Source organism: Trichosurus vulpecula, chromosome 2, assembly GCF_011100635.1.
Source record: "Trichosurus vulpecula isolate mTriVul1 chromosome 2, mTriVul1.pri, whole genome shotgun sequence".
Lineage (NCBI taxonomy): Eukaryota > Metazoa > Chordata > Mammalia > Diprotodontia > Phalangeridae > Trichosurus > Trichosurus vulpecula.
The window spans coordinates 62,869,130-62,940,295 of NC_050574.1; the positions used below are offsets into that span (position 1 = coordinate 62,869,130).

Below are 71,166 nucleotides of genomic sequence, written 5' to 3' on the forward strand. Positions count from 1 at the left end.
ATTGTGTTCTTTCCCTTTAAGTACCCTGGCCCTACCCCTGCTCGGGGCTGTTCGATTTGGGTCTTTACTCGGAATAGTCACATCCAAATCCACATCCAAATTTATATCCAGGTCTCCCTCTCTTTTTTTCGGCACAACAGTACATGTATAAGCTATATCATGTTGCTTGCCATCTTGGGGAGGGGGCAGGAAGAAAAATTTGGAACTTAAAATGTTACAAAAATTAATCTTGAAAACTATCTTTACATGTAATTAGAAAAACTAAAATACCATAAAGTGGAGAAAAGAAAAGAAAACTGAAGTCCTACACATGGTGAAGCTTGACATGGTGGTTAGAAAACTGGTGTAGAAGTCCAGGAGACCTGGACTGAGTCCCATCTCTGGCACTGGCTCCACTCTGGACAAATCACTTGCCCCCGCAGAACTCTAGAAGACTAAAAATTGAGAACAGTTGCAAATTTGTGTGATGTAGCTTCCTCACCAGAAGTTTGCTACATGAAGTTACAGATTTGAAACCAAAGAATGATCCCAAAAAAGTACTCAAGATGGTCTCGTCGTAAGGATTGAGAATAAAAACATAAAAAATGATACTGTCTGTGCCCTGGCAACAATGGGGATTCCTTTGTTTGATTTCGCTCACACACAACTTTCCTGGCTTCTTGTACCTTACACTCTCTTCTCCCATGTATTCTTTGATCCAGGGACACTGGTTTTGTATTTCCTCAAACAAGATGCTGCATCTTCCCACTTTGGACATTTTTACTGGTTGTCCCCCATGTCTAGAATACTCTACCTTCTCACCTCCACCTAAAGTGCCAGTTAAAATACTACCTTACTAACTTATCAGGTTGGCAAAATTGATAAAAATGACATGTTGGCAGGACTGTGGGTGAACAGGTACATTGTCGGTGGAATTGTGAAAGTGGTCCAGCCGTTCTAGAAAGCAATTTAATACTGTGTCCAAAAAGCCAGTAAGCTATGCATAGCCATCGACCCATCAATGCCACTACTAGTTCCATACCACAAAGAGATCAAAGACACAGGAAAAGACCCATATGTACAAATGGTGGCAACAAGTTGGAAATTAGAGGGATGCCCATCAACTGGGGAATGGCTGAACAAAATTGTGGTATATGAATGTTTTGGATTACTAGTGTACTGTAAGAAATGATGAAGGGGATGGTTTCAGAGAACCCTGAGAAGACTTGTATGAACTAGTGCAGATTGTTGTTCATTTGTTCTGCCTGACTTTTCATGACACACCCTGGACCACAGCACACCAGGTTCTACTATTTTCCACTATTGCCTGAAGTCTGTCCAAAGTCTGTCCAAGTTCATGTTCATTGCTTCCATGACACTATCTATCCATCTTATCCTCTGCTGTTCCCTTCTCCTTTTGCTTTCAATCTTCCCCAACATAAGGGTCTTTTCCAATGAGCCCTATACTTCTCATTATGTCGCCTAAGTATTTAGGCTTCAGCTTCAGTATTTGACCTTCCTGTGAACAGTCTGAATTAATTCCTTTAAGTATTGACTGAGTCGATCTCCTTGCTGTCCAAGGACACTCAAAAGTCTTCTTTAGCACCATAATTCAAAAGCATCAATTCTGCAGTGCTCAGCTTATATGTAGTCCACCTCTCACAGCCATACATTACTACTGGAAAAACCATAGATCATGTATGTATGGATCATACAGACCAGGAGATCATTTTATAAAATAATACCAATATTGTAAAGACAAAGAACTTTCAAAGACTCAGGAACTCTGATCAAGGCAACAACCGACTAGAATTCCAGAAGACTCATGATGAAACATGATGCCCACCTCCAGAAAGAGAGCTGATGGACTCAGTGCAGATCAAAGCATATGTTCTCTTCTTTCTTTCTTTTTTTGAACATATCTGAATCAGAAATTGTTTTGCTTGACTATATATTTATATATTTGGGGGTGGTTTTTTTTGTCTTCTTGGTAGGTGGGGGAGGGAGAGTAGACAGGGAGAGAAATCAGCACTGAAAATAAAATAAAACTGAATTTAAAAAAAATTCCACCTTTTGTGGGAAACCTTTCCCAATCCTTTTAATGCTAGTGCCTTTACCTCTATTGATTATTTCCAGTTTATTCCATATATAGTCTATTTTTACAGTCATTTGCATGTTGTCTGGCCCATTAGACTGCTCTTCTTGAGAGCAGGATTGTCTTTTACCTTTCTTTGTATCTCCAGTGATTAGTACAGTGACTGGCATACAGTAGGTGCTGAGTCAATGTTTATTGACTAACATTCCCTTGTCTCCTTCAAGATTTAGCTCAAGCACTACTTCCTATACAAAACTTTTCCTGATTCCTCCCCCAATAATCCTTTACTTTGGATACGTTCTCTATATACTAATATATATATGTGTATATATATATATATATCTCCCCTTGAAAAAGATGTAAGCTCCTTGGAGGTTGAGGCTGGCTTATTTTTTCATCTTTGTATCCTTACTACCAAGGAGAGTATCTTGCCCAGAAAAAGTGCTTAATCATTTCTTTAGATGAATTGAGAGTAGCATTTGATTCAATTAAGAATTTCCAGTTTCCCTATCAATTTGTATAAAAATCTTTGCATTGAAAATCATAGATTTACAGCTCAAAGAGATATCAGAGGCCATCTAATTTAGCCCTTCATTTTATAAAAAACAGGAACTGAGGCACAGAGTAGTTAAGTGACTTGCAAAGGGTCACACAGCTGGTAAGTATCTAAAGAAAGAAATTAAAACTAGGTCTATTCTGACTTCATATCCTATCCAGTACAAGTTGCCTCTAAATAAGGACCTGATATTCAGAGTGGATAGGAAACCAACAAAATATATAGACGACCAAGAATAATTTCACATTGGGTAAATATTTGGTTAAAGGGTATGATCAGTTTTCCAAAAAGTGACTCCAAACTATTAATAAACATATGAAAGATTCTTTATAAATTTCTAATAATAAGGGAAGTCCAAATAAACTGTTCCGAAGCTTAACCTCACAACCAACAAATTGGTAATGACCAAGGATGGAAGTGGGGTAGCTAGGTGGCACTGTGGATGTTGGAGTCAGGAAGACTCATCTTCCTGAGTTCAAATCTGACCTCAGAGCCTTAGTAGTGGTAATGATGGGGTGCTTGTGCTTGAACCCTAATTCTAACAGCCTCTTCTTGGGTGCCTGTGCCAGAATCCCAATTCCAAAACACATACAGGTCTCAAAACATAGGCTGTCTCTCTCTAGCTAAAGGGCAGCCTGCCCCAACTGTGGTACCTGAGCAGTCAGCTATTGCTAGGAAGACCCTGCCCCCAGCCCCTAATTAAAAGCCCCAGTTTGCATAAGAAAAATGGACTTAAATCTTGCCATTTGGTGTTCAGCAAATGTCCCTGGGTCCCGTGACTGCTCTAAGGAATGTCAACTAATTAACCAGAAGGAAAGCCTGACCCTAACAGTCTCTTTGCTCCCTGAGTAGGCTCAGAGATGTCTCTATCTTGTGTCAACAAACCCAGATGGAGCATCCCTTGGTCTGTCTATGGCCATTAAGGGTGAAAGCCTCAGCCCTAGACATTATCTTGAATTATGTGACTTTTCCTTATCCTGATATTTTATGAGCATATGCCATGTTGTAGAATGTTAATGGCAAATTGGACACAGAGATCCTGGGTTGTAATTTCAGTTGACATGTTGTTTGCTATCTGATTTGTTGTATTTACAATCTATTCCATTAAGGAAGTTCCTCTTCTTGTATCATGGCCATAAAAGTGAAATAGCACAGGCTTGCCAAGTCTGCTAAAATAACATATGTAAGTTTCAAGAGATAATTAACCACTGCACCTTGATTTCTGTATAAACATGACTCCTTCAGCCAAATTCGTGGCCGTTCTGATTTCAGCTGCTAATGCCCTGGGACGGACCCGGCTAATAAATTCTCCATTTAAAACTTATACTCTGTGGCGTGTCTTACTTGCTGTTGGTACAACACAACTTATCTCTGCTTCTTCCTTCATAAGCAGCTATGTGCAACTATAGATTGAATTCCGGATGCTAATAATTGATTGTACACTGAGTCTTAACCATATTTACTATTCACTGACCTTTCTAACATGTATCCCAGACATAGTATTTTGTCTAACAAAACACTAAGATGAGAAACTATTCCCCTTTAGCCTCGACCCACAGTACACTTAGTGAGGTTTCACAGTAAAGACCACACCCCTAGCAACCCCTCCAGTGGGCTATTTCCTAGAGAACTCTGGGTAATACGACTGCGCTGTAGATACTAAACATGCATATTTGTTTAAGAACTAACCACTCCCCAAACCCACCCCAAACACCAAACTGACTTGTTTCCCCCTTTAATCTTTTATAAAAACTCCCCCTGCACCCCTCTACGGTTGCGGATTCCCCAAGAACTCTTGCCCGCTGAAAAGCGTAATAAATCTTTGCCTCTTTGACTTAAAGAATGCTTGGGTCAGCGAATTCATTCCAGGCAGCCTTGCCCTGGGAACTTTGGTTTGGGATCCCTGCATCCCTGAGTTTCTTCTCCCCCTCTACAGTGTGACCTTGGACAAGTCACTTAACCCCGTTTGCCTCAGTTTCTTTATCAGAAAAATGAGCTAGAAAACGAAATATCAATCCATTCCAGTCTATTTGCCAAAAAAAAAAAAAAAAAACCTCAAAATGAGGTCATGAAGAGTCAGACAGTATTGAAAACTGAACAACCATCACAAGGATGGAAAGTGTTGAAGGGTTCGGAGAAAGGCACTACCTTGCTGATCAATATTTGAATTGGAAAAACCATTTTGGAAAGCAATTTGGAGTTTTCAAAGTCTTTGATTCTGAGGTCCCTCTATTACGCTATGTGGGGGGGGGGAGAAGAAAAAGGAGGAAGGAAGGAGAGAGAGAAAGGGGGGCAGAGTTGGTCATCAGTGTCCATGGACCTGTTGCAAGCCAATGTCCATAGGGTTTTCTTGGCAAAGATACTGGAATGGTTTGCCATTTCCTTCCCCAGAGGATTACAGCAAACAAGAGTTTAAGTGACTTATCCAAGATCGCACTGCTAGTCAGTGTCTGAGGTTGGATTTGAACTCAGGTGCTCCTGACTCCAGGCCCAGCAGTGCTGTCCACTGAACCACCTATATAGGGAGGAAGGGGACAGGCCTTTCTCTCTGGAGACAATGGATGGTTCTCTGGGAAGGGAAGGTTTGGAAATAAAGAGAATATTAAAACAAAAGTTATCAATAATTTTTTTTTAATTAAAAGAATACCCAGCTCCCAACTTGTCTCCGAGGTTCCCACCCGGTTCTGATGAGTGCAAATGCGCAGCCCCGCTTCTTCTACCTAGTCTCGCCCCGCCCCGCCCCTCCCCCTCTTATCAACAACGCCGGAGCGCTGTCCGCAGAGCCCTTGTTCGTGATTGGCTACAACTTGGCTCCACCCCTCATTCAGGAGTCGCCGTTGCCTACCTGGACCCCGCCCCTTCCCGATCCGGATTCGCCGCCCTCCTGCGCACTTCGGTCCCGGTGCATGGGATTGGCTACGCCGGTTGCGCCGGGAGGGTGATGTCAACGCGTAGGCCTGACATCGCTGAAGGTCTTGAGGCAGCGGAGAGGTGGGGGTTTTTAGTAGCTGGAGCAGCGAGCATGGCGTGTACGGCTGTGGCAGCGACGCGACTTGGACTCGGCCTGTGGGGCGCCCGAACCATGCAGGCCCGGGGCTACAATTTGGACTACCCCCGCCAGGTACTGCAGGCCTTTCCCAGCCGCTCGGCCTGACCGGACCCGGCCCGACCTCGCTCACCTCCCCTCTCCCCGCCTCTTGTCTCCGCAGTTCAGCAGCAACCCTGTTGACGAAGTCGGCGGCGGTGCCGGTGCCATTCGAGACGCTGGCGGGGCTTTCGGCCAGAGGGAGAAGGCCGAGGAGGACCGATACTTCCGGTGAGGACCGAGCCCATTTCCCCCCTCCCTACCGGGGTCAGCCCATCCTGGTACCCCCCGAGACCCTGGGCTGTCAAACCCAGCCAGCTCCCCGGGGAGGGGCCCTTTCATTTCTCTCCCGTATCTTTTTAATTCGACACATCCTGGGGTGTTTCCCTGGTGACCCAAACCTGGAAGAAGAGACCCTGTTCTTCAGCCCAAGCCACGGTGGGTGGGATTGGATACTGCCCTCCGAACTGTGGATACAAATTAACCGCCACGCAGAGTAATATGGGGGAGGTGGAGGGGGGAACACGTGGAGACTCAGTCGCCCAAGCCTCTCCCTTTTGGCTTTTCTAGGAGTCTGACTTTTGGCCTCCAGGTTCCTCAGCTCCGCCCATCCAGAGACTAAGCCTCCGGCATTTAGGTGGGCAGGGCTGTCAAGATCTCAGGCCCTTCCCATAGGCCTCCCCGTCTTCTTGATGGGCACATCTTTTAGGTCTCTTTAACATCTCTACCCAGCAGAGGAAACCCCCCCTAGGTTCAGTTTGGGAGGTGGTTTGGTGAGGACGAAAGAACAGTGGAGTTAGAATCAAAAGATCAGCTCTTGAGTCTTGGCCTTGCTGCTTCCTGTGTGAGTGTGTGACCTTGAGCAGATTAATTACCCTCCCTCTAGGTTTCTTCATCTGTAAAGATGAGAGGGTTGAACAAATGATTTTAAGGTCCCTTCCAAGCTTTCAGTTTTATTATTCTCACCTCTGCCCACAGCCTTTTTGGCAAATTTTTTACAAGCCTTGTCAGCTACCGCCCCATATGTTGTGAAAAGATAACACTGCAGACAGGCAAACAACAGTATTCTGCAACAGCGTCTCAAGCAGGGCCCTTCGCAGAAATGGAGAATTGGACAGGATCAGTCATTTTATTTTGGAGACAAAGAAACAGGCCCATAAAGGTTAAAGCTAACCATGGTCACATGCATGGCCTTTCTCCCCAAAAGAAGGACAGTGACGTTCTTTTCCTGAATTTACTCCTACCTGTGCTCACAGTACCTCCTCACTGTTGAGTTAGGCCTGTGTTCTTTAACTAGAATAGGTTCTGAGCCAGAATCAAGTGGGCAGCCACCTGGACTAATTGAGGCTACAGTTAAGAATATTTATTGTCCTGTTTTTGTAAAAGTACATTTTAAAAGCCTTGAGTCCATTCCACATGGCATGCAAGCATTTATTTTGTAATAAACTAAATTTTCTGGGCTAATTTATTAAGGCTTAAAGCCTCTAGTAGACAATGGTACAATTTTAAAAGGTTACCTGGAGCCTGCCTCTAATACGTATCAACTCTGTGTGACCCCCAACAGCTCTTGGTGACAGGGATTCTTAGGCCCAAGGTTTGTCAACTTGGTTTTTAAATATTTTGGTGACTGAATTGTTCTTTTTTTAAGCCTATGTATTTTATACCCTTAAAAGTATTCTGAGAAGGGGGTCCATAGTCTTCACCTGATTGCTAAAGGGGTTCCTGACAAAAAAGGTTACGAATCCCTGCTCTAACACTATGGATTGCAGAATAGTTGCCAACATGCATTGGTAGAGAGAGTCTCCCTACCTGGAGTTCCTAGAATAGTGAACTCATTTTCAGAACTTCTATCCCACCTCCTGAGAAAAAAAAAAACCCAAAACCTGAGGCACACAAATATTTCCTGTTCTGTCTTAAGAGTAAATTGTCAAATAGGGCTTACATTTCCACTCTAGCATATCCTGAGGTTTAGAAGGGGCAACTAGGTGGCACAGTGCTGGGCCTGGAATCAGAAGACTCATGTCTCCGAGTTCAAATCTAGCCTCAGGTGCTTACTAGCTGTGGGACCCTGGGCAAGTCACTTAAACCCCGTTTGCCTTGGTTTCCTTATCTTTAAAATGAGCAGGAGAAGGAGATGTCAAACCAGTGGGGTCACAGAGAGTCAGACATGACTGAAAAAACAGCTGAACAAAAAGGTTTAGTGAGCCCTTTTCTCATAAGCCGGTGAAGGTTGTATAGTATGTCCTTTATTTGTCTGTAACTCCCACTAAAGTCCTCTGATGACTGGTCATCAGGGTGTCGAAGTGATTCTAAGGCTGTGAGAGGCACAAGCTCTGGCTAGAACATCTTTTGAGTTTGGTCTTCCTCGGGTCTAGTCCCCTCAATCTCACTTTTCAGAGTGTTTTATTGATGCTGTTTTACTCACTTTCCAGTGATTCTCCCCTCACCTTCTACACCTCTCAAAAGCTCTTTATATCAAAGCTAATTTGCGCTAATATTTAGTGATATGTCATTCAGGACTACTAACATTTTAATAGAGACCACTAAAAGGAATGAAACCTTAATGGTAGAATTTAAAAAGATGCCCCATGTGCTGATAGAATAGAATCTTCTTCTCCTCCTGGATGACATTGAATTCCTGAAGACTTTTTCAGTAGTGCTTAATTTTGGGCACTATACCAAGCTAGAGAGGTGTTTAAAGGTTGTACTTCATGGTAGACAGTCTGCCCAAGGACCAGTAACTGAAGATTCACTGGAGGATTGGCCATCAGATGATAAACTTTGTAGGCTACCATAAATCATGGAGAGACTCTGACTTATATGGGTGGAGGGATTACCCACACCAGTGCAATCAAGTATCCTTAAGTGACACCAAGGTAAGGAAAATGCTTGAGACAGCTCTTGAGCCCTTCAAATCACAGGGTAAAGCAAGCCCCACCTTTACCATACATGCTGTGTGTCCTGTTCACTGGACAGCCGTAGTATTTTAGAGTTTAGAGAGACGTTCATTCTAATAGAGAAAGACTAGTCAACAGGAGGATCCAAGAAAGGGATGGATGTGATCCTGCTGTGTAATTATTATAGGCTACGTACAGAATGTGGTGCCCCAGGGGTGGGGATTGTGGGTTAAACATAGAGGTGGTGTATCATTATAGAGAGAAGAGCCTAGAGCAACTGGCTTCCCTGAGGAAACACCATCAGGAAGAAATTACGCACCATGAGAAGGAGATACAACGCCTGCAGAAAGAGATTGAGCGTCATAAGAACAAGATTAAAAAGCTGAAACAAGATCATGATTAAGCTGATTTTCTTCTTGTTCAGTGATCAGCCTTAATCTATGTATGGAATCATTGTGCACTACTTGTATGCCCGATGCGACATACTCTCTAGCTTGATATACTTTTTTCTGTGTATTGCAACCAAATGGTAATAAACTGTGGTCACTGATTTCTTCTAGGTGCCTTCTTATGCTACAGTCATAAATGCTTTTAGGGGGTTTGGATGAAAGTTAGTGATCTGTGGTGCTGATAATCAATGCCTATCTAATATTTTCAATCCATAGTTCTTTTCTAAATTGACTATTAAGGTAAATGTGCTAACTCAAGCAAGGAACAATTATTAAGCACCTACTGTGGGTCAGGCACTAAGTGCTGAGGATACAAAGTATCAATAGTCCTGCCCTGGAGCAGGACTTAGCCAATTTATCTTCATTTGTATCTTCATGTTTTCTACCATTAGACTGAGCTGCTTGTGACTAGGGACTGGTTTTTGCTCTCCTTTTTGGTATCCTTAGCGTTCAGCATGGTGCCCAGCACATAGTTGTCACTTAATAAATGCTTGAGTTGGTTTGTCCAGGGTGGCATGTACATATACAGAATATATGCAAAATGAACCACTAACATATGGGGGATCCGGGAGGTGGTTCTTAAGCTGGGTTTTAAATGAAAGTAGAAATTACAGGAGGCAGAGATGACGAGTAGGTTAGATCCAGGGGACTGACATGGAGGTGAGATGAATGGTTGTGTAAGGAGCAGCAGGTAGACCAGGATAGCTAGGCCAAAACCAAAAACTAGACTGCAGATGTAACGGGCAGGTTGTGAAGAGTTTTAAATGCCAGAGGAGCTTATGTTTGATCCCAGTTATAGACACTGGAGTTCATTGAGCAGAGGAGGGACATGGTCATGGACCTGTGCTTGAGCAAAATCACCAACTGCTATGTGAAAGTTACTTTTGGAGTACACAGAGACAAGACAGACCAATCAGAAAGATATTGAAAATTGTCCAGGCAGGGGATGAAGTATTGGATGTGTGGTGAGTCAAGGATCCTACTAAGATGACAGGATGGTGGTGTCTTCCAGAGGAGAGGGTTAGGGAAAAGGGAATGACTTGTCTTCAACATGTTGAGTGAGAGGTGCCGGTAGTACTTGGAGTTTGAGATGTCCCTCTCTTGGATGCGTAGTGATAACTGGGCAGTAGGTAAAGGAGGCTGATGCCTGAGATGTGGAAGTAGAAGTTACAAGATGAGAGGCTGACATCAAGGTTGAAAACCTAGGGGCTCAGAAGGTGGATGGTAAGTAGGAAATTCTGAAGAGGGAAGTGGGTTTGAGAAGCCTGTGGAACATTCAGTTTGAAATACCTGATGATGTGGAACTGTAGCTTAGGAAACAGACTAGGACCAAATAAATCAATGTGGGAATAATCCGAATAGAGATAATGGAACCCGTGGGAGCAGATGAGGTCACCAAAAGAGGGAAGGCCCAGGATAGAACCTTGAGGTACACCCACAATTAGTGCATGTGACAAAGTAATAACCTAACAAAGGGGACTAAGAGGGAACAGATGGGTAGGAGGAAAGCTAAGGGGACAAAAAGAGAAGAGCATGGAGGAGTCAGCAGAGCCAGATGCACAAGGACCAAGAAAAGACCATGATGTTTGGCACTTCAGAGATAATTTATTTTTTCAGAATATCTAAAACAGTGCAAGTGGAGAGGCATTCCAGCATTTTTCTAGTTTAGCTAAGGGAGAAAAAAGGATTTTTAATTTCCCTTTTTGGCCTGTTTTCCAACTCATTATATAAAGTAAGTAATATATGTAAATCCTCTGGATCTTGGATTGCACTGCCCTCTACCACCTCAGCTTAATAACTCCTGGAAGAGGGGAAGAACACCAGAGTAGAGGAGTTTGGCCTTTTAATTGATTGGCAGTAAGTTTATAGAATTCTCAAGTCTTGGCAAAGTATTTTGAAATAAATCATTAGATTACTATTTTGACTTTAGACACTTATAAATCACTTGGTCGTTTGACTTGTTTCTGATATAAACAAGGTCCTTTGGTGTCATGGGATATTAAAAGTTTGACCAAGTCAACAATCTTACCACAAACTACCATGACTGTGTTTTCTGCCACATTCCAGTTCCTTATTTACTAGGGTACAAGAGCCAATGAACTAAAGGTCTGAGGTACAGTTTTAGTGTTTGTATCAAGGAGTTGATTTGTCTTTATATTAGATAACAGGTTGTTTCCTAACCAATCAGCTGTGCTATTTGCCTCAGTTTTGCTGAAAGAACCTGGAGAGGTAGACAGGAGGAAGAAGGTAGGCTAGGGAACCCCAGTGTCTTGAGAGTCTCCAACACAAATGGAGCTGAGTTTGCGGCAGCACGTGGAAGGAAGGTGGTTTTTACTCCTTGGAACCCAGGGACTAGAAGTAATGATGTGCATTCATATGGCCTTTTTAAAATGTACACAAGTCTTTGTCAAGTGCATTCTCATTTGATCCTCCAAATGACCTTGTAGGTTGCACAAATATTATCCCTGTAGTAGAGATGAGGACCTCTGGGAGATAGAGTGATTTTACCAAGACCAGACCTCTGGTAAATGGTGAAGTTGGGCTTTAGGGGAACTAGTCTCAAAGGGTAGTAACATCATGTCAAAGAGCAGTGAACTTGAACTCAGAAAAGACCTGGATTCATGACTGGCAAGTGGCAGAGCCAGGACTTAAAACAAGAGCCTTGGGCTCTTCAGTGCTTTTCCCATTACACACACACACACACGTACAAAGTACCTGGACGTTATTTGTGATTGAGGTGATCAGAGAAGGTAGCATTGTCATCGCCATGAAGAATGGCTAAAAAACCAAGCAGAGTTGTTTGCCCTAAGGCCAAGGTCCCCCACAGCATCCTCGACCATCTCCAGTTGTCCTGACCAAGGAGGGTTGGAGGATAGGTACAGGACAGATCACTAGGCACAGGGAGTTTTGTAGACAAAGGTACAGAATCCCTTTCCTCTCCTTTGAGCTCATTCAATCCTTGTTTATTATCCAATCAAGACTCCTGTTGTTATTGTCTCCAGACCTCCAGGACACTCCTTTTCTCCCTCAATGAGTTCAGTTCCTAACTCAGTCTTTCATGTGCAACTCCTGCCTTTACCATAAATAACCCTAACCTCTGAATTCATCAATAACTCATTTCCCATGACCCTCACACAAAGATGATCATACCCTTAATCTTATCATCACCCTCAAGTATTCCATGTCTGTATTTATGAACTCTGAAATTCTCTTAACTGATGACAGTCTTGTCATTCCGCCTCTCCCTCTACCTTGCAACCCCAAACCCTATTTTTCATCCTCGCTGATTCCTAAATAATCTACCTCCTCAGCTCTTAGCCACACCATTGATCTTGCACTGGTTACTCTTCTTTTGCCCTTCTGGCCCCTTGGTGAAGCAGTTTAATGCTGCATTGTCCTCTCAAATCCCTTGCCCCTTTACCCTACCAAAGATCTTGCCCTGCCAAATCCCAACCTTAGATTACTTCCACCGTCTGCTGCCTTCACTCCTACTCACCGAACAAAGCTGGAGAAAATCATCAAGCTGACTGGTTTCATTCCAAATTATATTACATAATCTGGACTGGGCCCTCACAATGGCAAGGCAATCCTATTGCACCTCCCTAATTAATCCACCATCCCACTCACCACAAAGGCTTTTCCAAACCTTGACTTCTCAAATTTCCCATGGCTCCCTCTTCACCCTCTGAACTGAGAACCTTGCCTCATTTCACTGAAAAGATTGAAGCTGTTCATGGAGCACTCTTCCCCTTTTCTTCATCTCACATAGATGCCTCTGCCATCTCCTCCACCCATTTCACTTGTAAAGGTGGTTCATCTCGCCAAGGAAAACTATGTGCCCAAGTGATCACATTCCATCCAATCTTCTATAGCAGATCACCCCCTCTACAATCCCTAATCTTCAATGTCTCCCTGTCTACTGGCTGCTTTCCTACTACCTACAAACAGGCCCACGTCTTCCTCTATCCTCCAACAATCCTCATTAATCTGCACTATCATCCTATATCTGTCCCTGTTGTGGCTAACTTCATTGAGATGGCCTGTTCCTTTCCTCTCTTTCTTCTAATTCTTGGCAGTCTTTCTTCCCACCTCAGTATTCAACCAGAACTGTTTTCTAGAGTCACTAATGGTCTCTTCATTCCCAATCCTCATCCTTCCTGACCTCTCTGAAGCCATTGACATTGTCAATCATCCTTTGCTCCCTGATACAACTCTCTCTAGGTTTTCATGATGCTACTCTATCCTGGTGCCCCTTCTGTGCATCTGTCTTCTCTATCTCCTTTGCTGGATCTCCATCTAGGTCATGCCCTCTAACTGTGGGTTTCCCCCAAGGCTCTGTCTTGGACCCTTTTCTCCCATCTGTACTATTTCATTTGGTGATCTTGTCAGCTCCAAGCTTAATTCATCCCTATGCTGACGATTGTCACATCTACTTGTGTAACCATAAACTTCCCTGACTCACATTCCAGTTGCCCATTAGACATCTTGAACTGGATGTTAAGTAAACATTTTAAACTCAACATGTCCAAAATTGAACTTATTATCTTTCCCATTAAACCCACTTCTCTTCCTAACTTCATAATTACTGAGTGTACCACTATCCTCTCGGTCATCCAGGCTCCAACTTAGTTTTCTTAGTGGACTTTCCATTTTCAAGCGCGCGCGCACACACACACACACACACACCCTTTGTCCAATCAGTTAAAATCTCTGACATGTGCCCCCCTTCTCTCCTCTGACACTGTCACCACTCTAGTGCAGGCTCTCCTCACTGCTGGGTGGTCTCTCTGTGGAAAGTCTCTTCCTACTCCAAACCATCTTCCAGTCAGCTGTCAAAGTCATCTTTCTAAAGTGCAGGTATGACTACATCACCCTCTTACTCAGTAAAACCCTATTACCTCCAGGATCAAATGTAAATTTTTTGGTTTGGCTTTTAAATCCCTTCATAACCTGGCTCCTTCCTACTTTCCCAGTTTTCTTACACCTTACCACCACTATCACCATCGCCACCCACATACATACCTTATGAGCCAGTGATACTGGCCAGCTTGCTGTTTCTTAAACAAGACACCCCATCTGCTGCTGCTGCTTACTCGAAAGGTTTTCACTGGCTATCTCCCGTGCTTTCCCTGACTTTGTTCAAGTCTCAGCTAAAGTACCCCCTTCTTCCAGAAGACTTTCCCAGTCCTCCTTAATCTCAGTTCCTTCCTTCTGAGACTACTCCTAATTTATCTTCTATATATTTTGTATGAAATTGTTTACAAGCTGTCTTCTGCCATTTGACTGTGAACTCCTTTAGAACAAGTATTTGTTTGTTTGCCTTTCTTTGCCTCCCCAGCACTTAGAGCAATGCCAGGCGCATAGTAGGCCCTTGGTTAATGCTAGTGCTCTGACTGACTTTAAGAAAGGTGAGTAGTCCAGTTAGTGAGGTATGCCATAAGGAAGTAACACAACAACTGAAAAATAGGTAGAATCAGTTTCTCATTCTGTTCTGTCCAATTTATCTCTTTTTTTCCCTTTCCTCTCTGTTTCCTTTGCCTTCTTTCCATCTCGTCAAAATCAGTCCCTGCCTTATTAAAGCTCAGAAGTTATTATAAGTGAAACCAGAGGAGTAAGTGATCCGCAGGAGAGGAATCTTGCAAAGTCTAGGAGCTGAAGGCACCAAGCTGGAGGGGCAGATTAGAAGGAAAAAGGAAGGAAATATAAAGGTAGAGGAAGCAATTGGTACCCAGCGAGTGTCACAGACAAGTACCAGGAATTTGTTCCTTCATGCAGTGCCAACAAGAAAAGAACCCAGTACACAATCATCCATCTGCCTTCTACCCTATTAAAATGCTAGTTGTTCAGTTGTGTCTGCGAGACCCCATTTGGGGTTTTCTTGGCAAAGATACTGGAGTAGTTTGTCATTTCCTTTTCCAGCTCATTTTACAGATGAGAAAACTGAGGCAAACAGTGAAATGACTTGCCCAGGGTCACACAGCTAATAAGTGTCTGAGGCTGGATTTGAACTTCCTGACTCGAAGCTCAGCACTGTATCCACTGACACCTAGCTGCCTAAAATGTACTTATTGGAGAGTGGGATGGGAGGCTGGAAGGGCAGCTGTTGCCAGTGCTGTCCTTAAGCCTCTGCTGCTCACTCTTGGCTGGTCACATGGGAAACACTGAAGAGTCAGTAGGAAGAGGGGTTTCTCAGAAGCACTTGTACTTCAGGCCATCTGCATTGCTCCTCCAGCCAGGAAGTAAGTCAAGAACTTGTTTTTCAGTTTGAAGCCCTGGTCTGAGAAGAGGGCTCCAAATCTTTTCCGCAAGTTATCATGGGGATGGTCCATAAAACTCACTTTTGTCATTGTTGGAATGTCATTGTGAACAGGCTAAATCTTCTCACTTGGAGTTCCCAGATCCTTAAAAACTTTGTTGACCTGGTCAATCTCTGATTTTCCTGGAAACAGGGACTTCTAAGTTAACAGCTCTGCAAATATACAGCCCATTGACCACATATGTATTGCAGTGGGATATTCCTTAGCTCCTAGTAAACATCTCTGGGGCTTGGTACCACAGGATCACCACCATCAGCCTGTATGCTTTTAATGGGGAGCTATATCCTCTGACCAGCCCCAAATCACCAACTTTTAAAACTCCCATTGAGGAGCAGGTTGGAGGTCTTCAGGTCCTGGTACATGGGTACTTAATTCCATTGACTTTGTAACAACTTACCACGTTTGGAAGACTCTACTGTTCATTGTCACATAGATTGACTAACTCAGGTTGTGTCTTGACAGTGAGAGGCCATGAGGCAATGAAAAGCAGCCAGGACTGGGAACCAAGAGATCTGTCCTCTGATCCAGCACCACCCCTAACCTGCTGTGTGACCTTGGAAAAGGCTTCAGTGTTTTCACTTGCAAAATGAGTGGACTAGGTAATAGTCTACATTTGAAAATACTTAAGTTGAGCTCACTTTGATTTGGAGAGTTGGTTTCCCCTGCCCTGTTACAGCTTACTCCGAATCCATGCCTGTCCGTCCTCTGTCCAGAGCCTCCCACAGAGTCAGCCACAGGAAGTCCATCGAACATGTCCAATCACTTCACTGGTTTCTCCTAACATTGGAAAGGCAGGGTTAGAGTTAACTCAGTTGTAAGGTGTTTTCATTGATCTCATTTGTTTCTCAGAACATCCCTGTGAGTTAATGCAACTTTTATCTCAGTTTTACACTGAAGGAAACAGGTCCAGATTAAATAAGTGACTTGCCTCACTTCACATAGTTCATGAGTGGCAGGGCAAAGCTTCTCTAAGTCTTCTCCAAATCTAGTTTCCTTCCTTTTCTTTCTTTCAGCGCCAGGATGATTAAAATGGTTTCTCAATTCTTCAGCCCTATTGATTCTAGGGAGGCTAGGTGGTGAGGTGGATAGAGTGCCAGGCTTGGAGTCAGGAAGACTCATCTTCCTGAGTTCAAATCTGGCCTCAGGTACTAGCTGTGTGACCCTAGGCAAGTCACTTCATCCTGTTTGTCTCAGTTTCTTCATCTGTAAAATGAGCTGGAGAAGGAAATGGCAAACCACTCCAGTATCTCTGCCAAGAAAATCCCAAATGGGGTCACAAAGAGTTGGACACAACTTAAAAAAATTGAATATCAATAAATGGCTATTAAAGCTAAGATCCCAGTTAAACATCATCTTATTGTCAGCTAGGGGCTCACGATTTCCCACCTGATGACAAAAAGCAGTCTAGTTTGGCACTGACTGATGGATGGAGCCCCTTTAATTTTCCTCAGCTGTCCTTTCACCCCACTTCTATCACCCTGCCATGAATCAAGAAGGAGAAAGAGCTGCTCATTGTCTTGTCTGGTATAGGTAGGCTACTGAAGTCCATACCTGTCAGAAAATAAAAGGCAGAACCCCAAGGACATAAAGATCATCCTTTCCCCACCCTTCTAAGAAGCCTTTGGTTTAGCCCCTGTAACCAAGTCAGAAATTGGCCTAGGCCTATCAGCTTCCTGGAGCTATTCCCAGAGGTTAGCTATTGGCTGCCAGACAAATCCCACCCATCTCCCTTTTAATTGGCCACTAGTCAACGTATAAAAGGGAGCCTGTTGCTGAGCAAAAAAAAAAAGGAAAAAAAGCTACCAAAAGGAATGGTTTAAGGTATTCTTGAGCAGTTCGGGTCTATCTGACACTTCGTTTGCCAAGGCCAAGAGGAAGGTGTGATCGAGCTGTTTTGAAGACTTCTGGAGATGCTTGCAATGGTATTGATACTCCCTTAGGGGTTTTCCCACCTCGAAAAGTTCCCTATTCCTGGATTTAATTAGTAAGATAGCTGTTCACATCTCTGGGCTTCAGTTTTTCTTATCTGTTAAATGAGGGGTATGGACTAGATGACCCCAAAGGGGGGATCAGAGCAGCACTAGTTCAGTCATCTAGCATGAACAGAGAAAGCCAAGGGAATTCGGCAAAGAGCAGAGAGGGGAGGCAGCCCAGTATCTGAAGATGTTGAGGAAATGCTCTTGCCTTGGGAGGATCCAGCCTGGGAGAAGGCAATCCTGCTGGGTGAGTAGGACTCCTCATGGGAATAACAGGAGGGGTATTGTTTTGGGGAGGAGAAAGAGTGCAGGGAAGATTTTTTTTTTTAATTAAGGGAGTGTATGGGCATGTCTTGGGAATTAGAAAATGTCGATAGAGGGGGAGGAACCCAAAGAGATAAAGGGTACTGACCTTGGGGAGAGATATCAGGCTGTCGGGGCATTGTGTTACAGTGAGGCACAACCCTGGAGTCTAGACATTTGGGTTCCAATCTGCTCTCTTACCAATATGCTTTGGGAAAAGTCTGCCCCCATTCCCTTCCCTGTTCCTCAGTTACCCTAGGCCTCCCTGAAGCTGGGCCATATTTTGCCCAGAAGCAGAGCCCTCCTCAGAGCTGATGGTTGGACTTTGCAGGTGGTGCCATTGACAGGCTGATCCAATCTCTGCGGATCAGGCTGTTAGGGAAGAAAGGCGCTGTGGCCAGAATGCCTAGCCTCTGATTGGGGAGCTGGGTTCAAATTTTGGTTATGCCATTCCTAGCTCTGTGACCTTGTGCAAATCGCAACCCCTTTGAGGGCTCCACTTTCGTGCTCTGTAATGTGAGAATGAACAAGAGAAACTCAAAGGTACTCTGGTACTACTTTGAGCTGTAGCAACGTGTGCCCAGCAGAGGGCACTGTCAGCTTATGCAGATTCAAACAGGTCTTTTCCCTTCCGATTGCTGGTGTGCGTTTTAGACTCATTGGAGTGGCTTAGGCTGGTCTTGAAGCCTTTGCCATCTTACCTTCCTCACTGTGTGGAAGGAAACACACCTCCCCTTAGCACAGACACCGCTTTTGTGCTGGGGCTTGTTTTCAGATTTCTGGGTCTAGTATATTTCTCAAACTGGAGTCCCCCTGACTTTGGAATCATACCTCCAACCACAGACTTGAGAATTCCTGGAGAATGAGTGATTGGGACTCCTCTTTTATTGCTTGGAAAAGGGAGAGAGTGAAGGCTGAAAAGTCAGGTAGACTGATTGCTTCAGACGGGCTCGAAGAGGCACTCCTAGATTTCTTTATGTGAGCTTTTTCAAATCAAAACGTCCGTTTAATGCAAAGATTATTTATTGAGTTCCTATTATGTATAAAGTATAGAGGGAGACGCAGAGAAGCATGCAGTGATATCAGAAAGCACACTGGGAGCCTACATTCTTATCCCAGCTCCGGCATTTCCTATGTGACCTTGGGCCAACCACTTTATCTTCGAACCTTAGTATACTGACCTATAAAAGGGGTATAATACTTGTACTACCAACCTAAGGCTTTTGTGTGAGCAAAAAAAAAAAAGATTTTGATTACAAAGCACTTTAGTTATATGTTAAGTGCTATATGGATGTTATTTGTTGCTATTATATTTTGGAGATGAAAGAGGCACAATCCCTGCCATGGTGCCATGGAGTTTCCAGTCTTGGGCAGGGGGGGCGGCACTCGGGGAGGGGAGAGAAGATGTTGACACTAAAAACTGCAGATATAAGGCAGCAGGCAATAAGTACCGTAGTAAACAGTAGATGGTGCTGTGGGGGTACAGAGCAGGGAGAGGGAGGAGAGAAGGAGGGAAGTGGGAGAGAGAGAGAGACACAGAGGGGAAGATATTACCTGCCTGGGGGTGAAGTACCATTGGAGCTGACCCTTAAAGGATAGTGAGGTTTCAACAGACAACTCTAGGGGATGGAGGAAGAAAGGGAGGGAGGGAATGAAAGGGAGAAGGGTGGGGTGGAGATTGCAAGCTCTTTTTGCCGAGTAATGGGAAAGTGTGTTTGGAAATGTCCACTAGTACAGTTTGGCTGAAGCACAGAGCACAAAGGGAAGCTGTATGCGTTGAAACACCAATATCATATATAATATAATAGCAGAAATATCAATGTAGTTGTAGTCAGAGGACTCAGGTTCAAATCCTAACTCTGCTACTCCCATTGGGTGACTAGGACCAGTCACTTAATCTCCCTCACTCTCAGTTCCCTTATCTGAAAATGAGAGAGATTAAATGACATGACCACCAAGGTCTCTTGGAGCTTTGAATCCCTTGTATAAGATTGGAAAGGAAGTTTGGAATCGTTTGTGGAGGGTCTTAAATTCCAGGATTAGGAGATTAGATGTGATCACTTTTAAACCATGGGGAACCATTGAAGACCTTCCAATGGTTGAGTAACAGGGTAAGACCTTTGCTTTAAGAAGATTCTTCTGGAGGGCAGGTAGGTGGGAAGCGGATAGAGCACCCACCCTGGAGTCAGGATGACCTGAGTTCAAATTTGGCCTCAGACACTTACTACCCTGGGCAAGTCACTTAAGCCCTGTTGCCTCCAAAAAAAAGAAAAGATTCTTCTGGCAGGTGTGTAGCATGGGTTGAGGGAGGCAGAAGAAAAACAAAGACGAAAGGAGACCAAAAACAAAGGCGGCTAGTACTATAACCCAAGTGAGAGGTTATACATTAGGGCTGGGACTCTAGAAGTAGAAAGGAAGAATGGACAAGGTTTGGTGACTGATGGCGTGTAGGGGGAGAGAAGAGTCAGAGCTGAGTCAGGTTAGTGGATTATTGGGGGCCATGAACAGAAATGGGTAAATCAGGGGGAAGTAACAGCCTTTAGTAAGCTGAGTACAGTTTTCAGCTTTTTTAATTCCCAGGAATACATTTTCAAGGAAATGTCCAGCAAGTAGTTGAAAAATCTGAGCTGGAACTGAAAGCAGAGATCAGAGATTAAAAGACAAATTTGGGAGAAGTCCACAGCATGGAGGTGCTAGAAACAGCTTGGGAAGTAAGGAGACCCAAACTGAAACCGAGGTGTCAGGGACCTAGTTGCTTTTCCTACTCCCCCAAGGTCATCCAAGTCCCTGAAGATAGTATTCCTGCCTAGACTCCTTCTACCTCCATCTGTGCTAAGTTTAAAGGTCTAGCGGCCATTTCATAGCTCAGCTGCTGGGTTGGGAGTTGGGGAGAGAGAGCTGGGGAAAATGTAACTCAGCAATGGGATTGCATCATTGCCCTCCCCCACCTTGCTCACCTCTACCCTCCCCTACCCTCCCTGTCCTAAAGACAGAAGGGTCATAGCCAGAAGCTTGGGGGAAATGCTCCCTTTTATGGGGGAGCAGTGAACCAAAGGGGGGGATCTATGTAAGGAGACTGAAGGAAACCGAGACAGTTCCATGTTGAACAAGGCAGGAGAGTTTCAAACTTGGTACCATGGCACTAAGAGGAATTTAGCAAATATTTGTTGATTGAGTGATTAAAGGAGCGATGAGTGATTAAATACTGTTAAGTATAGTGTCAAATAGTGCAAACTGGTAAAGGAGAATAAAGGAGTGGGGAAAGACTGAAACTCCAGCAAGAGAGATTGAAGTTAGACACCAGAATGAATTTCTTAAGGAAGTTATGAAATCCCTTCTGCAGAACTTCAGATAAAGGCTGAATTCTCTTTTGTCTGGTATGTTTGAAGGTGCAGGCCTGCCTGAGGGCAAAGTGAATATATTGAAAGACCTTTTAAGACTCCCTCGGGTTCAGACCTATAATTAGCTCCAGTAATATACACAGTTGCCACCAAAACCCACCCTGGGACCCTAAACAATCTCACCAGAAACTTAAAATCTGAAGCATGAACTGGCTCGAAATTCTAAACCCAGATGCCCTGCCCAGTCCCTAAAAAGCTGCGTTTCATCATGCGGTAGAAATGACTATCTGGGACTGTCACTCTCGGTCTCTCGTTTCTCATTTACTTGTTTATGAGTAACCCTCTTGCAAAAGTTTGCAACATCCTCCAGGGTAAAACTACAACTCCCAGATCCCCCAGCGCTTCCCCGAGCCCATTGGAAGATAGCCCGCACAAGCTGTTCGAGGAGGTAAGGCATCTCCGCCTTCTGCCGGACCAGTGAGTAGCTGATTGGCCGAAGCCTGGGGCTTTTGTGTCCCCGCCCTCCCTCGCTCCACCCCCCGACCTGCGGCTGGGTAGGTCCCTGTTGCCGAGGTCGGATCCAGAGAAGCTAAAGGCAGTCAGGTTCGGGGATGTCTGTGAGTTGCGGTAGCCGAGACGCTCTTGTCTCTAGAATTCTAAGACCCTCCGGGGCCACAGTAGAAACTGGGGCGCCCCTCGGGTAGCCACGGACCCTCCCCGTGCAGAACCGTGGGTCTGCGGACAGGTGCAGAGCCCCGCCTCGCCGGGAGAGTCTACGATCCCAGGACCCGCTTGTTTGCTGCGCCCCCGCGGCCGGCCCCGCAGGGAAGGTGCGCTCTGGCTGGCACCATGATCGTTGCGGACGCGGAGAACTGCGCCGGAATCCAGGACTATATCCCCTATGCCCAGTGCGGCGGCGCAGGGACCGCGGAGGTGAGTGGCCCGGACCCCTCTCCAGCCGTTCCCCTTCCCAGCCGTCCCCCCAAGTCCTGGAGGGGGCGCGGTCCTGTGTCCGGCCCTCCTGGCCACGGAACAGGCTCGAATGCCGCTCCGCTTTGAGATCGAGATCGGGAGCTGGGAACTGGGGGCAGACTGTAACCTGGCTCTGGGATTGCATCAACTGGCCGCGGCTGCCTTCCTCCTCTTCGCCTGCACTAGTTCCCGGGGGAAGAGCCCCGGACGACTTCTTAGGGACAGAGTGGGGGTTGGGGGAAGGAGGGGCTCCACGAGCTGGCCCGCGGTTTGTTCAGTAAGCGCAGTCTCCAAGCCTAGGCATGCCTGGGCCCGTCGGAGCCGACCTTGTCCGCTAACTTCCCGGTTTTCCACTGGGGAAAGCCCGTGGGGGTCTTGGAGCTGTACCTTTGGGGAGGTGGTCGCAGAATCCTTCACTCTTGGGGCGGAGGAGGAGGAAGCTTTCGGGGCATTTAGCGATGCCCCCGGGTCCTGCCCCTTTGCACTAGCCGCTGTCCTCTTTACTTTCCTTCCCCGGGAAGGGAAGACCTCGGACCTGGGTGTGGGGGGAGGAGAAGAGCGGAAAAGAGTGAATGGGAACCCCGACCACAAGGAGGGAGGTGCCACCGGGACTGGGGTGGACAGGCGACTTCAGTAACTCAGTCGGAGCACCTGGCAAGGATTTAGGATCTTGGTAGAGACCTGTGTTCCTATGGGCAAAAAGGGTCTGAGGAAGAAAAGCTTGCAGCCCCAAACTAGTGGTCAGTTCGATAAGCCCAGCCACTTGTTAGCAGGGTGATTTAGGGCCCTTCCAGAGCCTTCTTTCCTCATCTGTGACTTGGAGCTAAATCCTTGTCCGACCCACCTTACTCACTTCTTTGTCATGAGGAATGAGCTTTGTAAGCTGGAAAACGTTGTTGAAGTATGAGCTGGTCCCCTCCTCCAGGAAGCCTTCCTTGACTAACCTCACCCGATTCAGATCAGACCATTCTCCTGACCAAGTGTCCTTCCAGGACTTAGAAACATTGTTTGCATTTTGAAAAATTTGCCCAGAAACTTGGCCTGAAGTTTCACTTCTAACTGTCTGAAGTCCGGTGGGGGTGGGGGAAAGGCACCTCTCATCTCAAGCTGAGAACTCCTCGTTTAGGGGCCGACTTCTTTATATCAGGACCAGAACTCCCTGGAGTGTCTTGGAAGGGATCTCAGGGTTAAATCCCTGGATTTTACAGAGGGAAAAACTGAAGCTGTAGATTAGGTGACTTCATAAGGTCACATAGATGGTAATAGTGGAGACTAGATTTGAACCCCGGTCCTCAGAGACCTTCCTCTTTTCCCCTGTACCATCTTACTTCCCTAATAAGGGAGGACCCAGAATGACCTCACCGACCTCCTAGGGCTAGTGTGATAGAGAGACTATATGGTTCCTTCCGGAGGTGAAAAAAAGAAATCTTCAGCCTTCTCTCCCGTCGCGATAGCACTCCCCTCCCCCCCCCCCCCACACTCCCACTCCCCCAGGTGTGTCTGGTGGAGAAAGGAAAGGGCTTGGCCACGGCGGAGCTCTCCGGAGGCCATGCCCCACCTCACCTCATTGAATTATTCCCCAGTGGAAAATTTAGGAATCCCAGGGTCAGCAGCGGAAGATGTCTGTGTGGTGACGGAGAAGCTAATGAGCATTTCTACTGTCTTGAGAAAGCTGGACGGACCAGGAAGTCCGTTCTGCTTTGGAGATCAAGCTTTTTCTAGAGTAGTTGGCAACTATAGAGTCCGTTCAAGGCTACATTTCTAGAGACACCCTGAGCCTCAAATCCCCAGTCGGCCATTTCGGGGCTTCAACTACAAAATTGACCAGACCAGCGCCGATCCCCCACCTGTTACGTGCAGGGCTAAAGGACTGGGACAGACACATGACTTAGATCGGAGGTGTCTAACATTCCCCTGCAACGCTCCCCAGTGCAGCTCAAACCGGATTAAAATGCAACTGGGAAATATTTAACAAAACAAATAAAACATGGGTAATGTTACATTTTAAAACTGAGTCAGTATGTGGCCTGCAGGCATCCCTATGTACCGATTCGTGGGCTGGGTTTCAATTTGAGGTCTACACCACAGATTTAGATGGCTAAGTCCTCACCCTGGAGGAACTCACCAAAGCCTATATTGGAGGACACAAGGAAAACACACTTATTTCTTACAAAAGAGTGTGAACAAAGGATTAAAGAACATTTTTGATTACAGGAATCAGAGAAGGCCCTAGGGAGGCAGAAGCATCGGAGGTGGAGATGAAAGTGTGAGGTCAGAGTATTCCAGATACAGGGAGTGGGGGCCCAAAAACCACATAACTGGTAGGCTAATTTGCTTGGAATACATAAGAAATAATCAGAACTAAGAGTAGAAAGCTAGGTTGGCACTGAAGAGTGGCAAGCCTGAAATGCCAGGCCAAGCCTTTGGAATATTACTTCATAGAGCAGACCATAGGAAACCATTAAAAGGGTTTTAACCCTGGTAAGCAGGCCTCTGACCCTTTAGTTACCGACTAACGAGAGTCTGCAGACTCCTTCACTACTAAGTGCTGACTAAGTGGTATTTACAACCATTAGAGAGAAGCGGACCTCAGTACTGGATTAGGAGGGAGGGAGGGGAGCTCTGATTTATACTCTGCAAATCACTTAACCTCTCAGTTCCCCTGGTAACTCTAAAACTAGGGGCTAGTCAGTCTACAAGCATTATCTCTTTAGCATTTATTCTGCCCAGGCCCTAGCTAAGTACTGGAGATACACAACAAAGAAAATGCAAAAACCATTCCTGCCTTCAAGGAGCTCCCATTCTAAAGGGGGAGGCAAATACAAGAATAACAAAGACACGTATTCCGAATAGGGGGAAGGTACTAGCCACTGGGGGCACCAAACTTAACGGAAGCGAGGGAAAGGAAAAGATGCATGGGTAAGCTGGGAAGGCATTTGTGGCTTGAGGGACAGCTCGGGCGAAAGCCCTGGGGGTGGAAGATGGAGTCTTCTCTGCTAGGATTGTACAGGGTGTCCCTAAAGTCTGGACACATAGGAAAATTAAAAGGCAATGTGGAGTTATTGCATCAAGTTCATGTGAATTTTGCAAAACGCATCAACCTTTGCATCACAAATGATGGAAATAATATCGAAGATGTTATTTGTTAATATTCCAATTAAACAAAATGTGGTCGAAAATTTCATTCATTTAATTTCTTGAAAATATGCATTTTTTCCTATGTGTCCAGACTTTAGGAACACCCTGTAGAGTGCTTCTAAATTGCCAAACAATGGTTGATATTCAGTAGAAGGAATAATTTCCTCATTGGAAAAAAAGAAACAGAGAAGATAAGAATTTCTGATTTTCACTTTTTCTCTGTTGCATTTGACTCTTTTTTCAGGCAGACCCAAAACCTGCTGAGTGGAGTTTAGCATGAGACCTGTGTCCTAGTCTTGGCTTGATATTAATGCACTGTGTAAAAGGGGGGAAGGAGATTTTTTAAAATGTCTTTTAAGATCCTTTTCTGCCCTAATGAATGATGCTCTTCCATGAATGTATCTTGATTTAAATTTAGGGGGTTGAGCTGAAGGACTTGTAATAAGTGGGAAGGTTTTCCGAAGCTTTTAGAGAGCTTTGTAAATATCCTGCTGTAACCCTGCCTAACAGATGTTGGGCATTAGGCCTACCTCCAAATCTCTTACCATTACTTCTCTGGGGTTCTTATAGCTGCCTTAGGACCAGAGCCTGCAAGTGGCTGAACTGACTGTAGTCTGTGACACCTGGAAGAGATCTCAGAGACCTTCTAATCCAACCCCATGGGGGTTTTTTTCCCCTGAAGAGCAGGAAATTGTGGCCTAGAGTGGTTGTCATTTGCCTAAAGTCATTCAGGCTAGAAGTAGTAGGGCTGGAATTCAAACCCAGGTCCTTAGGAGCCAAATCCTGTATTTTACCACTGAAGCACAGCTGTCTCTTTCCCGAAATACTTATCAAACATCAAGGGCCAGGGCATTGTGCTGGGGGAGGAGTGTTATGAGAGGGGCAGTTCTCTCCGTGTACCCCCTGAGAAGATACAGTGGGAAGATTGAATGGAAAAGTATTTATTAAGTACCTGCATTCCTGGGAAAGAAGAAACTTTAGATTTAGAGTCTGGAGTTGTTGATGTTCAGTCGTGGCTGACTCTTTGTGACCCCAGTTAGGGTTTTCTTGGCAAAGAGTAGCTTGCCATTTCCTTCTCCGGCTCATTTTACAGATGAGGAAACTGAGGGAAACAGTTAAGTGACTTGCCTAGGGTCACCCAGCTAGTAAGTATCTCAGGCCAGATTTGAACTCGGGGCTTTCTGACTCCAGGTCTAGCACTCTATCCATTGAGCCACCCAGCTGAGGTCAGATGTGATCTTGGGCCATTGACTTAAGATCGTAGATTTTGAAGTCAAAAGGAGACTTGAGATCATCTATTCCAACCTTTTCATTTTACAGAAGAAGATACTGAAGTCCAGAGAAGCCATGACTTGCCTGTGGGCACATAGGTGGTGCTGCATGCACTCATGGACTGCAGTCTGGGTTTCATTTTCCTCCTTTGTAAAATGAGGCTGCCAGAAGAGGAGAGACCTGGTTTCATGTCCTGCCTCTGAGCAAGTCCAGGAAGGTTCTGAAGGGAGGCATTTTAGCTAAGCTCGACACTTAACTCTCCCAGTAGCCCTAGCAACTCTCCTTAAGTTACAGACCAATGGATACCCATCAGTATCCCTAGAGGGAGTTTCCTTGTAGTAATGGGAGTTTCCTCTAGTGATGAAATCAGATCATTGAGAAATGTCACCTCCCCTCCTAGACTGTACAGTCTAGGAAAAGAATGGAACCTGTAAGGGTTAGAGACCGGAATTTTTTTCTTTTTATCTCCAGCACAATGTCTGGTGGACTTTTAATAAGTGTGTATCACAGAATTTGAGAATTGGAAGGACCCTCAGAGACCAATTAGTCTAATCCATTGCCACAAGGGCTGTTGTATACTCAACAGTATATCCAGCCTCTGGTTGAAGGACCTCCAAGGGGGCAGGGGGCAGCCTGCCACCTCCCTAGGCAGCCCATTTCTTCTTCTTGTTGAGTCTCTGTGACCCCATTTGGAGTTTTCTTGGCAAAGATATTGGAGTGGTTTGCCATTTCCTTCTCCAGTTCATGTTACAGATGAGGAAACTGAGGCAAACAAGGTTAGCAACTTGCCCGGGGTCACGCATCTACACATCCTTCTGACTCCAGGGCAGGCATTCTGTCCACTTTTGAGCAGCTATAATTGGTAGAAATGGATAGAATTTTTTTTCTCTTGATATCCAGCCCAAATTGGTGTCTTTCTAATTTCCTCTCCTTGCTTCTGGCTTGCCTCTCTGAGGCTGAACAGCAGTCTGATCTATCCTCTGAATGACATCTCTTCAGATAATTTGAGACAGTTATCGTGTCCTGCCTAAATCTTCTCTTCTCCAGTCTAAGTAGTTACTTAGTTACTTCAGCTGATCCTCATAAGACATGGACTCAATACCCTTCCCAGGAGCATGCTGGAGAGCCAGCTCCTAGCTCATTAAATTTTTAGTGTGAGCATTTACACCTTGAATCAGCAAGCACCACAAATCAAAGCTTGATTTGTTGTTTTGTTGATCGTCTGCACTTAAGAAAGTGATGGAGAAAAAAGTAAATTTAAAAGAAAGCCCCCTTTTTTTGGAGAGCAGGTTGTTAAACATTTACCAACATACCATTGCCCTTCACCAAGCTGCTTAACATCCTCTGGTTGTTCTCCAGGTTATCCACACCATTCTTCAAGCTTGATGCCCAGAACTATACACAGTAGCTTTTTTTAAAACTATAGTGGTTAAGTGACTTGTCCACAGTCACACAACTAGTAAGTTTCTGAAGTCATATTTGAACTCAGTCCCTCCTGACTCCGAGGCCAGTGCTTTCCACTGTGCCACCTAGCTGCCCCTTGTACTTCTGAGGAGGGCAGAATACAAGGAGGCTGCTACCTCCATATAGTCCTGCAAGCTATTCCTTCTTTAGTACAACCCAGTGGCACAGTAGATAAAGCACTGGCCCTGGAGTCAGGATGACCTGAGTTCAAATATGACCTCAGAAATAAATTAAAAGTTGTTTGGTTTGTTGTTTTTGGTTTTGTTGGTTTTTTTTTTAACCCAAGTTCAAGGTTTTATGTTCATCCCTTTTGAATTTGGTCTTAATAGATCCAACCTATAAAGATTCTCTTGGATCTTGACTCTGTTGGCTTTTCCTCTCAGTGTCAGTTGCATATTTGATGACCTTAGCCATAGAGGCAAGCATAGTTTTCTCCCCTCTCCCACCCCATTGACATTGAACCATTAACCCCTGTTGGTTTCTTTTTCAGTCCATCCATATGATCATTTTGGGAATCTGATTGCATTATTGTGAGGTCCAATGTGTATGGCACATTATCAGGAGCTCTAATGCAATCAAGGTACACTGTCTATAGCTTTCCCTTCATCTGCTAATTTAGCACGTATGCCAAGAAAAGGCCTTGAGGTCACTCTGGCATGACCTGTCCTTGATGAAGCCATGTTGTGTTGGTTCTTGGTCATCGAAGCTTCCCTTTTGCAGATGTTCACCTACCATCTCTTTAATCTATGCTCAATTTCCAGAAATAAAAGTCAAGCTCACTGGCCTAGAATTTGCTGACTATAGTTTGGAAGTGGGTGCAACAGTTGCTTTTCTCCATTTGTAACACTTCTCCCGTTTTGTGTGACCTTTGAAATATCCCATCGGCCAGTTCTTTGGGACCCAAGGCTGTAGTTCATCTGGGCCTGGGGACTTGACTTTGTCAGGGGCCAAGTCCTCTTCTATTATCTCCTTACCTGACTATCAAATTCCCTGTTCTTTCCTTTCCAATGTAAAAGTCATTCCCCTTTGTACAGAGAACAGGAAAAAAAATGAGAATTAAGCAGTTCTACCTTCTCTCTTTTATCACTTTGTCTCCCCTCCATCCCAAGCAAAGCTCCTAGCTCTTCTTTGATCTTCCTTCTTCTCCTAATATAGGTTTAAAAAAAAAACACCTCCTGAAATAAGAAATTGTAAACTTCAGGCTTCCTGAAGCATTCTTTTGTTTCCTGGCTTCAATTTCATCCATCTTCTGTACATTTTTTTTTAATAATCTAAGTAAGTTGGTAGTTGTTCAGCCACACAGGTTTGTTCCGACAAATCCCATTTTTCCTCTTCGTTAGAACCATTCCCTTTTTCATCTTTAGAATTTCATTTGTTAGTATCCTATATTCTTCCTCAGGAATAACTTGTCCTGAAGCTCCGTGGAATCTTCCCTATCTTTTCTGAACCTTTGAAATCTGTATTCCCCAAATCTAAGATGCGTGTCAGACAATTAAGGAGTGATCACTGACTTCTTCCTACCTCAAAGGTTATCCTCCCCGTACCAGCAACTAGTTTGTGGGAATCAGATCCAGAATAAAACTTCCCCTTGTTAGGTCCTTCACCTTTTAAAAAATGAGATTAACACTAAGGCAAGTCAAAAAATTATTAGCTACTCTACTTTTTTCAGAGAAAGAGAAAGAAGAAAAGACAGAGAGAGGAATACAGACCAGAAATAAGGGCAGAGAGAGATAGAGCAGGGAGGAGGCAGAGAGACAGCAAACCCTCTAGCAGATGTCTGGAGAATGGAAGTATCTTATCCTTTTCTATATCATGATGCCTCCATGCCAGCCTTGGGATTTGTTTCTCAAACTCATCTATTACCTCTTTCTATCCAGGTGATCTGTAGTCAGGGTTGTGCTGCTGGTGTCAGCATTAGCTTAAATCATTACATATCAGGGCTTTAACAAATCAGATCTTGCTTAATTATTTCGTTGATAGTCTAGACTTTAAAAAGTGTTAATAATGCAGTGTAATTTAGAAGCATAGGTTCATCATTTACACACATTCACACTCCTTCAGAGAACTGGAATGTTAACCATTTACCAGCACAACCCTCTATTATTCTGTAAATTTTGCCTGAGCTCAGCAGGAGTGCACTAGACATCAGAATAATAATGATGATAACAATAATGATAGATGTCTCTTTTAACAATTCAACAAATCCATGCTCTACCCATAATCCTTTGGGGGGGAGCGGGGTGAGACAATCAGGGTTAAGTGACTTGCCCAGTGTCTAAAGTCAGATTTGAACTCAGGTCCTCCTTGACTCCAGGGCCAGTGCTCTATCCACTGCCCCCCCATAATCCATTCTCCAAAGAAGGGAGGGAAGAGCCTTCTAATAGTTCGGTCATCATGTTATCAAGGCATTCCATTTCTATTGTTTTGCATTGCTCTTCCCATTTATATTGCTAGAGTTGTTATGTCTCTTGTTTTCCTGGGTCTGCTTACTTCGTGCCCATTCCTATAAGTCTTCCCATGCTGCTTCTCTTCATTATAGTTGTCATTTCATAACTGCCTAGTAAGCACACATTCAGGCACCACAACTTTGTTTTTGTGTTGTTCAGTCGTTTCAGTCACGCCCAACTCTTCGTGATCCCACTTGGGGTTTTCTTGGCAAAGATATTGGAGTGGTTTGCCATTTCCTTCTCCAGATCATTTTACAGATGAGAAAACTGAGGCAAACAGGGTGAAGTGACTTGCCCAGAGTCACTAGCTAGTGTCTGAGGCTAGATTTGAACTCAGATCTTCCTGATTCCAGGCCTGGCACTCTAATCCATTGCACCACCTAGCCTATCCAAGAGAAATCTGACTGTGGAGCAGGTTGAGGGAGGCTTTGGAGTGGCATTCCAGTAGATTTTCATCTTGAATTCTGGTTGGGATGTCTTGGGAAGAACATCGACAAGCTAGGTTGTAAACAGAGGGATGATCATGATGAAGAAGGGATCTGAAAGCCATACCATCTGAAGATAGGTTGAAGAGACTAGGGGAGTTAAGCTTGAAAAAGAGAAGACTTAAGAGGGGAATGGTTTGTTTCAGTTGTATCCAACTCTTCCCGTGACCCTATTTGGGGTTTTCTTGGCAGAGATACTGGAGTGGTTTGCCATTGCCTTCTCCAGCTCATTTTACAGATGAGGAAACTGAGGCAAAAAGGGTTGAGCGACTTGCCCATGGTCACACAGTTAGTAAGTGTCTGAGGTCACATTTTGAACTCAGGTCTTCCTGACTCCAGAGCTGGTGCTCTGTCCACTGTCTCCTAGCCAGGTGCATGATAGCTGACTTCAACTCTTTGAAAGGTTCTCATGTGGAAGACTGACCAGACTTGTTCTGCTTAGTCCCCAAGAGCAGAACAAGATCGTATGAGTAGAAGTTATAGGAAGGCAGATTTTTGACTCAATGTAAGTTGTGGGGGTCAGATTCTAACAATTAAAAGTTCTCTCCAAATAGGTTGTCTCTTGGGATGGTGAATTCCCTATCATAAAGAGAAGTTCAAGTGGAGACTGGATGGCCACTTTCAGGGGCCTTATAGATAAGATTAAGGATGTAGGCATGGAATATTGCATGAAGTCTTGGCCATAAGGCAATCATGTGCTTTGGCCCTTGCATTGGAGTATAGAGGAATGAGATGGGGCTGTGAAGGACTTCAGGTCCCTGGTACTGAGAGGTTTGAACTTTATCCTGCAGGTGGTAATGGGGAACAATTAAGGGTCTCTTTGCTGGATAATGAAGTGATAAAACCTGTTCTTTAGCAAGATTACCAGGGGCAGAGAAAATCAGTTGGCAAGGAGTGCTTGCCTAGGCGGGCTTGGAGGTATGGTACTGCTAGGGAATGATGGAAGAGACCGTAGGTGTTTTCAGCCTGGGAGACATCAGTGATCGATGGTGGTGGTGCTTTTAATAGAAATAGAGAAGGAAAGGAAAGGAGGAGGAATGGCAGTGGTGGTGCCTTTAACAAGAATAGAGAAGTGAAGAAAGGGAGAAAGAATTGAAGGCCAAAGTTCCCTTTTAGGTGAGTTGAATTTTGTCCCAGAGTCAGGACTGGGGTCCCAGGATTGTTATGGAATAACTGGACTCGGCAAGCATCATGGAAAAAAAAAATGGAGGAAAAAAAGGAGGGATTTGAGGGACTGTGGGCATCCTCTTCTCTATCCCTTCATTCCCTTAGCCAGCTGGGTTTTGAGATCCCTCATGACAGACCTTTGCCTGACTGGGGCTGTGAGGTGTGGGAAGCCAGGGCCCAAGAAAAGGTGGAGGCCTCATGTCTAGAGGAGGTGGGGGGTGGGGGACAACTATAAACTAACTCTTTTCCTAACATGACTGGACTAACAGTCTCTGGAAGGCCCATCCTATGTCCCTCTTCCCCCACCCTGCCTTGAATTTGCCCCAGATTGAGCGTGGTATAATGCAAAGAGCACAGGACTTGGGACAGAGGACCTGGGTTCAAATCCTGACTGTTACAGAAACCTGGGACAGATTTCTGGAGCTCACTTTCCTCTGTAAAATGAGGGGATTAGATTAAATGCCCTCTAGTTCCAAATCTTATTTTATTGAGGAAGCAGCCCTAGGGGAAATAACCTGGGACTGCAGAATTTGGAGAGAGGAGGAGATTGCCTAGTAGGAGATGGGGCAGCGTTATAGTCATGGAGAAAGGAACAAGCACATATTAAGTGCCTACTGTATGCCAGGCACTATGCACTTTACAACTATTATCTCATTTGGCCCTAAATGATCCTAAAGAGAACTAGACAAGACCCTGGTTTCAGATCCTGGGTAGGCCACCCCAGGGTTTACCACCTGTGTGTCCTAGCACAAGACATTCCATGTCCAGAATCCCAGGCATGTTCAGTGACTGTCCTCCATGCCTGAAATGCGCTCTGCCTCCTGGCCTTCCTGGCTTCCTTCAGTTCCCAGCTGCAATCCCACCTTCTGCAAGAAGCCTCTCCTGATCCCCTGTAATGTCAGTGCCTTCCCTCCATTTACTTCCAGTTTATCCCTTGTGTGTTTTGTCTGTACATTGTTGCTTTCATGTTGATTGCCCCTTTAGACGGTGAGCTTCTTGAGAGCAGAGATGTCTTTTTCCTTTCTTTGTATCCCCAGCACTTAATAAATGCTTGTCGACTGACAGACTTCTCAGAACCTCAGTTTCTCCATCTGTAAATGCTACATCCTCATCATATTTGCACTGTCCACCCTAATGGGCTGTTGTAAAGAAAGCTCTTTGTAGTTACTAGGGGGAACTGGGAGCTGGGGTCTCTACCTTCCCAAGGGAGATAGTGGGGGAGGTGGTTCTAGTTGGGAAGCTGCAGGAAGCCTTTGAAGAAAGTCAGGCCCCTAATTGCTTATCTCCTGTCCTGGGATCTTGCAGCTGGGTGATCTCAGTGGCAAGCTGACCCTGCAGGCTACAGAAGATGGGGGGCAGAGAGAGGAGATTAGAGACACTTGCTAGGTGAGCTTGTCTTCCCCACCCTCCCCTCTCCCCCCTTCCCCAGGGCTTGAGAGATTCCTAAGGCCAGTTTGACCTGCCTCCCCATTCTTCCCCTGGAAACCTTCCTGGCTCTGTTCCCCAGCTGGCCAGGGCTGGTTCCACCCCCTTGAGAGCTGTTTCCATCTGTCCTCTGCTTGGAAGGGATGAGGAAGGGGATTTGCCTAGTCAGCAGGTCCTTATCTCTCAGACTGACTTGTTTATTTTGGAGGAGGGGAAGGGAGGGAGATTAGGCCTCTGAGGCCTAAAGGCTGAAGCTAAAGCTGGCACCTGCAGGGGAGTACCGAATGGGAGATACCAAGGCTCCGAAAGATCCCCTGCCCAAAGCCTGTCTTTTTGTGGTTGAGAAAGCTGAGGTCTCCCAAAGGGGAAGTGACTGGCCCAAGGCCACACCCTACAGATTGAGTGGCTAAACTGGTGTTCCAGTGTTCTGCTTGGGGCTAGGGAGGGGCTACAGTCTGTCCCCACTGGGGACTGGGGAGCCATTCAAAATCCCAGGGGACTTCTTAGCTAGGAGTGAATGCTGAATGAAGGAGGAGGGAGACCTTTATTCTTCTCCCATTTTTCTAAAAAGGAGATTTTGGGGGGGTGGAAGATGCTAAAGAAGGATATTTCTTCTGCCTACTTGCACCTTCCTTTCTTTCAGATATAATATTTTCCTGTTGTCTTTACCTGCTTGACTGTAACCTCCTTGAGGGCTGTTTCTACTTCACTCGGGTCTTTGTCTTCTCTGGGCTGCTTTATGGGTGTTCTGTTGCTCGATTTGAATTTGATCTAGTCTACCATTTACCTCCCTGGGCCTTCCCCTCTAAAATGAGACAGCATTGGAGAGTCTTGTGAAACCCAAAGGAAAAGGGGGACACAGTGATCTCTGCAGAGTAGCTTAGAAAACCCCATGCTGACATATCATATATTTGGTTAAATATTTCGCAACTACATTTTAATCTGGTGTGGGCCTCAAGGTGCAGGCCATGTGTTTTGGACACCTCTAGTATCGATAACCTAGGGTCTCTGCCTGCTCTGGGTTCCAAAGATTTCTTCCAAGTGCAGGCCTGTGCCCTAGGCCAGAGGAAGGAGCCAGGCATTTCCACTCCCATGCCTCAGACCGCCATTGATGGGAATGTTTTTTTCCTTAGGAGCAGAAGGTAGCCCCTACTCGGAGGCTCCCCCGGGGTCCTAGTGCCTTCATCCCAGTGGAAGAGGTGAGCAAGGGGTATTTGGCTGGCTGGGGTTGGGGGAGAAGGGTGGAGAGGGACATCCCAATCCAAGCACCTAGGAAGGGGAAACTTGGGAGAAAGGGATGCAGGAGAAGAGCTTTTAAATAATTAAAGGTCTTTAAACATACTCAACAAGCTAGACTGGTAAAGTAAAATATTGCTTTGTACTGTGAATCACTGCCCTAGCTTGCTCGTGTTAGGAGTCTGGATTTTTAAATATTAGGTTTCCCTGGATCAGCCCTGGCCCTGATTGGGGGCAGGGAATTAAAGGTTTTTGGGGAGTCCTACAGTTTTTCTTGCTTCTCTGCCTGGATTTCTTTGCCCTTCAGGGCTCAGAAATTCAGTCCAGATGGTTGGTGATTGGCAATATCTCTCACTTACCAAGTACTTGGAAGGGTTCTTGGTCGGTGAGCAGCCTGGGGATCCTGTTCTTCCAGGGGGCTCTGAACAGTTCTGACATATTTCCTTCCTCATCTTGTCTGGGCCAGATCCCAGAAGATCCTTAGCTGCTAGAAATTAGAGACCAGGAACTGTTGAGGTTTAGAGGATGTATCAGACCCTGGCCAGCTCCAGTGCCTGGAGAGGAATTCTGTATTGGACAAGTATAGAAGTTAAAAGGGAGGAAGATGAGAGGGCTGCAGATATCCATTCCTCATTTTACTTGATAGGGCAACCTGGAAATCAACTCAAATTGAATGCTGCCAATCAGATCTCTTTTTTCCTAAGCCCCATTACTATGTTGGATCAATGCCTAGTGTTTCTTGATGTTTTTGCTTTGTTTCCTATCTTTTTGGGGGAGGGGGTGGACTCTAGTTGTGTCAATTTGTTAATGATACATAGATGAATGCATAAATTCACCTCATTTTTTAAATCAACTGAAACATTCTTCAGGAATATGAATGACCATCCCCTAATTGGCCAGTGTTGCATCTGGGTCGTTAATGGTGAAATTTTCTTAAGTCAGCCCTGGCTCTAGTCCTAGCTCTGGTTTGGAGGGGCCTGGGCTCAGAGAGAGGGCTCAGAGCATAACCTCTCCCTATCCTTGGCAGATCCTGCAGCAGGGGCCAGAGACCATCGAGCATCAGCTGGGTATGGACGTTTTGGCCTCTGGACGGCCAGACAATGTCATGCTGGTGATGGGCCTGCACCCCGACTACCTCAGCAGCTTCTGGAAGATGCAGGGCCTGCTGCTGCGAGTGGACGGACCGCTGCCCTGCCCCTGGAGGCATTACATTGCCATCATGGTGAGCCTTTGGAGTTGGGAAGAAGTGATGAGAAGTGGCCCAGAGGACTGGCTTCTAGTCCCAGCCACTGAACTCACTGTGTGATTTGGGCTTCCTCATCCATACTATGGATATAATACTTGTACTTCCTAATTCACAGTAGTGGGAGCTATTGTTCTCTATTTTCTGGTACATCAGGTAGAAGGTCATTGAGTGAGAGAATGAACAAATGAAACATAAACGGAAAATCCACAACTCCCAGGGTGCAGTGGCAGGGGGAATAGCAAGGACCAGAAGGCCTTGGGGTGCTTTAGCAGGGGAGAGTCAAAAGTACTGGTGGTCCTAGTAGGATTGTAATTGTTAATAATTGGTGTGGTGCAAATAATCTACTCTGGGACTCAAGGCAGGGGCACGGGAAGAGCAACCTCCAGGGGCTACAGTGCTCTGGGAAGCAGCAGATGAGCTTGAGGGTTTGGATGGACCTGGAATTTCTGGGTCTTGTCCTGTGAGGTTGGAGATGGAGGTGGGGGCAGGCGGCGGGGAGAGGATTGGCATCTACCCAAGGTAGGGAAAGAGAAAGGGGACAAGTTTGGGGACAAAAGGCCCTAGAATAGGGGTAGGGTTGCTGTTCCTCTCCTGGCTTCTCTTTGGGCAGGTGATAAGGGGTTGAGAGGAATTCATGAAAAGCAAGTTATCTGCAGAAATACAAAAGTGAGACAGTCCCTGCCCTCCAAGAATTTACATTCTAATTTGTTATCGTCCTGCATATCCAGCTTTTCCTGATCCCATTTGGGGTTTTTCTTGGCAAAGATACTGGAGTGGTTTGTCATTTCCTTCTCCAGCTCATTTTACCAATGAGAAAACTGAGGCAGACAAGGTTAAGAGACTTGCCCAGGGTCACCCAGCCAGTGAGCGTCTGAGGCTATATTTGAACTCAGGTTTTCCTGACTCCAGGCTTGGCGCTCTGTCCACTGTACCATATAGCTGCCTACATTGTAATGGAAGAGACAATACATTTAGAGAAGTGGTGGCCAGAGAAAGGACTTTGGTGTAGGCAATCCACAGGATTGTGAAAGGAGCTTAAGGGTGTTGATTACTATGCCCTTCTCAGAATTTATGGCACATAATATTGATTTTATTAATGTGCCTGTTGCAGGGACACATGATACACACGGGCTCAGGCAGCAGGGCAGGTGGCAGAAAGATGACGAGGAGATATTTATTAAGCACCTACTGTGTGTTAGGTACTGTGCCAAGTTCCAGGGACACAAAGACAGGCAAAAAACAAGCAGTGTCTTCTCTCTTGGGAGTTCACAATCTAAGAGGGAGACGACATGCCAACAGTTAGGTACAAACAGGATAAACTGGGGGGGGGTGCAGTTCAGAGGGAAGGCAGAATGAGGTGGGGCCCAGAGGCAGCCTCTGGAAGGGGAAGTAGAGAGTCAAAGTGAAGGCTCTGGACCCAGGACCAATCTGACCTTCGATCCCCCACTCCCCACCCCTTTGGACCTTTCTAGTCTAGTTCTGCTGACTCAGGCCCTTGACCGTCCATCAGACACACTGCATCAGCCTCCTCATTCACCCCACCCTGATTACAAAACCCCAGGAATGGTTAAATGAGACAGGCGACAGGGAGGTCCCAGCCTCTGCCGAGCCGCTCATCTTTATCTCCCTGCCACCCTCCTTCAGGCCTCCGCTCGGCATCAGTGTTCCTACCTGATCAGCTTCCACATGGCTGAGTTCCTGCAAGCGGGAGGAGACCCGGAGTGGCTCCTCGGTATCCACCGGGTGCCCCAGAAACTCCGCAACCTCAATGAGATCAACAAGCTGCTGGCCCATCGGCCTTGGCTCGTCACCAAGGAGCACATTGAGGTAAGGGGGAACCTCATAAAAATGATAATAGCTAGCATTTATACAGGGATTTAAAGTAAGTAAAGTGCTTGGCGTATGTTATCTCTCGTTTGAGCCTCACATCAACCTTGTGAGGGAGGTGCTACATTGTTATCCCCCTTTTACAGATGAAGAAACTGAGGCTGGGAGGTGAAATGACTTTCCCAGATTGACACAACGTAGGAAGTAGCTGAGGCAGGGTTTGAGCTCGGTCCTTTCTTTTTTTTAATTTTTTTTTTTTTATCTTTTTTGGAGGGGGGAAGGCAGGGCCATTGGAGTTAAATGACTCGCCCAAGGTCACACAGTTAGTAAACGTGTCAAGTGTCTGAGGCCGGATTTGAACTCAGGTCCTCCCGGCTCCAGGGCCGGTGCTCTACTCACTGTGCCACCTAGCTGCCCCTGAGCTCTGTCCTTTCTGTCTCCAAGTCCAGCGCTCTTTGCACTGGGCCACGTAGCTGCCACATATGAGCCACTTTAGGCTCATTTTAGGCTTGTTCCCCTGTGTAAAATGAGAGTTGGACCAGATGATCTCTAAGGTTATTTCTGGTTTTTACATCATTGGTTCTAACGTTCTGCATTCTGAGATGTCTTTAAGTTCTAATAGGCTCTGTTCTAAGGTCCCTAAGAGATTTATTCTGTGAAGATACCCTGGGCAGGATGAATTGACAGAATGAGGTGTAGATTAGGTGGGAGGGAACTATGTCCAGCCATGGGAGGGGGAAGATAAGGATTTGATCCTTAGATTGGAGCCCCAGCTAGAGAGAGTGTTCTTGTTGCCTTTCAGTTAATTTGCACAAAAGGTCCCCTATGCTGAGGGTCAGCTTTGTCTTCCATCTTTCCCCAGCACTGTGACCAGCCTGGCCTGGTCCTTGACATCAGATGGCTACCCTCCCCCGCCCCCCATCCTCAGCGGTTAATATTCTGGGGCTAAGCTGAAGAGAATAAGTCGGCTCATAGATTTATGAAGGCACTCAACCCTAGACAGGCATAATAAGCGGGGCATTGGGGATTCTCTTCCAGGCTCTTCTGACCACTGGCGAGCATAGCTGGTCCCTGGCCGAGCTCATCCAGGCAGTTGTCTTGCTCACCCATTATCACTCCCTGGCATCTTTTGTTTTTGGCTGTGGCATCCTCCCTGAGGGGGATCCAGAAGGCAACCCTGTCCTCCAAGTCCCCTCACCATCCAGTGGGCAGAGCAGTCCTCCCAATGGAGACCCCCTTGGCAGTTCTGGGGTAAGTAGCAAGGTCGGGGATCTGGGGTAGACCTGGCCTTTGGGTCCTGGGACCAGAGGCCGGGGAGGCATGGTGAGCCCAGCCTGGGTTGGGAAGCTTTTGCGGGGACTACTTTTTGGGTGAATGGCAGGAGTTAACCATTAGTCTCTCCCCTCCTCCCAGGGCTTTGATGCTGTTCGGGAAGTAGAGGCCTTGATGGAGCGAATGAAGATCCTGCAAGAATGCCAGCTACAGGAAGAGGCAGCATCCCAAGAGGAGATGGAGAACCGCTTTGAGCTGGAGAAGTCTGAGAGCCTGCTGGTGGCCCCTACAAGTAAAACCTGAGGCAGGGTGGGGTCTGCCTAATGACCTAATGACCAGAGAACATCTCCTTGAGAAGAGAATCATTCACCCCCAAAGTATAGATCCCTAGATATGGATATATCCATTTCTCTGTGGAGGGTATAGGATCCATCTGCTGGGACCCTCTTGGTCAAACTGAGTAGGAGAACATGACCATGTTTCCCATGCTGGCCAAGCAGCCTCTCCTTCCCAACATCTCTGAAGGAATCCCAGCATCCTAGTTAGAGTTGGGGGAGCTGATTGTACTTAGAGTAAGGAGACAAGTAAGCTTGTGGGCTTGTGGTGTTGGAGTATGGTGGGGAGAGTTTCAGCTTCTAGGCTTTGCCTTTGGATTCTACCCTCTAGTAGAAGGGAGGGAGGAAGGTGAGATGGGTCACGAGTGGCAGGGCGGGGCAGAGTGAGATCAGATATGTATACCAACACCAATTCAAATTAGAACAAAGTTATCTAAATGTGTCAGTATAGCAAAGATAAGTGCCTTCCTCTGTGAGGACGTGCCCTTCACTCATGCCAATTACAGCATCCCACCCCCCATGCCATAGTAAGCCTCATGGATTTCATCAGCCTGGGCCACTCCCCTGGGGAGTCTCCCCAAGCCTAGCTCGGCAGGCATTCTGAAGGTACACACACACACAGTCACTTGGCCCTAATTTGAGGCCCTTTCCAGATTGGTAGGGGAGGACATAGCTGAGAAAAATGAGATTAAAGGGTGTGGAAATCAATGGAGGGAGAGATCCTTCCTGGCCAGTGCGATCAAAGAAAGACCCCTTGTGGACGGGACTGACATTTCATGCTGGATCTGGGGTGGTTGGGGGTGTTGATATTAATGGCTGTGGTTGCTTTTCATCATGACTCCCAACCTTCCTCTCACTATACAACAGGAGAGCTGGGGACCGGGTACCATTACACTGCCTCTGCTCTTACCTTCTTCTGGCTTGGTCCACAGGTGACATCCTAGAACTTACTCCATCCCCCGATGTCTTGTGCTTTGTGGAAGATCCCACTTTTGGGTATGAGGACTTCACTCGGCGAGGCACCCAGGCTCCTCCAACCTTCCGAGCCCAGGTAGTCCTCCTTTCCTTACCTTGGAGAGATCCCTCCACACTCATCGGGGGTTGGGTTGGGCAGGGAGGGAATAATTAGGACCATGGAAGTTGTCTCCAATATAGAGACCTAGCCCTGGAGACAATGGTCACTGGAGGTCACTGAGGAAGCCCCAGCAAAGTTGATGGTAATGGAGGAGGTTCAGCTTTAGCATGGTGTCTCTTCTCCTACTCCCATGGTTCCCTCAGAGCCAGAATTCCTTTCAGGTGGATTAAAATTTACTTTGGGGGAATGAGCATTGGGAGCCAAAAAGAATTATGGCTGGGCTGCCCCTTCTCCCCGCCCCCCACATCCTCCTCCCAGCATTCACCTGGCCTTCTTCCATCCTGTTCCCCTCTGTTCCTTAGGACTATACCTGGGAGGACCATGGCTACTCCCTGATCCAGCGGCTCTACCCAGAAGGGGGGCAGCTGCTGGATGAGAAGTTTCAGGTAGTATACACCCTGACCTACAATACCATCGCCATGCACAGCGGTGTGGACACCTCTATGCTCCGAAGGGCCATCTGGAACTACATCCATTGTGTCTTTGGCATTAGGTGAGAAGTAGCCACCACCCACTCATCCAAGGACAGTGAACAAGGCTTTGTTGATCATTTACTACTTAAGTGGTATCCTAAGCAAACCCAGGAAGGGGGTATCCCAAAGAGGGGATAGCATGTACCCTGCCTACCGGGAGGCTTCTGTGCAGTCAACCATCCCCTAAAGATCCTAAATTGTTTACCTGGGACCTTTTTTGTCCCCTTTCAGCTAACAGAGAGAAGAGGGGGAGGGAGCAAGAGAGGAAGAAGAGAGAGAGAGAGAGAATGCCAGACCTCTGGTTCTATTTCCCACCTTTCCTTTCCTGGTCTTAGAGGGTGCCATTCCGTCTCTTCTAGCACATACTTGACTTTCTTGGAAGGGATTGACTGCCCTCCCTCCACTACCCCTATCCCCACTAAACAGGCCTGGAGTCTTTTCTGCCATCTCTTTGGAGGGGTCCTCTAATACTCTGAAACTCTAGTAGAAATGGAGTTCGACACCTCAGCTCTAGTGGGTTCAGGCTATAGCCAGTGATCTGGGAGCCCTCCTCCAGGTAGGCTTAGGAAGGTGGGAGGAATGGACTTGACTGGCTAGAGAAGTGTCCTCACCTAGCTCACCTTCCCCAGGGTGAGGAGGCAGGCAGCAGGCTCCTGACCCTGGGTTCTTGGGTGCTTTCCTTTTGTGGCTATCTTGAGAGTGTGGAGTTGGGGAAAAGAGCTCACTGTGGGAGAGGCTGCTCTGGGGGCAGATGATTGATACCATTTGGGGACCTCCTCTTCAGGTATGATGACTATGATTATGGGGAGGTGAACCAGCTCTTGGAGAGGAGCCTCAAGGTCTATATCAAAACCGTCGCCTGTTATCCAGAGAAGACAACCAAGAGGATGTACAATCATTTTTGGAGGCACTTCCGGCATTCTGAGAAGGTAAGAGGCTTTTTGCTAGAGGCCATACCAGCTGGGAGCAGGGCAAGGGAGCTCAGGTTCTGGCACTTGAGGGAAAGCAGGGAGCCTTAAGTTTTTTCCCAGCTCTGACATTCTCTGTTCTAAGCTCCTTGCACCACTAAAATATGGTCTAAGGCCCCTCCCAGCTCTGACATCCTGGGTTCTGAGGCCCCTCCCAGCTCTGACATTTCTTGTTCTAAGGGCCCTCCCAGCTCTGACCTTCTGTCAGAGGGTCTGTCCAGTTTGAATATCCTGCAGGTCTGGAGGTGGGGAGGTGTGAGGCATCTCAAAAACAAGCTCTGCTTATGGGGGCAGCCAAATGTATTGAGGCTGGGCATCTGGGCTAAGTTTGAGACATGGAGTTTCTAGGACTTTGCTGGTCACGCTCATTGATTGACTTCAGGAATGAGATAGGGTGGAAAAGTAAGACCAGTGACAAGTCAGTTCTGGAAAAATGGGAAAGTGAAAGTGTCTCAACTCTACCAACATGGTCTTCTCTGCACCCCTCCCTCCCTCCTCCAGGTCCATGTGAATCTGCTGCTGCTAGAGGCCCGGATGCAAGCAGCCCTCCTCTACGCCCTCCGAGCTATTACTCGCTACATGACCTGATGGTGGGCACCATGGCCTTTCCAGCTCCAGACTGGATACTACTTTTGCTGGGGGGCCAGCTTCCTTTCTGGTAGCCCTTTCTAACCTACAGACTATTGGTCTCTGCCCGTATCACATTCCCTCCCTGTCCCACTGGCTACAGGCTGCTCTTGTCTGTGAAACCTTGGAAATCAAGTGCCTCTGGGCCCCCCACTTTTCTCGATCCCTTTTCCCCACCCCAGTGGAACCAAAAGGACATCTCTGTGTGCTCTGGGCCCCCAGCGCCACTGCCGGGAGCTGAAGAAGGAGGCAGGGACCATCCCGGCCATGCTCTCATCCTTGCTTCCCTCCCTCCACCTTGGAAACACACAACCTCCTCCATCATCAACATCAGGGGGAAGAAGTCACTTCAAGGAAGACTGTTCTAAGCCCCAGCTTCCTAAGAGAGAGACTGCCCTCGCCTTGGCCCCACCTCTCTTACCTGCCACAGGAAAATGTGTACTGGGTTTGGTGGACTAGGGAAGAGGAAACATCACAGCCTGGGGTAGCACCTGCACTAAGCTGGGCTGACACTCCGCAGGGTTGGGGGAGCAGAGGCAGCGCCAAGGCCCCTGCCCCCTAAGCCTATTCTTCTAGCCCTGTTACCCTAAGGAGCCTGGGCAGTCAGAGGAATTATCTGAGGGTCCCTGCATCTTTTTTCGTGATTCCCTCCCATCAGCCTTGTTTCCCTTCCCCCACTGCTGGCAGTGGGGATCCCCAGAAGAGATCAAGGTGGGAGGGGGATAGGAAGAAGATCGATGGGGAAATTTGCTTTTCTGAAAGGAGGAAGGGAGTGGGGGGGGGGGTCTTTCCTTTCTTTCCCTAAGACCTGGATGGGGAGGGGTGTGAAGAAAGTCTTCTTTAGGATTGGCTTCATCCATCCCTATTTGACCTGTGCCTAAGGGAACTGGACTTATAATAGGACGTGTTCTGCCCAGAGCAGCCAGGCTCTGCCAAAACTAGCACCTTGACCTCCTGCCTCCCCCTTCCTTCCCTGCCCTTGTTGTGTTTACTGAAAGGATGGGTTTGAGGAATAAAGTTGACAGCACAGTAAGTGTTAGATGGCAGGGAGTCGGGAAATCTGAATTTCCTGGCCCCACTTTGCGACTGGCTGGCTGTGTAACTTTAGGCTTAGGCCGTGACTCTCCCTGATTATCAGTTTTCTCATCTACAAAATGGCAGTCCTTCTGGTTCCAGAATGTGTAATCAACCTATATAGCTTTAAATAGGATCAAACCCAGAGGTCCTTAGGACCCTAAATTCTCCCTTCTAAGGAGGAGGGGAATCTGTCTCCCCTTGAACCCCTACCCCCCGCCCTACTCCATACCCCTGTGCCCTGGGGTCCAGGAACCCCCAGAAGGGTCAGAGCCATTCTATATTGCACTTTCTCTGATATGAAAACTGTGAATTCTGTTTGCCATCTTTCCCCAATCCTTGTGCTCTGTCTCTTACTCCTGGACACTTGGGAGATGTCATAAGTTGCCATCCTTCATAATTAAAGCTGCTGTTCCTGCTTCACTCCCTCAGTGTCCCTCCCCACAACCCATCAGCAGGACCCCTCATCCACGGTGAGGGTCTGGCTAGGGGGAAGGAGATGAGCTGGGGACGGTGGGGAGATGTGGCCAGATGTGCCACTCTCATCATGCAGGTCATGGTGAAATAAATGGCTGGAATGTAGAGGCTGGGCTGTAGACCGCCTGGCCCCAAGTCAGGACCCCAAAGATGTGTACTGTCCCTAGGAATTTCACAAAGGGAAAAAGCTGGGGAGGAAAACAGTGTTTCAATGCAGAAATGTTTGTTACTTTGCTACATACTCCATATTGAGAAATAAAAGATTCACTGGGGTTGTTTTTCTTTTGGTTTGGTTTGGTTTTTAATTAAATTGTGTTTTCTTTTGGAGTGTGGTGTTCTTCCACTACCTGGAATTATTCTTAATGGAATCTGTGTTGGGGACCATGTTGCAGGAGCCAACTATATAAGACTCTCATCTCTGCTCCATTCCTGAGAGCAAACACATGGGTAGTATCCAGGCCCCTTGCCAAACGTTCTTTTGGCAGTGGGCCTGGCATCATTGAAAGGATCAGGCAAACTCCATTTTCAGGCTGAAACTAAGGGGAGTCATGGAGAGACTTACTGGGGCCAGGTGGCAGGCAATTGGTCATGTGACTTCCCTGCCTGCTTCTCTTCCATTCTCAGAGAATTAACGTCCTCCTGTCCCTTCTGCCTTGGTTCCCATGGTTCTCTCCTCAAACATCTTTTGCTCGCTCTTGTGGTCTTCATGCCAGGATTGATGCCACTTGAAATCCTTACTTGGCTGTCAGAGCTTCCTTGTCCTCCACTCCCCTATGGAGCCTCTGGGAGATGGAACGACAGATTTATGGAACAGGAGAGATCTGGTGTGGGATATGACCTTCAACATTTACTCACTCTCATCCCTGAGCCTCACTGGTAGAACTAGGTAGTTGTAAAAGCTTCCTCCCAGTAGGATTATTGTGAGGATCAAATGAAATGTCCAAAAAACTATACTATAGAGATCTATTTAAACAACTGAACAGTAACTATAATCCAAGCTCCTAGCACTGTGCTTGGCACATCATAGGCGCTTGACAAATGCTTGTCCATTGGTGGGCAGCCAGGTATCACAGTGGATAGAACACTGGCTTGGAACCAGAAAGACTCATCTTCCTGAGCTCAAATCTGACCTCAGACACTTTGTAGCTATGTGACCCTGGGCAAGTCACTTTACCCTGTTTGCCTCAGTTCCTCATCTGTAAAATGAGCTGAAGAAGGAAATGGCAAACCACTCCAGTATCTCTGCCAAGAAAACCTCAAATGGAGTTATAAAGACATGACTGAAAAGAAGCTATACAATGGGGAGCAGATGAAACAAGCCTGAAGCTCAGGAGGGAATAGGTAAGACTTCCCAGTGGTGCAGATGACAAGCAGTCCATCCTTCATTCTATGTCATTTGTCATTCCCTGCTCCCTCCATGGGTGGCCTTTTGGGAAGTCTTTCGATATTACTTGGGTTATTGTTACATAATAATCCAGACTGTCCATCTTGCCATTCCTTGTTCTCACATGCCCACTTCTGATCACCCATTCCCTTGAATAGTATATTGTGTGAAATATTACATATATTTTCAGATTTTTTCAATATTTTGATTAGTTTTGCTGATTATTTCTCTCTTCCTCTTTTTCCTTTCTCTTTAAAAATATTCTTAGGATAGCTCTACTGGAGTGGAGAGGGAAAATACTGAAAGAAATTTTGGCAACGAAAAAGATTAATGAAAATTTATTTTGTAAATTGTATTTGAATTATTGTAAATCAGTGTTGTATCTGGACAATTATGGACAATAATTCAGTGTGTGATCATGCTTCAGGTCCAGTCCAGTTGATTGGTTGAGTTCACCAGAATTTTTTGAGGTCTGTATTCGTATGTGGATGGCCTCTTAGTCCATAAGAGGTAGTGAGCTTCTCATGCATAAAGCCAGGTTATCATGTGTTGCTAGGTACATAGTAGGTGCCAAATATTCACCCCCTGCAATGATCTGTTGCAGAGCACAGTCTCCATCTCGCATGATCTACACTGGTTTCTAAGTCCAAACTCCTTACGAATAACCTTTCTGTAATTTCTGGTGGCAATGACCTGTCCCTGAATTATCCCCATATACAAACAAGTCCACATGACTCAGCCATTTGTTGAATACCTCTTTGTCAACATATTATTGGTTTGCCCATGAAAGACCTTTTTACATTAACATCATTATTACATCATCCCCATCCCTATAGCATTACTGGAAGAATAAGATGAGTTTCCAACTGTGAGGTTACACCTTACATCTAATATATTGCCAAAGATAGTTTTTTTTTTTTTTTAATAACCAGTATTTTTTTAAAGGTTTCCAAAGGGCTTCGCACATATTAACTCATTTGTTCCTCATGTCTGGGCAATTGTATGTGATTGTGCCACAGGGCCAGTACAGTTGATTGGTTGAGTTCACCAGGAACCTTTGAGGTCTGTATTCATATTGTGGATGAGATGTCACCTACTATGAAATAGATGCTGATGCTGTTATTAGCACTTATTTTACAAATGAGGAAACTGAGGTTAAGACATGTCCAGAGTCACACAAGTAGTAAAAGGCTGTTCTTCCTGACTCTTAAGATCTGCCTCAGAAAAGGAAATAGTGTTGGAGGAACTGTGGAAAAGAAGGCACATTCAGGTACTAGGGACAGAGCTGTAAATTGGCCCAGCCATTTCTGGGAAAGCAATTTAGAGTTATCAAGATAAGTAACTAAATTGTTCATACCCTTTGATCCAACAATCCTACTGCTAAGAGCATAATCCCAAGGAGGTCAAAGACAAATGTCCAATGCATTGCAAAATAGAAGCACTTTCTGTGGTAACAAAGACCCAAACAGACTGGGTGTCCATTGATTGGGAAATGGCTAAACAAACTGTAGAATATAAATGTAATGGAATATTATTGCCTAGTGGGAAATGATGAGCATGAAAGATTCAGAGAAACCTCAGAAGATATATATTAACTGATGCAGAATGAAATAAGCAGAACTAGAATCATTTACATCAATCGACTAACATTTGGTGTTAAATGCTTGGGGCTAATAGTACAAAGGAAAACAAATCTAGTCCTGCCCTTGAAGAATTTAAATCCCATCAGAGGAAGTTTCCCATACATATATACTATTCTTAGATCTCAGGGTTCCTGTGAGGCTTAAATGAGATAAGTGAAGGCTACTTGTACTGGTGAGGGACTGGCCTTGGAGAGTCAGACAGACTATTTCAAGTTCTGCCTAGGAAGAGAGGAGGTACTTGCTGTGTTGACTATGTGACCCTGGGAAAGTCACCTTTTCCCGCCATTTTATGCCTTGAGCAACTCTCAGAGAAAGTGCTCAACTACATTGGTAAATGGAGTCCGCTTATCTGGGAGCTCCCAGTAACACAGAAATCACTGGTCTAGTCCATAGCCCTAAACAAGAACTTGGAGATCAATAGTGGGTGTGGCCTTTTGCTGTCAGGTAAAATAAAAAAATGTTATTTCTTCTCCAGGTGAAAACTAAAAAAAAAATCACCACAGTGCACTTTGGGTCCCAGTGACAACTTTTGTGAAGTGTACAGGCTTCTATTTAAATTAATTACAGAATTTGAGTAAGAGAAATTGAATTCAATTGGACAAGCATGTATTTAGTCTGATCACATCTCTCACCTGCTCCATTAACTCCAGTGGCCCCCTATTGCCCATCATTATCATTATTATTATTATATAAATTACTCATATTGTATTAATATATAACATTTTATATTATATTACCCATAATATAAATTCTTCTATTTGGCATTTAAATGTCTTCATCTCCTATCTTTCTAATCTTCAGATACATTACTCCCTTTACACTCTACGATGTAACCATACTGACCTAATTGCTGTTCCTCATATAGAATGCTCCCTTTTCTCTCTCCATGCCTTTATAATGACTGTCTTCTCTGCTTGTGATGTATACAAAACACTGGAAATGCAAAATGTAGCTAAGACATTGATCCTGGCACTCTAGGGTTTTCTATCAACTCAAATGTTGACTTTATTTGAAGCTCAATCAGGCAATAGACATTTAAGTGCCAACTATGGACCAGGCACTGTACTAAGTGGTGGAGACAGAAAAAAAAAAAAGGCACTCACTCCCTGCAAAGGAAATACAAAGCAAGTTCACAGTCATCTACATCAGTCCATTCCTGGATTCCATCCCTACCACCCAAGCCACTGCTACCTCCTCCTTCCTGGAAATTATTGTATTTACTTTGCATATATGTTTTGCATATAATTCATATGTGGGTGTTGTTTTCCTGGATAGAATGTAAACCTCTTGAGAACAAGGATTGTTTCAATTTGTCTCAGTTTCCCCAGGTATTTGTTAACTAATTGATCAAGCTAATCCATCCTCACCATTCTCCAGCTAAGGATCAGACAGGGAAAGTGATTTTAACCAAGTGGGAGTTTCCTAAGAAATCTAAGGGTATTGGGTAATATGGCATACTTTAGAAGTATAAACTTTTTTTCAGTCAATCTGCAATTACTTCCCATTTATACTGTATCTTATATGTAAATAAGTTGTTTGCATACCATCTGCCCCACTGGACTGTGAGCCCCACAGCAGGGACTATATTTCTTCTTTGAATATCAAACCATTAGCTAGTTTGATTGGGGTGGGGGGTGGGGTGAAAAATTAAGTTACCAGATGAAAAATGAAGAAAGCTAATTCACAAAAAAATGAAGATGAAATCATGGAACTTATTAGAAACTATTTTGCCCAATTTTATATGCCTATAAAAGTGAGAATCTAAATAAAATGGATGGATATTTGCAAGAATATAAAATGCCTAGAACAACAGAACCAAAAAAGAAGAAGAAAAAGAGACTTAAATAACCCAGTCTCAGAAAAAGAAACTGAATAAGCAATAAATGAGCTACCAGAGAATATCCCAGGACTAGATAGATTTATAGGAGAATTCTATCAAACATTTAAAGAACAATAATTCCAGTATGACAAAAGCTACTTGAAAAAATAGGAAAAGAAGGTATCTTACCAAATTCTTTCAATGATATAAAATGTGATATTGATATTTAAATCAGTTAAAACAAAGAAAACCAAAGGCCAATATCCTTAATGAATATTGATGCAAACTTTTAAATAAAATATTACCAAGGAGACTACCACAACATATCAGAAAAATTATACACTATCAAGTTGGATTTATAACAAGAATGAAGAGCTGGTTCAATATTAGGAAAGGAATCAACAGAGCTAACACAATAATAATAAAAACAATAAAAATCATATGATTATATCAATATATGAAGGAAGAGTTTTTGAAGATACAACACCCATTCCTGTTAAATACGTTAGAAAGCATAGGAATAAATGGATCTTTTCTTAATATAATAAGTAGCACATATCCAAAATCAAGAGCTTGGATTATATATAATAGGGATAAATTAGAGGCCTTTCCAATGAGATCAGGGGTAAAAGCAAGGATGCCAATTTTCGCCATTACTGTTTGGTATAGCACTAGAAATGCTACCTATATAACTAAAACACAAAGCATAGATTGAGAAAGTAAGCATAAGCAAAGAGGAAACAAAATTTTTGGTTTTTGCAAATGATATGATGATTTAGAGAACCCTAAAGTCAACTAAAAATTAATTGAAACAATGACAGCAAAGTTGCAGACATAAAGTAAACCCACATAAATAATCAGCATTTTATATTATCACTAAAACCCAGCAGGAAGAAATGGATAAATATCATTTAAAATAACTGCAGAATATATAAAATCTTTATGAGTCTATCTGCCAAGACATATACAAGACCTATGTGAATGTAACTAGAAAATACACTTTATACAAATAGAGATCTAAATAGCTGAAGAATATTCATTGCTCATCAGTGGGCTGAGCCAGTATTTTTAAAAATGACAGTACCACCCAAATTAATTTACTTACTCAATTCCATACTTTTGGTTGTTGTCTTTCATTCTAAAAGAGGACCAATGGGCTTATTCAGTTCCATACCAATAAAAATACCAAAGGGTTATTTTACAGAGCTGGGAAAAAAATAACAAAATTCATTTGGAGGATGAAAAGATCAAGAATCTCAAGGGAAACACATTTTCTTAAGTGAGAAAAAAAGGGCAAACAGTACCATATCTTAAATTATACTACAAATCAGTAATTATCAAAAACAATTTGGCATATGCATAATGAGTATGTCATTTCTTCTCAATGGGTGGAGGTGAAAATTTGGAAAGAAAAATCTAAAATTTTTTGAATTTGGTATTGGGTAAGAAATAGAAAGGTTGATCAATAGAACAGAATAATTACACAATATACTGAAACAAGGTAGCTAGGCAGCTTGGTGGATAGAGCTGTAGGCCTGGATTCCGGAAGACTCCTCTTCCTGAATTCAAATCTAGCCTCAGATACTTAATAGCTGTGTGACCCTGAGTGTGTTACTTCACCCTGTGTTTGATAAACCAAAGATCCCAGCTATTTAAGTAAAAATTCACTATCTCACAACCTCGAAAAACTGGAAAGCAATTGAGCAGAAAAAAGATATAGACCAATATCTCACAATGTACACAAAGATAAGGTCTAAATGGGCACATGACTTAGACATAAAGACATAAATTAGAGGAGCAAGGAAGAAATTACTTGTTAGATCTATGGATAGGGGAAAAGTTCATGACTAAGCAAGGGACAGAGAGAATTATAGAAAGTAAAATGGATAATTTTGATTACATAAAATTGAAAAGTTTTTGCACAGATAAAACCAATGCAGTTAAACAGAGAAGCAGGTATAAAGGAAAAAAAATTTACAAGTTTCTCTGATAAAGCACTTATTTCTAAGCCATATAGAGGACTAATTCAAATTTATAAGAATAAATACCATTGCCAAAATAAAAAAAAAAAAGGTGAAGAGACATGAACTGGCCAAGTGACCTTTTTATAGTGGCTAAGAACTGGAAACTAAGAAGAGACTCACCAAATGGGGAATGGTTACACAAATTTTGGTATATAAATGTGATGGAATAATATAAGGGAAATGGTTTCAGAGAAACCTGGAAAAACATATAAATTGATTCAGAGTGCAGTGATCAGAAACAGGAGAACAATTTATACAATAACAATCCACATGAAGATATAATTTCACATTTTTGGCCACAAGTTATTACAGTATTATATAGAAAGAACAGTTTATATGATAACAAATACATCCACATTATCATAAAGACAAAAAACTTTGAAAGACTTAAAAACTCTGATTAGTTATAATGATTAACTGCAATTCCAGAAAGATTCATGATGATAGCAATTTCCATCAGTTTCTACACTGATTTAATAACCAGTCAGCAGAGAGAGACAGAGACAGAGAGACAAGAGATGACCTCAACAAGATTTGGCATCAGATTGGATGTGGGAGGTGAGAGATTCTAATTCCGAGAGTCCATGGGAGACCCACTATGAGGAGGTATCAGAGAAGAGAAACAGAATGGAAATATTTAAAAGCAGATAAGGAGCCTAGAGACAACAAACTTCAGCTGGAGATGGAGGTCTGGGGCAGCTAGACAATCACCAGTGTCTGGCACTTAGTAGGGAAGGGAAAGGAAGGAATAAGCATTTCTCTGTTGTTCGGTTGTGTTCAGTTATTTCGGTCACGTCTGACTCTTCATGATCCCATTTGGGGTTCTCTTGGCAAAGATCCTGAAGTGGGTTTGCCATTTCTTCTCAGCTCATTTTACAGATGAAGAAACTGAGGCAAGCAGGGTTAAGTGACTTGCCCAGGGTCACACAGCTAGTAAGTGTCTGAGGTCAGATTTAAACTCAGGACAATGAGTTTTCCTGACTCCAGGCCTGGCCCTCTGTCCACTGTGCCACCCAGCTGCCCTAAGAATTTCTATAGAACCCCACTATACGCCAGGCACTATGCTAAGCACTTTACAAATATTATCTCATTTGATCCTCACACAATTTCATTGTGTAGATGGTACTACTATAGTTGAAGAAACTAAGGCAAACAAAGGTTAAGTGACTTGCTCAGGAGGACACAACTAGTAAGTTTCCCTCTAAGTAAGTTTCTGAGATTATACTTGAAGTCAGGTCTTCCTGATCTATGCACTGTGCCATTAGCAGCCTCTGGATAATTAGTAATTAAATAATAATAAATTAATAAATAGTAGGTACTTAATGAATGTTTATGATTGATTGACAATCAGACCTAGAGTACAGTTATCCTAACAGGGTAGAGTGTTGAAAGGTTAAACAAACAGCCCTACTAGCAAAGGTGGAGCCTCTGGAAGCTCTGAAGGCCCTAGGGAGTCAGTCAGGAGGTCAGCAAGTATTTAAGTACTTACTGTGAGCTAGGGACAAGGGATACAAGAAGAAGCAAAAACAAGGCCTGCCCTCAAAGAGCTCACGCTCTGAGGGATGGGGGAGGGGGGGGAATGGGGACATATTGCTAACTAGATGGAGTAAATGGAGCAGATGGAATGCAATCTCAGAGCCAGCGCACTAGGGGCTGGAAGGTGAGGAGAAAGGGAGGAAGAGCCCAGGAAAGGTTTCTTACTGGAAGCAGGGTTTAAGCTGAATTTTGCAGGAAATCAGAGAAGTTAAGAGATGGAGATGGGGGCATGCCAGGCTTGGGAGACAGCCATTGCAAAGACAAGAAGAGGAGAGGTGAAGTGTAATGTTTGAGGAATTGTAAACTAAAGCAAGCTCTGATGGCTCCTACCAATGAGGAAAGTGTCCTGCTGTCTCTGCTCCCCCCCCCCCCACTCTTCCCCTCACACACACACTTGTCCTTCTACTACTCTATGAGTCCATTATATTTGCAGCCTGTCTGTGGTTTGAAATAAAGGCTATCTTAAGCCCAAATTTGGGGCAGCTAGGTGGCACAGTAGATATAGGACTAGGCTTGGAGTCAGGAAGAGTGTTCTTCCTGAGTTCAAATCTGGCCTCAGACATGTATTAGCTGTGTGACCCTGGGCAAGTCACTTAACTCTGCCTCAATTTTCTCATCTGTAAAATAACCTGGAGGAAATGGCAGTATCTTTGCTAAGAAAACCCCAAACAGGGTCACAAAGAGGCAGACATGACTGAACTACAACATTTCCAAATTATACTGAGCTAAGTTCTATACTGCAGCCAAGAGGACACTCTGGGTGGGGTCCAATGAAGCAAAGTCCAAAGAGCCCCTTGCTCTTTACCCCCTCCCTCCCCAGAGAAACCAATCCATATGAAATCACAGTTTCAGGTTCTGGGCACCAGGTAATGTACAAAAGAAGTTCTTGCCCTGAAACCGGGGCTTAAGAGATAGAACTAGGAACCAGTGCTGATAAATGTTTAAACAACCACCTCTCTGTGGGAAAAATCTACACAAGACCCATTTTGCGTTATTAGTATTTTCTCTCTCGCTTTCTTAAGTCTGGGAATCAAAAAAACAATAACTCAGGGCCAGATCTGTACTTAGGCTGATTTCCCAGGTGTAAATAATCACACTAGACATTTAATAATCAGCTTCCCTGAGCTGGTTCAAGCTGGCAACTAGGGAGAGCAGTGCCACTGTGAGAGCTAGTACGATAAAGACATATGAGCAACATAGCAAGTCACTGAAGAAATGGAGGCCATGAAATGGAGGAATGAATACCGGAGGGCTTCCAGAAGGAGGTGAGCTTTGAGCACTCTCATTCCAGGTACAATGGTGAAGGAAGGGCACGGGAGAGAAAAGAAGTTGGAGCCCAAGGCAGGTTAGGTTTTGTTCGGGCTTGGCCTCTGTTTTGTAGTTAAGATAAGACTGATTCATTTACTATCTTCTTCACCTGAATATGCACACACTATAATTCAAAAGGAATCTACCTAATCTTGTTACCTCTCTCTAATTCCCCACCCCCTCCACCTCCCTACACACACTAAATGTCAGCTCTCTCCTTCCGAAATTTTCCCAGATTTCAGTATAATAGAAAGAACTATGGATTTGGTCTGTTTCTTCACGCTTGTGACTGTGGGCAAGTCTCTTTTCCTCCTAACCCTTAATTTCCTCAACTTTAAACGGGACTGTTAGCTTCCATTAATTAGTCAGTTAACTGTTCTACATCTGTTATGCATGCAGTTAGCAGATGCCATGGAGCACAGAGCTAGAAGACTCATCTTCCTGAGTTCAAATCTGACCTCAGACGCTTCCTACCTGTGTGACCCTGGGCAAGTCACTTAACCCTGTTTGCCTCAGTTTCCTCATCTGTCAAATTAACTGGAGAAGGAAATGCCAAACCACTCCAATATCTCTGCCAAGAAAATCCCAGATTGGGTCACATGACTGTTGTTGGAAAAACAACAAAAATGCATCCATTAAAAAAGCTGGGGATACAAAGAACACCCTCCTCCCTACCACAACCCAGCAAAAAAAAAGTCCCTGCCCTCAAGGACCTTACTTTCTACTGGAGGGACTTACCACTCCCCTCTCCCAGCCAGAAATCCTTTTAGCCACTTAGCATCTCATCTTTTCCGAATATCACATATACCTTATACTTCCCATTAGATTGTAACCTCCAGGCACAGTGTCATTGTTTCATTCTATTGCCTTCCCTCCAGTGATTATCTCCAGTTTATCCAGAATATAAATTGTTCACTGCATATTTGTTTGCTTGTTATCCCCCCCATAAGACTGTGAGCTCCTTGAGAGCAAGGACTGACTTTTGCTTCTTTTGGTATATCCAAGGATTAGCACAGTACCTGGTATACAGTGGGTGCTTAATATATGTTTACTGACTGACATGGATGTAAATGATCAGACCTATGTGACCTTGGACAATTCACTCCAAATCCCTGGGCCTCAGTTTCCTTATCTGTAAAATGAGGAAGGTTGGATTTAATGAGATCTCTTTTGGCTCTAGATATATAATCCTAGGATTTCCATACCCGCCTCTTCTCTGCCCCCCCTGTAAGTGTTTGCTGCACTAAACTGAACTAAATATTTCTCCAGACTATATGTTCTTTTAATTTTGGGGTGACCCCCTAGTATTGCAGAGCGGGGAGAGGAAAAGATAGAATTAGATGGAGACTTCCTTGAGTCCCTCCTCCCCAAGGATACACATGCATACCTTCTGGTTTATGTATGACAGCAGTGACTAAGGAGAGGACAATTAGCCCTCTAGTCAAGCACAATACCAGGCCTGGACCCCTGAAAATGAGGTCATTAGACTGTCCTTATTTAGTGAGTCTATCAGGCCCCTAACCTAAGAATGATAAAACTCCCCCTTTTCAGCCAATCATTCCCTGGGGCTGAAGGTCAAAGCTCAAATCACTCCCTGGGGCTGAAGGTCAAAGCTCCTCAAAGCTGGAGGAGTTGGGAATAATAGCCCAGCCTGCCAAGAGACCGGTGACCTCGGGAGGGCTCAGGCTACCAGCTGCCAGAAAGCCAATAAGATGCTTCTTCAAAGGAGGAAGAAGCTTTGCCAATGCTCTATCCTTGGGGAGAAGGCTCCCATTGAAGAGGTTTTAGGTTGAGAGGTGCTCGACACCCCAAAATATTGACGCACCGGGTCCTGCCGAAAGAATTCAACTCAAGCCTTCTTAGCCAAAGAAAAAGACAAAGTTTATTAGGGACCAGCTACAGTGGCCAGATCCTCCAGCAGCCCCTCCGTAGGCTAGACTCTTAAAAAATCTGAGTGCCTTCATGGAGGCAAGATGGAGATTATATACACAAAGACTGTAGGAGGGATTGAGGGGTGGTCTGGGGTGACTAAAGGAGGGGTTTAGGGAGGGTCTTGAGGGGAAGTCCAAGGAGGGCAAGGTGAGGTAATGGGATTAAGGGTGGGAAGTAGCTGAACAACAAAGCGAGGCTAGGTAGAGATTCGGGCCTAATGATAATGTAAGGCTTGTGGCCTTAGGGGAAGGCCAGATCCAGTTGGAAGATTCAAGGACAGTTCAAGGGGGCTCCCAGAGACTGTGCCCTCATCACTATCAGTAGGTCCTAGACCAGAGGTGGGGAACCTGCCCTAGACTAGAGGAGAAGTTGCCTTTCTCCTGATTAAGATAACCCTGTTTTGAATTTGCATCCTGACGGGAAGGTGTCCGAGCCTAGAGCCTTGGACTTGGAGTCAAAAAAATCTAGGTTGAATCCTTTTCTGGCTGGCTAGCTGTGTGACTTTAGGTAAATTACCTTTCCTGAGCCTTATTTTTCTTATCTATAAAAAAAGAGTTCTATCGGATAGAGGGCAGTGGATAGGGCACTGGGCCTGGAGTCAAGACAGACAGACCTGAGTTCAAATTCAGCCTCAGACACTTAATAGCTATGTGACCCGGGGCAAGTCATTAACCCTGTTTGCCTCAGTTTCCTCAACTCTAAAATGATCCGGAGAAGGAACTGGCAAACACTGCAGTGTTTTTGCCAAGAAAACCCCAAATGAGTTGGACCCAGCTGAAACACCTGACCAACAACAGTGCACAGGAATCAGGAGGATGTGGGCTCTGACATGTTGTCTGGGTAACCCTAGGTAAAGAAAGCCCTTTGCTGCTCAGTGTCCTCAGGCCCCTCTCAAACATTATACTTTAGTGAGGAGATACTGAGGAGACACCAAAGAGAGAGGTCCCTACGCAGGGATCTAAAGTCTAACTGCTTCATTTTACAAAACTGAGGCCCAGGGAACAAAGTCAAGATTTGAACTCAGGTCCTATGACTCTGAATGCAATGCTCTTTGTACTACACCACATCGATAACCCTGCCCCAAAAGGGGGGTGAGAGGGGGATGACAAAATGTGCTTCTTGCCTTTTTCTTTTGCTCACAGTCTTATTTTGTGGCTATACAGATTACTATAGATGACTGTAGATAAGTCCTGGAAGAGCCTCTTCAGTTTCCTTATTTATAAAATGGGTACAGGCATATTTTTACTACATAATTCCCAAAACTGTTGGGAGGACCCAATGAAAATAATGCATGTAAGGCTTTGCACAAGCAAATGTGAACTATGGTTATTATAACAAGTGCCTAAGCCATCATTTCAAAATAGATTAACAATGAATAAATGAATGAAAAGCAGTCAAGGAAGCACTTGTGCTTTAGAAAGCACTGTGCTAAGCCTTAGGGATACAAAATACATAAAAAAAGACCCTCCTGGCTCACAAGGAGCTTCCATTCTAATAGAGGGAAACAGCCCAGAGAAGGCAAACACATTCGAGTTTAAAATGTTAGAGAGATTATGAGTGGAATCACAGTAAGCAGATGGACACGCCCTTTCCAGGAGCCATATGGATTTGATGATCAATTTGATTATGGTTCCAGACCTGGATGGGGAGGAAAGGGCATGAAGTCTACTTACAGGAAGCAAGCTGACTAGTGGGAAGATGGTCAGATAGCGTTGAAAAGAACTCCTTTCCCATGTAATACAATAGCTATTTCTTGCTACTGGTCAAGCTTGATCAAAAGACTTGGAAGGGAATCAATCAATCCAGGCCTTATTCCTTCCTCTGGCCTGGGGACAACCAGATTTACTCCTCCCAGAATTCCCCATCTCTGCCTTGCCCTTAATATACATGTGATACAAACACTGGGCATCATTCATATTTCAAATACTTCCAAAGACCCTCGTCCACCCTTAATTTTTGTGGCTATTCTCACCGACACAGATCAACTGCATTAAATCTAAACAAGGAGTTTTCAGGAGCTTCTGTGGCCAAAGTGATCCATTCCCTGCGGGATGGAGGAGGATGGAAACTTTCTGGTGAGGTACTGATGAGGGTTTGGGGTGAGAGGTGCTCGACACCCCAAAGTACCGACACGCCGGGTCCTGCCGAAAGAATTCGACTCAAGCCTTCTCAGCCAAGGGAAGGGATAAAGTTTATTAAGAGTTAGCCAAATAAGCCTGCCCCGAGAGATCCCACCCCTTGCGACGCCTGTAAGGAAAAAGGGCCAGACCCATCTGAGCTAGATTGGTTCTGACCAACCTCACGGAGGCAAGATGGAGATTATATACACAAAGGTTGTGGGAGGGATTGAGGGGTGGTTTGGGGTGACCAGAAGAGGGGTCTAGGGAGGGACTTAAGGAGGAGTCTAAGGAGGAGCTTGAAGCAACTGGGGTGAGGTCAGACTCCCAGGTGGGGGAAATAGCTGAAGGCTATATGGAAATGACAACCCATCAAGGGCTGGGGTAGCGGAGCTAGGGTATAGTTATTTTGATCAGGATTAAGGATGGGAAACAGGATTAAGGGTGGGAAACAGCTGGACAATAGAGGACTGGGCAAGGTAGGCATTTGGGCTTAATGGTTATAGCCTCAGGCCAAGGCCAGGTCAAAGAGTGGCAAGATTCAAGGAGAGTTCAAGGGTTCAAGGGGTTCCCAGAGACTGTGCCCTCATCATTCCCCCCTCAAACAAATGGGACCCAAATTCTTTTGGGGTCAGGGACGAAGGTCTCAGCTTCTGGAATTGCTTCCTGCTGACAAGGGGCGTAGAGCTGGCTTGATGGGTCCAGTTCAAGGGGTGCACAGTCACCTGGAAGTTGATGGCTTGGAGACTGGAGGAGACAAACCTGGCAAGGAAGTTAAGCAAACAACAAAACAAACAGTACAGGAGTACAGAGAAAGGACAATATCCCTGGTGGGAATTAAAGATGACTATTTCATACCTAGCTCCCCTAACCACTTGTTCTGCTTCGGGGTTCAGGAGTGTGTAGCACATCCAAATTAGGTCGGGGATATCTAAGAGCAAGGTTTGATGTTTGGTGAGCCTGTGGTTAGCCAGGCACTGGTGGCCCTCTGCTTCCAGGGTGCTCTGGCAAGGCAGAGCTTCTAGGGGCTGGTCTGCTAGAGGCTTAGAAGCTTCCTCAATTGGAATGGCTGTAGCAGCCAGAGAATCTAATTGTTTTGGAAAACAGGGGTCAGATCCTAAGGACTGGATTAGAATTCCCAAAGCCTGTCCTCTCCTTCCTTCAGCAGAGTGAGTGAAGGGTTTTTCTAGATTAGGTAAAGCTAATGCTGGAGTGGTGGTCAGTTTAGTTTTCAAAGTCCCAAAAGCCTGTGCTGGGTAGGGGCCCCACTCTAGAGGGAGTGAGTCAGGGCCTTGAGTGCCAATTAATGGTTGCTGTCCCTCCCAAGCCTTGGGCTTAATTGGATATTGAAGGCTATGTAGGGGAACTATGGCTGGGGTGGCAGAAGAAGCTTGCCCAGGAATTCCCTGATCCCAAACAATTGGCTCAACCCTCTCCCACGCCTCTGGGGGAACATGGGGAGGTCTGGGAAACAGGGGGGAAAGGGAGTTATGAGGTTTAACTATAGAAAATTGGCTTCCCAATTTCACCATCAGGTCCCTTCCCCAAAAGGGGGCAGGGCCAGAGAAGGAGTGTTCAGACAACAGATCCTTGATGCCCATGACCTGATAGGTCGAGGGGCATGTGGGGCCAAAGCCACTAGTTAAAGCAAGAGAACATAGCCGTGATAAAGTGGGTAACCTTACCTTCTGCCTCGATTTTGCCCAAGGCTCCGCGAGAGAGGTGGAGAAAGTGGGAGCACAGCCAAGCCCCAGGCTTTCCCCTCCTCCCGAGTACTGGAGGACAGGGTGCTGGGAGGAGGCTCTACCACTTTTCCAGCCTCGGGGACATGCTGGGCATGGCCCTGGAGGCGTGGATCCTAGAGGCTTCTTCCAGGGGGGCGCCCTAGAGGGGCACTCCTTAGACCAGTGACCCTCCTTGTGACATCGAAAGCAGGTTTCCCCTTTGCCAAAGTTGCCAGAAGCACCCTCCGGCAATCTCCTGGCCATGGCAGCCGCCAAGAATTGGGCATGTTCTCTGTCTCTGGCTTTTTCCTCTGCCTGGACTAAGTCTCTATTATTGAACACTCCGAATGCTGTCTCCAGTAATTGGGCCTGAGGTGTTTGGGGTCCCGTTGCCAATTTCTGCAGTTTCCTCCTAATATCTGGGGCAGACTGATTAATAAAATACATGTTAAGTATTGCTGCCCCTTCAATAGAATCAGGATCCAAATTTGTATACTTCTTAATAGCTTCTACTAGCCAGGCTTGGAAAAGGACAAGGTTTTCTTTTTCTCCCTGAGTAATCTCCCTAATTTTTTGAAAATTTATTTGCTTTTGAAGTGCAGTTCTTAGGTCTTCTAACAGGCAAATTTCCATATGGTCTCTCTTTTCTCTATCCTCACTCCTTTGATAATGCCATCCTGGGTCACTAGTTGGAACAGCAGCTGTTCCTGGGGGATAGTTTATGGGGTTATTGCTAGCCAAACTGTCGCCAAATTTTTGAGCGTGTTCCCATATTCTCCTCTTCTCCTCAGTGGTACAACAGGTAGAAGAGGATATGCAAATCACACCAAGAAAGTTCAAATTGCAGGGACAGATCCCTAAAACCCTCAGTAAACTTAGTGGGATCTTCTGAGTATCTCCCCAGTTTTTCTTTAATTTGGATGAGATCTGAAATGGAGAATGGAACATGCAATCTCCTTGTCCCAGCAGGGGAGGCAGGCATTTCCCTCAGGGGAAAAAGCCTTGAAGGCGCTGTGGGACCTGGAGCTTGGGGCTGAGGTAGATTAGACTGCAAGGCCAGGGCATCTGCCTGGCAAGGGAGATCAGCTAGTACCTGAGGAGGGGTAGAGGTCAGAGGGGAAGATACCCCAGAGACCCAAGTGGGTGCTACCTCAGAGAGAGAGGCTAGGGGAGGAGATATTGCCGTGGGGGCAGGGCCCGAGGCTGGAACCTGAGTAGGGATTGCCTTGGGGATAGGGCCCATGGTGATAGATGTTGCAGGGCCTGCAGTAGAGGCAGGGCGTGGGGTCCCTTCGGCTGGAAATTCCTTCCTCCTTAGTAAAGGAGAAGTTAGGAGTAATTGTTGGGAGACAAACAAAATAAAACAAGAAAACAAAATATACAGAAGGTACCTGAAACTTTCCCAAATTCCCAGCGCCGAAACAATTGAAAGGATCTGGCACATGCTTCCGGATGGGGCATCCGTCCATGTCCTTCGACATGACCACTGGACCGAGAACCACCTGATAGCGTCAGGTTGAGTTGACCACGACAGCCTGGCTGTCTGACTCACTGAGACCACTGGACCGAGCTGTCCGAGTGGACCGAGAACCACCAGAGAGCGTCAGGTTGACCAGGACAGTGTGACTGTCCGACTCACTGAGACCACTGGACCAAGCTGTCCGACCCACCGAGAACCACCAGAGAGCGTCAGGTTGACCAGGACAGTGTGACTGTCCGACTCACTGAGACCACTGGACCAAGCTGTCCGACCCACCGAGAACCACCTGATAGCGTCAGGTTGACCAGGACAGAGTGACTGTCCGACTCACTGAGACCACTGGACCAAGCTGTCCAACCCACTGGGACCTGCTGAGGTCAGGCCCGAGAAGCACATCCAAAATGTTTGGAGAGCGAGGAGGGGGATTGGGAGAGGGGGAGGCTCACATACCTTCAGTCTTGGCTGGAGAAGAACTTGAGATTAGCAGTGCTTCCCGGTTCAGGGAACCATAAATGATGAGGGTTTGGGGTGAGAGGTGCTCGACACCCCAAAGTACCGACACGCCGGGTCCTGCCGAAAGAATTCGACTCAAGCTTTCTCAGCCAAGGGAAAGGATAAAGTTTATTAAGAGTTAGCCAAATAAGCCTGCCCCGAGAGATCCCACCCCTTGCGACGCCTGTAAGGAAAAAGGGCCAGACCCATCTGAGCTAGATTGGTTCTGACCAACCTCATGGAGGCAAGATGGAGATTATATACACAAAGGTTGTGGGAGGGATTGAGGGGTGGTCTGGGGTGGCCAGAAGAGGGGTCTAGGGAGGGACTTAAGGATGAAGTCAGACTTCCGGGTGGGGGAAATAGCTGAAGGCTATATGGGAATGACAGCCCATCAAGGGCTGGGGTAGCTGAGCTAGGGTATAGATATTTTGATCAGAATTAAGGATGGGAAACAGGATTAAGGGTGGGAAACAGCTGGACAATAGAGGACTGGGCAAGGTAGGCATTTGGGCTTAATGGTTATAGCCGCAGGCCAAGGCCAGGTCCAGTGGCAAGATTCAAGGAGAGTTCAAGGGTTCAAGGGGTTCCCAGAGACTGTGCCCTCATCAGCTCCAGACCTGGATGGGGAGGAAAGGGCATGAAGTCTACTTACAGGAAGCAAGCTGACTAGTGGGAAGATGGTCAGATAGCGTTGAAAAGAACTCCTTTCCCATGTAATACAATAGCTATTTCTTGCTACTGGTCAAGCTTGATCAAAAGACTTGGAAGGGAATCAATCAATCCAGGCCTTATTCCTTCCTCTGGCCTGGGGACAACCAGATTTACTCCTCCCAGAATTCCCCATCTCTGCCTTGCCCTTAATATACATGTGATACAAACACTGGGCATCATTCATATTTCAAATACTTCCAAAGACCCTCATCCACCCTTAATTTTTGTGGCTATTCTCACCGACACAGATCAACTGCATTAAATCTAAACAAGGAGTTTTCAGGAGCTTCTGTGGCCAAAGTGATCCATTCCCTGCGGGATGGAGGAGGATGGAAACTTTCTGGTGAGGTACCTCATCTCCCCTGAATAATACAGTTAGTTATCTCTTCCACATTGTGACTTTTCCCATTGAAGTTTTGGGTCAGCATAAGAAATTAAATGGGAATTTGGGGAGAGTTTTGCAGAAGCTGCAGACAACACATGAAACCCAGCAGATGACACAGAAACAGTTTAGAAAGTCAGAAATGCATAAAATATGTGTATAGTATTATATAATATCGATAATAAATATACTATATAAATCAATTAATCATGTATATTATATAAATCAATAATAAAGCAGAAAAAAAAATTCAGACTCCTTCTCTGGTACAAAGGAAGGGCCAAAAAAATTTTACAGAGATTTTCTAGATCTCAGGAGCACCCTACGGGAATGGATAACTGTACACACAGTCAGTTGCTGAATTCTATGGAAAACTCTTCCAGCTCAGGAGTGGCCTGTCAGGCTCATGATTCTGCTGACTTGGTTCAGAGGAAACAGCAATGAACTTGAGGCCTTGAATCTGGGAGTCACTGGGCTTGAGTTTGAGTCTTGGCCCCGACTTACCAATGCTGTATCCTTGGCTGGATATCCTTTCTATGTGATTGTTCAGTAAATGTCCTTTTGTTAGATGCTCAACAAGGATCTCATTGTGTTCCAGTCCCAAACCTAAATCCACCAGAGTGGTCCGAGTCTGGCCTGAACCCAAAACAGGTGGGAGTGTCTGGAGTGTTTTGGGTCTAGGGGTATATGGTTGATGCATTACTATACCTGTGCACTCTCTTCAATCTGGCTGAAAACTGAGCAACTCACACAGTGGGCTTTCAATGAGCCTTCTGACTACTTGAGGCTAAACATGGTGACCAAGAGGAACTTTTATATCACCATCCACAACCAAACCCTCATGCCTAGAAATGAAGAAAGAAGAGTGGGCTCAGGCCTGGACATCTCCCACCACAGTTGGTGTGAGAATGAGAAGGCTCAGACTTCCTCACTCCCTCACAATTACCATTCCTGGGCCAAAGTCTCAGCTGTGCAAGATCTGGCCCAGAAGAAAAGGAGACCTTTGTACTATCCAGGCGCCAGGTTTTTACACCTGATGGACTTTTCCCAGCTTCCCCTTAGCTTGAGAAAGTCAGGCTGTGATGGGCTTAAGTCTGGTCTCCTGAGAAAGTGACATGATCCAATGAAGAGAGTCATGGTGAACTAGGAAGGGAACAGTCTTCTGAATAAAGTCTACTGGGCAAAATCAACAAACATCTCCTCCCTTCCCTCACTGGGGATACCAACAAAAATAAAACAGTCCTTGCCTTCAGGTGACTTATTGGGCGGTGGCTAGAGGTGGGGAATGAAAACAGATATTCAGATAAGAAAATACAAAATAAGCTGTTGTTACTTTTGAGTAGTGCCTGACTCTCCAGGACCCTGTAAGACCATGCTATACTGTCCAAGGAGTTTTCTTGGCAAAGATACCAGAGTGATTTGTCATTTCCTTCTCCAGTGTATTAAGGCAAACAGAGGTTAAGTGACTTGCCCAAGGTCACATAGCCAGTAAGTGTGTGAAGCCAGATCTGAACTTGGGTCTTCCTGACTCCAGGCCCAGCCCTCTATCTGATGAGGGTTTGGGGTGAGAGGTGCTCGACACCCCAAAGTACCGACACGCCGGGTCCTGCCGAAAGAATTCGACTCAAGCCTTCTCAGCCAAGGGAAGGGATAAAGTTTATTAAGAGTTAGCCAAATAAGCCTGCCCCGAGAGATCCCACCCCTTGTGACGCCTGTAAGGAAAAAGGGCCAGACCCATCTGAGCTAGATTGGTTCTGACCACCTTCATGGAGGCAAGATGGAGATTATATACACAAAGGTTGTGGGAGGGATTGAGGGGTGGTCTGGGGTGGCCAGAGGAGGGGTCTAGGGAAGGACTTAAGGAGCAGTCTAAGGAGGAGCCTGAAAGGACTGGGATGAAGTCAGACTCCCGGGTGGGGGAAATAGCTGAAGGCTATATGGAAATGACAACCCATCAAGGGCTGGGGTAGCGGAGCTAGGGTATAGATATTTTGATCAGGATTAAGGATGGGAAATAGGATTAAGGGTGGGAAACAGCTGGACAATAGAGGACTGGGCAAGGTAGGCATTTGGGCTTAATGGTTATAGCCTCAGGCCAAGGCCAGGTTGAGTGGCAAGATTCAAGGGGAGTTCAAGGGTTCAAGGGGTTCCCAGAGACTGTGCCCTCATCATTCCCCCCTCAAACAAATGGGACCCAAATTCTTTTGGGGTCAGGGACGAAGGTCTCAGCTTCTGGAATTGCTTCCTGCTGACAAGGGGCGTAGAGCTGGCTTGATGGGTCCAGTTCAAGGGGTTCACAGTCATCTGGAAGTTGATGGCTTGGAGACTGGAGGAGACAAACCTGGCAAGGAAGTTAAGCAAACAACAAAACAGACAGTACAGGAGTACAGAGAAAGGACAATATCCCTGGTGGGAATTAAAGATGACTATTTCATACCTAGCTCCCCTAATCACTTGTTCTGTGTACCACACTGCTTGCGGGTTCAGGAGTGTGTAGCACATCCAAATTAGGTCAGGGATATCTAAGAGCAAGGTTTGGTGTTTGGTGAGCCTATACTTAGCCAGGCACTGGTGGCCCTCTGCTTCCAGGGTGCTCTGGCAAGGCAGAGCTTCTAGGGGCTGGTCTGCTAGAGGCTTAGAAGCTTCCTCAATTGGAATGGCTGTAGCAGCCAGAGAATCTAATTGCTTTGGAAAACAGGGGTCAGATCCTAAGGACTGGATTAGAATTCCCAAAGCCTGTCCTCTTCTTCCTTCAGCAGAGTGAGTGAAAGGTTTTTCTAGATTAGGTAAGGCCAATGCTGGAGTGGTGGTCAGTTTAGTTTTCAAAGTCCCAAAAGCCTGTGGTGGGTAGGGGCCCCACTCTAGAGGGAGTGAGTCAGGGCCTTGAGTGCCAATTAATGGTTGCAGTCCCTCCCAAGCCTTGGGCTTAATTGGATAATGAAGGCAATGGAGGGGAACTATGGCTGGGGTGGCAGAAGTAGCTTGCCCAGGAATTCCCTGATCCCAAACAATTGGCTCAACCCTCTCCCACACCTCTGGGGGAACATGGGGAGGTCTGGGAAACAGGGGGAAAAGGGAGTTATGAGGTTTAACTATAGAAAATTGGCTTCCCAATTTCACCATCAGGTCCCTTCCCCAAAAGGGGGCAGGGCCAGAGAAGGAGTGTTCAGACAACAGATCCTTGATGCCCATGACCTGATAGGTCGAGGGGCATGTGGGGCCAAAGCCACTAGTTAAAGCAAGAGAACATAGCCGTGGTAAAGTGGGTAACCTTACCTTCTGCCTCGATTTTGCCCAAGGCTCCGCGAGAGAGGTGGAGAAAGTGGGAGCACAGCCAAGCCCCAGGCTTTCCCCTCCTTCCGAGTCTTGAGAAGACTGGAGGACAGGGTACTGGGAGGAGGCTCTACCACTTTTCCAACCTCGGGGACATGCTGGGCATGGTCCTGGAGGCGTGGATCCTAGAGGCTTCTTCCAGGGGGGCGCCCTAGAGGGGCACTCCTTAGACCAGTGACCCTCCTTGTGACATCGAAAGCAGGTTTCCCCTTTGCCAAAGTTGCCAGAAGCACCCTCCGGCAATCTCCTGGCCATGGCAGCCGCCAAGAATTGGGCATGTTCTCTGTCTCTGGCTTTTTCCTCTGCCTGGACTAAGTCTCTATTATTGAACACTCCGAATGCTGTCTCCAGTAATTGGGCCTGAGGTGTTTGGGGTCCCATTGCCAATTTCTGCAGTTTCCTCCTAATATCTGGGGCAGACTGATTAATGAAATACATGTTAAGTATTGCTGCCCCTTCAATAGAATCAGGATCCAAATTTGTGTACTTCTTAATAGCTTCTACTAGCCGGGCTTGGAAAAGGACAAGGTTTTCTCTTTCTCTCTGAGTAATCTCCCTAATTTTTTGAAAATTTATTTGCTTTTGAAATGCAGTTCTTAGACCTTTTAACAGGCAATTTATCATATGGTCTCTCTTTTCTCTATCCTCACTCCTTTGATAATTCCATCCTGGGTCACTAGTTGGAACAGCAGCTGTTCCTGGGGGATATTTTATGGGGTTATTGCTAGCCAAACTGTCCCCAAATTTTTGTGCGTGTTCCCATATTCTCCTCTTCTCCACAGTGGTACAACAGGTAGAGAAAAGGATATGCAAATCACACCAAGAAAGTTCAAATTGTAGGGACAGATCCCTAAAACCCTCAGTAAACTTAGTGGGATCTTCTGAGTATCTCCCCAGTTTTTCTTTAATTTGGATGAGATCTGAAATGGAGAACGGAACATGCAATCTCCTTGTCCCAGCAGGGGAGGCAGGCATTTCCCTCAGGGGAAAAAGCCTTGAAGGTGCTGTGGGACCTGGAGCTTGGGGCTGAGGTAGATTAGACGGCAAGGCCAGGGCATCTGCCTGGCAAGGGAGATCAGCTAGTACCTGAGGAGGGGTAGAGGTCAGAGGGGAAGATACCCCAGAGACCCAAGTGGGTGCTACCTCAGAGAGAGAGGCTAGGGGAGGAGATATTGCCGTGGGGGCAGGGCCCATGGTGATAGATGTTGCAGGGCCTGCAGTAGAGGCAGGGCATGGGGTCCCTTTGGCTGGAAATTCCTTCCTCCTTAGTAAAGGAGAAGTTAGGAGTAATTGTTGGGAGACAAACAAAATAAAACAAGAAAACAAAATATACAGACGGTACCTGAAACTTTCCCAAATTCCCAGCGCCGAAACAATTGAAAGGATCTGGCACATGCTTCTGGATGGGGCATCCGTCCATGTCCTTCGACATGACCACTGGACCGAGAACCACCTGATAGCGTCAGGTTGAGTTGACCATGACAGCCTGGCTGTCTGACTCACTGAGACCACTGGACCGAGCTGTCCGAGTGGACCGAGAACCACCAGAGAGCGTCAGGTTGACCAGGACAGTGTGACTGTCCGACTCACTGAGACCACTGGACCAAGCTGTCCGACCCACCGAGAACCACCAGAGAGCGTCAGGTTGACCAGGACAGTGTGACTGTCCGACTCACTGAGACCACTGGACCAAGCTGTCCGACCCACCGAGAACCACCAGAGAGCGTCAGGTTGACCAGGACAGTGTGACTGTCCGACTCACTGAGACCACTGGACCAAGCTGTCCAACCCACTGGGACCTGCTGAGGTCAGGCCCGAGAAGCACATCCAAAATGTTTGGAGAGCGAGGAGGGGGATTGGGAGAGGGGGGGGCTCACATACCTTCAGTCTTGGCTGGAGAAGAACTTGAGATCAGCAGTGCTTCCCGGTCAGGGAACCATAAATGATGAGGGTTTGGGGTGAGAGGTGCTCGACACCCCAAAGTACCGACACGCCGGGTCCTGCCGAAAGAATTCGACTCAAGCCTTCTCAGCCAAGGGAAGGGATAAAGTTTATTAAGAGTTAGCCAAATAAGCCTGCCCCGAGAGATCCCACCCCTTGTGACGCCTGTAAGGAAAAAGGGCCAGACCCATCTGAGCTAGATTGGTTCTGACCACCTTCATGGAGGCAAGATGGAGATTATATACACAAAGGTTGTGGGAGGGATTGAGGGGTGGTCTGGGGTGGCCAGAGGAGGGGTCTAGGGAAGGACTTAAGGAGCAGTCTAAGGAGGAGCCTGAAAGGACTGGGATGAAGTCAGACTCCCGGGTGGGGGAAATAGCTGAAGGCTATATGGAAATGACAACCCATCAAGGGCTGGGGTAGCGGAGCTAGGGTATAGATATTTTGATCAGGATTAAGGATGGGAAATAGGATTAAGGGTGGGAAACAGCTGGACAATAGAGGACTGGGCAAGGTAGGCATTTGGGCTTAATGGTTATAGCCTCAGGCCAAGGCCAGGTTGAGTGGCAAGATTCAAGGAGAGTTCAAGGGTTCAAGGGGTTCCCAGAGACTGTGCCCTCATCATATCCACTGAGCCATCTAGCTGCTTCTCCAAATAGATAAAGAAACACAGAGCAATTTGGGGTGGGGGGTGGGGGGTGAGCAATAACAACTGAGGGAGTCAGGAAAAGATTCCCGTAGTAGGTAGAACTTGATTTGAGCTTGGAACTAGGGAGAACAAAGAGAATTTGAGGACCAAAAAGGGAGAGTGTTGCAGTTTCTTTCCTAGAGTACGTGAGACCCTTCTTTCTAGCCACTGATATCCCATTTAACCAATCAGTCTGCTGGCCCCTCCAAATCAACAAGTCCTGAATCTGAACTCATTATAGGATTGCAGAATCGCCAATAACACCCTAAGAGCTGAAAGGGAGCTTGGAAACCATCCAGCTCGCTCATTTTACAGGTGAGAAGGTAGAGACACCAGGTAAGAAGGAACAGAATCCACAAGGGTTTGGATGGAGGTCCTCTGGCCAGAGATCCAGCCTTCTTTCCTTGACACTAGGATGCTCATCTTAGCCTCTAAGCCCTCACTATTTGCGAATTCCCTCTTTCTGTCCAAGGTAATGTCATCCTCCCACTTCCCCAGGATCCAAACCCCAGTGCAATTTGCTGTCCAGTTCTATCCTTCACCTACCATATCCATTCAGTGTCCTACTATAATGAAGCTTTCAGATTTCCAGGATGCTTCATGTACATCGTTTCATTTGATCCTTGCAGTTCTCCTCACTGTGGAGGGACAGAAAATGCCCATCTCAGCACAATACCTGTCAGTACTACAGTGAGGAAACACGAATGTAGGCTTATCCTTTGCTTTTAGACTTTAGAATGTGACATTACTGCAAAGGAATATGGGTCAACTAGACATTGCTAATCAGCTAGCTGGACAGCCAGCAGTTAGGTGACACGGTAGAGAGAGCACAGCCTGGAGCTGAGAAGATCTGAGTTCACCTGAGTTCACCCAGGGAAGTTATTGAACTTCTGTCTGCCTCAGTTCCCTCGACCACAAAATGGGGGTAATGATAGCCCCTGCCTCCCAGAATCGTGGTGAGGATCAAGTTAGATAATATTTATAACGTGCTCATCATTGTGCCTGACGCATAGTAGGTGCTTAATAAATGCTTGTTCCTTTCCCCTAAAGGACTATGGGAAATTTCCCATGGGAAACTTTGTTACCTCTAGGCAGAACAATGGAAAGCACCTGCCCAGTGGCTGTAATCAATATATTCCCTTCAATATGTTATGTGTCCCTAGAATTTTCTGTCTTGCCCTATTTGTCCTTCAATTTTATACCATGTTCTTTTATTCTTTGTTTTCTCAATCCAACTATAAGACTATAAATCGAGCACCTCTTTTTAAGCTGGGGAAAGTCTTGGCTATAACGTCCTTTGGCACAGGCATGAGCTGATATTTTGCCCACAACTATAAGGAACAAAGAACACCTTGATCAAAGAAGAAAAATGCAAAGCACTAAATCAATTCTTTAACAATAGGTATTATCCCCATTTTCCAGATTAGGAAACTGAGTCACAGAGAGGTCAGGGATATGGTTATGGTCAAATAATTTTAAATGTCAGACATGGGATTTTAATTCAGATCTCTCCCCATTCCATGTCCAGTGCACCTTTCACTGCACCATTCTGCCAAGTCCAACTGATGCTGTACCATATTGCTCTCATTCGTCCCCTCCTCTCCAGCCTCATGGCCACCACTGCAGTTCAGGCCCCGTATTGGTTGACAGGATTAAAAGCTACAAAGAGGTCAAGGAGGCTGGAGATTTAGGAAAGGCCAATGAAATGAGTCACTAAGAGCCCATAGGTAACCTTGGAGAGAGCTGTTTAGTAGAAGCCAGATTGTAAGAGTTCAGAAGGGAATGGGAGGTGAGGAAGAGGAGGCCACAAAGGGAGAGGATTTTTTTTCTAGGAGTTTGTGAAAGGGAACTGAGATCCAGGAGGAGAGATTAAGGGGAATAACAAGGTCAAGTTAAGTAGTTTGTTTTTAAGAATGGGGGAGATGGGCATATCTGTAGGTAATAGGAAGGGCCTAATAGTCCTTAAGAAGATATTAGGGATGACAGAGATAAGAGAGACAGAGACAGAGACAGAGAGAGACAGAGATAAGGAGGCAGAGAGAGGAGAGAGACAAAGAAAGAGGTAAGGGAGATGAGGGAGACAAAGAGAGAGAGGAGAGAGACAGAGACACAGATAGGAGAAAGAGACAGAGATAGACAGAGACAAAGAGAGAGAAGAGAGAGACACAGAGAGAGACAGAGATAAGACAGAGACAAAGAGAGAGGAGAGAGAGATAAGATAGAAAGAAGAGGGGAGAGAGAGGCAGAGAGAGAAAGAGAGCGATGAGAGATAGAGGAGAGAGATGAGACAAAGAGAGAGACAGAGAGAAGAGAAAGACACAAAAAGAGATGAGAGAGAGAGATGAGACAGACAGAGACAGAGACAGAGAGAGAGAGAGAGAGAAAGAAAAGAAAAGAGGGGAGAGGGAAGGGGAGGGATGAGATGATGAGATGAGCAATGAGAGATGAGAAATGATCAAAGAGGCAAGCTCTCCAGGTAGAGGCAGGAAGGGATGGAATCAAAGGAATAAGTAAAGGGATTGGTCTTAGTAAAGAAAATGGCTGCCTCTTTCTTAGAAACTAGAGTAAAAGAGTAGAGAACAAGGGATGGTATTTCGTGATTTTGAGGCAT

General features: G+C 45.6%; 2 protein-coding genes across 2 annotated transcripts; both read left to right on the forward strand.

Annotated features, from left to right (window-relative positions):
• The first annotated feature begins 5,578 nt into the window (after positions 1-5,578).
• On the forward strand, positions 5,579-9,165 carry ATP5IF1 (ATP synthase inhibitory factor subunit 1). The gene is made up of 3 exons (XM_036747765.1): positions 5,579-5,751; positions 5,840-5,946; positions 8,871-9,165. Exons 1-3 carry the CDS (start codon positions 5,653-5,655, stop codon positions 9,013-9,015), a joined length of 351 nt encoding a protein of 116 aa, XP_036603660.1. The 5' UTR covers positions 5,579-5,652; the 3' UTR covers positions 9,016-9,165.
• Positions 9,166-21,550: 12,385 nt separating this feature from the next.
• SESN2 (sestrin 2) lies at positions 21,551-44,326 on the forward strand. The gene is made up of 10 exons (XM_036746574.1): positions 21,551-21,931; positions 34,502-34,567; positions 35,632-35,826; positions 37,495-37,677; positions 38,716-38,928; positions 39,091-39,241; positions 40,217-40,335; positions 40,722-40,912; positions 41,677-41,821; positions 42,362-44,326. Exons 1-10 carry the CDS (start codon positions 21,848-21,850, stop codon positions 42,446-42,448), a joined length of 1,434 nt encoding a protein of 477 aa, XP_036602469.1. The 5' UTR covers positions 21,551-21,847; the 3' UTR covers positions 42,449-44,326.
• The last annotated feature ends 26,840 nt before the right edge of the window (positions 44,327-71,166 follow it).

Coding starts and splice junctions, on each gene's coding strand:
- SESN2 (XM_036746574.1), top strand. CDS start 21,848: ATGATCGTTGCGGACGCGGAGAACTGCGCCGGAATCCAGGACTATATC. Junction 37,678..38,715: donor TCACCAAGGAGCACATTGAG/GTAAGGGGGAAC, acceptor ATTCTCTTCCAG/GCTCTTCTGACCACTGGCGA. Junction 39,242..40,216: donor CCTGCTGGTGGCCCCTACAA/GTAAAACCTGAG, acceptor CTTGGTCCACAG/GTGACATCCTAGAACTTACT.
- ATP5IF1 (XM_036747765.1), top strand. CDS start 5,653: ATGGCGTGTACGGCTGTGGCAGCGACGCGACTTGGACTCGGCCTGTGG. Junction 5,752..5,839: donor ATTTGGACTACCCCCGCCAG/GTACTGCAGGCC, acceptor TTGTCTCCGCAG/TTCAGCAGCAACCCTGTTGA. Junction 5,947..8,870: donor GAGGAGGACCGATACTTCCG/GTGAGGACCGAG, acceptor GTATCATTATAG/AGAGAAGAGCCTAGAGCAAC.